A 69,298-nucleotide genomic window follows, 5' to 3' on the forward strand; every position below is an offset into this window, starting at 1 on the left:
TTTTTGGTGTCTACACAAATAAAGAAACATTTCGAGCTGGCAACGACGGACTCATGATTTTATTTATATGAGAACATATTGTCATATTCTCTTTATTTTAAGTTGCTGAGGGGGCATATATGTTAATATTTAAGTTAAAATTTTGTCCGCTAGCTAGTAGATCATCAATTAACTCCACTATAGATAAAAATTCAGTGGGCGCATAATCCTTCACTTGCTCTCAGCTAGGTCTGCCAGGGACTAAGGATGGTGGTCTGAGAGTAGTGGCAAGGAATGAACAGGGTGATTTTGTACTTTGCAGCCAGATTCCATCTTTATGTGAAAGGAGCCTCCTCACCGTTGCAAGTGGAAGCACTAGCTCTAAGGGAGGCGCTAGGCAATATAGCGCAGCAAGCATGATTGGTGCACGGTCGAGGTTGAGACTAAATGTGCAGCACTGATATCCACACTGTGTCGGCAAACTGAGGACTTATCTCCTATTGGTCGGTCAGAGGAATATTGTCGTGCTTATTTGAATGTAACTCCTTCAATTTACTATCGACTGTTATTGAGAAGCTAATGGTGTTGTACTCTCGGTATAAGGGAGGCTCATGTTATTATTTCGGACGTACTTTTAGAAGATTTATGTCATCATATATGGTCTTAAAAAAAATAATAAAGAAAATTAAAAACGCAATAACTCTCGACGGTTGCGTCGTATAGAGAGATTTATTTCATTTTCTTAACTGTTTTTCAAACGAATTGAATTCTTTTCTTTCCTGACCGTTGGCTGGGGATCTTGGGATTCTAAAATAGATGTGTCCTGCGGTAAAGAAATTCATGAGAAGCATGTCAAGAACCTAATGAATTCATGAGAAGCATGTCGAATGGTAGAGAAATTCATGTACTCTCACGCAAGTCAAATGTTATAATTCTTTTTTTGGTAAAGGCTTGGATAGGCAAGGAACATATTGTTTCTATCCTCTTATATTAAGAAAAAGAAAACAAGATCGACTACAGAGGCGGATCAAAATCAAAACCTCACAAATAAACCAAAAAAAGCAAATATGGAACTAACGAAAACGGAAATTCGGAAGACCCGAGTGGTCTCTATTAATTATAGTGTCAAATGATGAAAGGTGGAGCAGAGTCCTACCAAAGCAAAATAAATGTTTTAATTCTCTACTTTGAGAATAAAAGTGGGACTTTACAAACTATTTTTGTAGTTTGAAGTCTTCTAGACGAAAAAAGTATTTATGTATATTTGTTTGTTTGAGGTGATCTAAGAAACCAAAAATCGATCTCTAGTCTCTCAACAGACGAGACGTAACATTCTCAAATTAAGCTATAGCTACAATCGGTTCTAAATCAAGAAAAGGAGAAGGCCAGTGGAGCTTCTCATTCATTTATGAAATAACATAAAAAAGGAAAATTTTAAGTTAGTTTCATAGATACAAGCTAGCTCTATCAACCCAGTTCCCCGGTGTGCGGCGGCTGTCGCCTGTCTTCGCTGCATCCTAGATCGAGGTGGTGAACAGGCAACAGAAGATGAGCGAAGCAGGGTCAAGGGTCTGGGCAAGCTTTGCATTCCAGTCGGTGACATGGGGGCCGGCAGGTGGAGTCGTCTTGGTGGGACCGAGATGATCTTTCTTCGGCCAAGGGAGGCGGAGCAGCAGACGGGATCGACGTTAGGGATGGTCGGGGTTCCCAGAACGCTCTTGGGTGCCCGAAGGAGAATTACGTGGGCCTGGGCCTCTTCTTTGTTGGATTGCTCAAGTAGGGTTTTTGGTTGGGCCTTCCTTCTTGGGGATTTGCAATTGGTGTATGAGCCCACTGCTATTAGGGTTTGCATCTGGGATACAGGAGATTGTTTATGGGTTCAATATTTTTTGGCATTTTGGAATGGGTTTTTCGGCTACACAGGTAGAAGATTGCTCTCTATTCGACGTATTATCTTGCGTGGAGTAGGCAAGGTCGGTCACATTACCACCAGTTACCTTGATAGAAGGTTACCCTCTATTCGACGTATATCTTTGCGTGGAAGTATGGTCGACCATACTATTGGTACCGTTTTACATAGCCCGGATTCTGTCCGGTGCTTCATCAAATGCTTCAGTGCATCACTTAATCTTCTTATTAGGTTTTATTTCCGATGCTTTGTTGCATCTATTATTGTTATTGTTATTTCATATTTCGATGTAGTTTCTACATCTATAAGTTGTAATATTTCTTATTATTATTATCAATAAAGTGGTTGACTATTACTCTAAAAAAAAAAAAAAAATACATGTGATGCCAGCATTCTGTTGGAGAGCTGTTTAACACATTCTTCCAACTCGATCCCCTCTGTATAAATAGAAACAAGCAGTTGGTCTTAAAATACATTATGAGCAACAAAGCAAACAAGCCTATGAGGATGGAGAAGCTCATCAACTTGTTCAGCAAGCTGAAAAGAATGTTCAGATCCTCAGTTAGGAGGAACCTGCTTATTGATCATCGAGTTAATGCAGCTTCATCGACTTCTGCTATTTGCTGTGAGGATCTTTTCTTTCCATCGAAAAGCATAAAGAGTCATCATAAGGGAAACGATTATGCTGATGATCCATTTATAGCAGCTCTTACGTACTGCAGCCGAGAATCATTTTGCTCTTAGACCAAACATCTATGTTTGAGAATAGAGAAAGTAGAGCCTATTGGCCTCTTAAGGTAGCCGGCCTATTTGTTCTTTTTGATTTCATATCATGTTAGAATTAATGTTCTTACATTTTCATCGATCATGGTGCTCATCAATAAAAACATGATTTCGATCTGTTTTGTTATTTCTTCTTTGTTCTTCATATTTAACATTCTGAGGCTACCTGGTAGCATTTGAAAATTTACTGTTCTTTCACATTTTTGTCCTTTGTTTTGTAGCTATATATCAATTACTATTAGTGATGAACCAATCCGGCCAGCATTGTGACAAGGGCTAGCTAATTATTAGAATTTTATTCCCAAGAAATCAAAGTAATACACAATGAGAAAGCTATTATGAAAATATGCATATCTAGCTATTACAACTACTAAAGGAAAAAAAGTCTCTAAAATTGATAAATGCAAGACAAAAGGAAGATCTAGAGACTACAAATTAGGGAGTCAAGACGTTCAATGTTGCCCGAAGAAAGTGAGCAGAGGATCATAGACTTTTTGATTGGCATTCCCACCCATAATGAAATCCATATGAGCATACTCCTCCACGTATTGTTCCACAAGCTTGTCCTTGTCATGATCACTAAGGTCATTAAGCAAAGCCTTCACATCATTGACGTCCGAAAGTGCATCTCTCCCTCCATAGCCAAAGAAAAGAGGAACGTCTTTCGGAATGCTTGCCATGTTGTACACCGGAGGAGTAAGCTGATTGTAGTGTTGCATGTTAATGGCCGGAAAAATGTAATCAAACATTGTTATTGTTCCTCTCCTGATCACTGTCCAAAATCCATAAACACAAATCAAAAATTGAAATTTTGTAGCAATTAGTAGTACGTAGCTCAGAACCTAGGACATGAAAGACTTACTTTCAGACAAATGTACCATATTTTTTGTGGAAGTGGACTGTGGTATATGCTGAAAGATAAGATTTGAACTTGTTGGAGTTATGCAGCAATTAGGACCTATAGAATGGAACACAAAAAAGAAAAATGCAGGTCAATCAACAAAAAATGAAAGGTACAGCAGTTACTTTGGTTATGACTTATGAGAAAAGGCTTAACATTAGGATTACCGGTTACAGCGGCCATAAAATTGGAGCAGTCCACACCCGGTTGTGAGCACAGAAATGTCTCCAAGTTCTGTCCAGCTACCCTGTTGGGATTTGGAGAAAAGATTATGGAAATGTACCAAACTGAATTAGGTAATACATTTCATGCAAACTAATGACCTTCTACTGAAGCAAAATTGGTTAACATTGTTATCATGCTCACCCTTGAGGAGGATATTCGCGGATACCAGAGGCGTAGAGTCCCTGTTGAATGAAACAGATCAGATTCTAGTAAATTCATCAATAAATTTCAGAATACATATTCAACTAATTACAAAATTTGTAAGTTGAGTCAATATATAGTAGTGTTACATCAGCAGAATATGATTGAGCAGAAATTCTTCCCAACACTGTGGTGATCTGACCCAGATAAGCAACCGGGCTAAGTAAAGCAGCTGATCTTAGTGTGTTACTCAGCTTCTGTTGTGACAAGGCAGCTAATACTGACAATGTTCCCTATAATTCAAATACATCAACCCTCAGTCATCCCTTTTACATAATTTTTTTTCTTTAAATTAAAAAACTAAATACTTACCAATGAATGGCCAACATAGTGTACTTTCTGTCCTGTTTGATTGTTCACATAATTAAAGAAAGCAGGAAGATCATAAGCAGCCAATTGATCCCATGTCCATTCCCAGTAAGTCTGCAGAATCCATGGGTGATAATGTTGATATCATTAGTGAATGATTAGAATGCTGATCATTACCATATGTAAAAGCAAAGTATTTACCGGATCATTAGTACTGAGTGATTGGTGTCCACGGCTAGCCTGCGTTCCTCGAGCATTAGCAAGCCATACATCAAACCCTTTGTCGGCTAAGATAAACGCCAAAGCTTGATCTGGAGGATTGATTAGCCATGCTGCAGCATCCTGTTACCGCACACAATGTTTCTCAATCGGTCAATGTGTGAAATTTACATGCAACATGTTGTACTGCAAGCTCTCAAATATGCAGTTCAAACATATAATAAGGTACGAACCATCGTAAGTCCATGTTGTAATAAAACAGGCAGCTTCTGAGCGGTCGAATTGTTACTGGAACGTCCAGATGGAATCCTCTGCAACCCGAGGATGTAACCATCTTCTGTCGTTACCTGAAATATTCCATCAAAATTTCCATAATAAAACTTAATTTGTAACTAAATGAGTGAACAATGTATATCAAGCTAATACTCTCTCTCTCACGTGCAATTCATATACGTGGAGAGATCGATAAACAAGTATAGTGAACGAAACTGATAAAAGTAGAATTAATTAAGGATCATTTTGCGACAGTTCATGAATTACTTGATGGTCTTGGCAAGTATAGCCTTGTGTCTCCACCAATGATTTGCAAATACCATTTTGATCAAGACTGTTGATTCCTGCAGCTGCAAAAGCACAAAGTAGAGCCACGAGAAGCAGATGGTTTGAAGGGTACTTGGCCATTTTCGAGCTAGATCAATTGGTTCTCTCTGATTTGGTGCAACAAGTATCCACAGTTTATGCTATTTATAGCAAACGAAGGCCATGCATATAGAGATCCATCAGAATATTAATTTACAAAAACCGTCACTTCGGTAATGAATATGAATATGATATAAACAGAAACTTTGACTTGAGAATATGCAGGTCAAACTTTGAAATGTTTTGCCCAAATGAAGTAGAGAAAGCCTGTATTGTGTATCCGCTCCTCTACCTGAATTACAATAATGAATTAGTCTCACTATATCAGTTTTAATTAGTTTCAATTACTATAATGAAATAGTGAGAGACTCGATGAGTTTTAATGAGTTTCCATTACTATTATGAATTACTATTCATGAACATATTAACTTGTAATTTCAATTAACTCATAAATCGTAATATTCAAATTGAAATTTTTGTAAATTAATGGATTGAGCAGTGCAATGGGGAAGAGAGAGATTAGAAAACGTACTTACGTTTACGATGAACGTTTAAGTGATGAATCAAAGGAAAATCATTATTAAAGTGAAACATCTTTTCCTAGTCTTGTATATTCTATTATCAATTCAATTTTCAGTAATCAAATGAAACAAAAATTAGTTCAACGTGCCGTCCACATCAAGTTTTGAACATCATCTTCATAGAATTTCGTGTGTTATACCTTCAATGACGCCGTAGCCAAAAATCTCACTTAGGAATGTCAAATTGGTATTAACTAACAAATTAAACTCACTTTTAATCATCCTCTAGGAATAACACAATCTTTTACTAAAAATAAAACTAAATAACATTTTCTTCAAAACATATAAGTATAAGAAAATTAAAGTTTAATATATTTTTTTGTACTAAATGCAGAAATTGAAAGACCCTTAAATTATGTTGAATAATTTTGGGATTTGAGATGAACAATAAATATAGGGAAAAAAAATATTTGTTACTTCTTTTTTTCAAAAAGAAAAGAAAAATACATGTTACTTCGATTTAGCATACTAACAAAGAACCATAAATATGCGCATATGGCATGAGACCATGGGTACAATGCCATTATGGGCATATATCGATCAATAAGATAAGAGGACCTTGAAAAGATTTGTATCAATTAGATTTAGTGTATTAAAACTAATTTTCAACCCAAAAAAAAAAAGGATAATTAAAACTGATTAAAGATAAGTTTGTATTAAATTTTGAAAAATAAGACTAATTAAAGATTTTCCAAAATTGAGGATGATCAATTTTGTTTCATTCTATTAAGGTTCAAGGTTAATTAAGACTACTTTTTTTTTTGAATAAAGGGCTGGTGCGGCTGCCCTCAAACCTTGATTAATGAAACTGTCGAATACAAGGGGGGGACATTGAGCCTAAACCCCTGATTACAATGAGCATCTAGAGTATCTTCTGAAATAATATCAGAAATCTCTACAGGAGACTTGTATTCTAACAAGCACCAACTAGCAAAGAGTGCACAATTAGCTACTCCATTTGCTTTAACATAGCAGTGACATAACGGAAAGATAACTCGATATGTAACACGATTACAACATAGCATAAGTACCCGCTTTAACACAGCTTTCCTACTATGTTGCCGCCGAAAAATAAATCCGACGACACTTAGTCTCATCCTGCCACTAGGCGGTAGCGACCATTTGACAAAGCAAAAAAACCGCCGCCAACCTAGAGCAAACAAGGCACATTGAGTGCATACCCAGGCACCAGACCTGACTAGTCCTCCACAACAAGTGTAGAGATTTATTTCACGCCAAAGACGCGACTTAAGTAAACAGCTACTGCAAAAAAAGTTAATAACATAAAGGAAATATGTAGCCTAGACCGGGCCCAAAAAGGGATCCCAAGCCCAAGCAATACTAATCCAGGGGGAAGGAGATCCACAAACCGTCCATCGGGCCTGACCCAACTCCACTACAGCCACCGTCGGATCCTGCACAGCGCCGCCTCGCCGCCTTCGCCAGAACGCCGTCAACGATATGTCATCTCCGACGCACAATGGAGGACTGCCATCCCAGATCGGAACCCAGCCCCGAAGAGACGCCATCTGCAACGCACCATGGAGAATCCGAGTTGGAACACTCCAACCCAGATCGGGATCAGATGACCCAACCAAGATCGGGTCGCTCCGAGCCCCGTGCCACGCCGCGCCGGACGCATCATCGCTTAGCCGCCGTCGAACCGGTGCGCTAAGCCGCAGATTAGGCCTTCGAAGAGAGTACCAGTACCAACCAACAGTCGTAGACTTCCCCTCCATCACCTCTCTGACTTCCACCGCAATCACCCGGATCGGAACTTGATCAAGGGACCCGGCCTCACGCCTGACCCACATGGAGTCGACAATAGCCCATCCGACGACGGCGTAAGGGCAGGCCGCCGGACAGGGGGGGTAACCTGCGTTGAAACTCTCAGGCGCGTGCAAGCGCGTTCTGACTACTCACTGTTTAAGGTATATGAAACTAGTTAATTGCTCATTAATTAAGACTACTTAAGATAAGTCTTTTATTGTTTAACTTTTGTAACTGACCTAGCCGCTCTGCTAGGGTTTAATCGTGAACTTCTCAACCAATCAAAATTCTCAATCTTGCTGGCCATGGCCACTGCTAGCCTTATGGCTAAATGGATCTTACTTCTCATCACTTTCGTTCAACCAACAGTGTTGTATGGGGGTTATTTGGATTTCAGAGACGATGTATCAAGCCCAAAGCAACGTTTGGTTGCTGACAAGGGTTGGTGGCTGTGACGTATGGCAGAGGAGATGGGGATTTGGATTTTGGTGGATGCAGATCGGCGGACAAGGATGGTCGCGGTGTTTCTACCAGCGTTGGGCGAGGTGGTCTACGATGTCGATGTCCTCTGGCAACAGCGCAGGTTGCCGGTGGTGATGGTCTGAAATTCCATGGAGAAAGCTATGGGGTGCCCTTAGCATTTCCTGATTGGGTGCCCTTAGGTTTCCATACCTTGGGCTAGTTGGACCAGGCTTGCTTTGGATGATGATGTGGATGTCGTGGGCTCGGCCAGAATTGGAAGGAGAGTCTACTACTCCTCTTCCGAAAACTATTTAATTTTGTTAGGTTGCAAAAATCATAATCTTTGAGGGTTTTTTTTATCTTGCTTCGGAGATTACTGATTTTTGTTTGGAATAAAAGTGTGTGAACTGTCTAAAAGGTGTGTGTACTGGGGGTATAGTGGGTCTTGTTCTTGTTTTAGAATATGAGTCTCATGGTACTCTAAGAAACGATTCTTTCTGTCGACTCTTTAGGGGTGTTTCGTTTTTGTACTGTTTGCTGAATCTATATAATGGGCTGACCTCATTAATTTGATAAAAAAAACTACTTAAGATAAATATATATTAAATTTTGAAAATTAAGACTAATTAAGGATTTTTTAAAATTGAGAAATTGACCATTCTCGCCCTAGGGTAGCTACACCGGTTAATTATCGTGCTTGTGGGTAATATACCAGAAATACAATTTGAAATTGCCAATAAGGTACTTGCCTAATAGGGTTTCTAATAAGGTGTACCAAATCTTATTCGTATCATTCTGTGTTTATCTATATCTATACTATATATTATTAAGAGAAGAGAGTTTGCTCTCCAAAACTGAAAAATTTGACGAATATAACCCTCTAATATTAAAAAACTTTAGAAACTGAAATAACTAACAGGGACAATAATGTCAATTTAAAAAAAATATAATAAAACAATCAAATTCCTTAAAATAAAATAAATAGTAGTTATTGTTGTAAAAAACTGCTTTGGTTGATAAACTACCCACTTCCTTACCAAAAAAAACACACTTGCACACATAGAGTGTGGGCACATGCTAGTTTTTTTTTAAATAGAAGGTTCATTGCGTTAGATGACCAGCTAAAAAGCCAGAGTCTACATATATACCCTTAAAGACAGAAAAATGGTGGGATAACAACCAAGTTCCTATCTAAGTACTGTAACTCATTACAAATCAAATGAAGCCCACTTTTTAAGCGGACTCATATACAAAGAACAACTCCGTGTCTTCTGAGGCAAAATCATCTTCTAGCCAACCATCCGCCAATCACGCAATTGTGGTACGAAGTAGAAAACTACTTCCCAGCAAACAAATAGGAGTCAATTCCTCATCCATAAGCCGCTTTCTCCAACCCAACTCGAGATAATTACCAATTCCATATAACCATGATCTGAATTACGACTGGCACTTTAAAAACCGTAAGGCCCTGCATCACCCAAGGAGGTCAACTCTCGGGCCAAGCCTGCCCAAAACACTAAGTAATGAATGAGGGTGGCAAGACACCCTCAAACCTGGCCCAATTCTGGATTGAATCAGACCTACTCAAATGGGCCCAAGAGAGACTGAGCCCAAATGGCCCAACGAGGCTAGCCCGAGACATGTGCACTCGCTGCCAATCTGCCACCGCCGCCACAACCATCTCTGGCGGCCGACCTCGATCAGTGTCAAGCCCGATCATGGTGAACCCAAAGCTGTCCACCACCACTCGCAATCAATAGAAGCCAAAAACTGCAACCCGAGAGCCGCCGCTCCCCTGTACAAAACCACCAAGACGCTCGACCTGCCGGAAAATAGAGGGCTCGCAGACTTCCAAATCCGACCGGTTAACTCACCGTCCCGCTTTCAACACTACCGCCCAGAGATCCGCCTTCCGACCCAGACCCCAATCATGCCGGTATCAACCTTCCAGAAACGTCGTCGATCTGCCTCGATCCAACAGCGCCCAAACCCGTCACCCAAATCCAAGAAACCACCCGGATCTTACCGACCCTCTGTCACCACCAAACAGACACAGAGGTCTGCAACTCGCGACCTACAACGAAGGCCCGCCGGTGAAGACTACCGCGCCGCCGCCACACTCTACTTAGAAACCCTAGGGCTCTGCTGGTTGTATCACGTGGGCACATAATAGTTAAAAAATTAAGAGTTTGTCTAATTAATCGTGTCAAATGACTCAACGACCGTCTCAACACTAATTCAACTCATTTTTGTTACTCATCACCTTTACTACTCTCAAACGATAGTAAGAATTTGTTTGTATGAGATCTTGGTTTCGAAACCTCAAATTCTTTTAGTCCCCTTTTCCAAGGTGCCACAAGCTTGCGGTACGACTAGGTAGGTAATATGCTGTCATTGGGGCTCTGTATTGGTTTCCCAGAATCATTCACTATAATGAGTGTCAATGTGTACAAACTTTCAACTATAGATTCTACTCTTACATTTTACTGTTTTAGTATGACTTTTGTTGGTAAAATAAGAAGAAAGAAAGTATTGATATTACTTTGTACAAATGAGGTTTTCAATTTTTCACTGAAGTTTGAAGAAAGCCATGAGAGGATCATACACATCTTGCTTAGCATTTTCACCCATGACAAAATCAGCATGAGCATAATCATCTATGTACTGAATCACAAGCTTATCTCCATCATGATCTTTGAGGCTGTTGAGCAATAGCTTCACATCTTGGACATCAGAAAGCGCATCTGCCCCTCCATAACCGAGGAAGAGAGGAATGTCATGCGGAATGGTCGCCATTTTGTACTCTGGAGGGGTGTCCTGACCGTAGTGTTGTTGGTTCTCCTCCTTGTCATTGTAGTCGAACATCGCAACTTTTCCATCTCTTATCACTGCACATTAACCACAGGACTCAATTTTGAGCAGAAGTCTTTCCAGTAGTGATGGTTTAACTGTGAATTGGATATTAGGAACACTTACTCTGAGCAAGGTGGATCATGTTTTTTATTGAAGTTGCCTGAGGCTCGTGGTCTAGAAAAATGTCGGTAATGGATGAATTTAAGCAGCAATTCTGGCCTACAAGTTACCGAAACTTCCAAGTCAACAGACGATGTCTAGGTGTCAGTATTAGTAATCATGTATATATGAACATGTGTATTACCTGTGAAAGAGGTCATCAAGTTTGTGCAGTCAACGCCTGGTTTGGAGCAGATGTCCTTGAGAACTTGGACTACCTTTGGTCTAAAAGTTAATGAATGAGTCAATTTACCAAAATTACCATGTGTCAATTGTTTCACATATAACCAACAAGTGTACAAGCACCGTTCTTACCCTTTTGGATCAAATTCTCTAAAACCTGATTTGTATAAATCCTGTTATAAGAAGATAATAAATCGTCAAAGACTATTGTTTCTACTGGACATGCTAAAATAGATGGAAGGAATTACTCTAACCTCAGCAATGAAGTTTTCAGCAGCAGTTTTTGCTAGGGGTGAGGTTATCTGACCAACATGAGCAATTGGGCTAAGTAAGACAGCTGATCTCAACATGTTAACTAGCTGGTCTTCTGAAAAAGCACCAAGAGCAATCAAAGTTCCCTACAAAATAGTCCACATTCCGTTACATGAAATTTGTATGGTATCTTCGAATAAATCCCGAAACATGCATACAAAAGTTGCAAAACGACAGGGTTGTTAATTTCACCAGTGAATGTCCAACATAGTGAAGCTTCTGTCCTGCTTGATCATGCACATACTGGTATGCGGCTGGGAGGTCATAAGCGACCAATTCATCCCATGACCACTCCCAATAGGCCTGAAAAGAAGAGAAAAAGTTATTCAACAACAAAATGGTGACAGCAAGAGGAGAGTTTGATAAAGATAATGATATGTAGTATTAGTAATTACCGGATCATCGGGGGTGAGTGATGTATGTCCAAGGCTATATTTGGTTCCACGGGTATTGGCAATCCACACCTCATACCCATTATCTGCCAAGATGAATGCCAAAGATTCGTCTGGAGGTAGTAGCAGCCATGTTATCCCATCCTGCCCACACACGCCATATAAACTGTTACATCTCAGTTCATACAAATGTACTAAACTTAATGAAAATTTAAGTTCCTGCAGTAGAATTACTCACCATAAGGAGTCCATGTTGTAGAAGAACCGGTACCTTGTTCCCGGAGGTCTCCCCGGACTTACCAGCTGGAATTCTCTGCATACTGAGTATGTAGCCATCTTGTGTTGTTACCTATCAACCAAATGGCAAATGCAACCACTTAAGTTCAGTCCGCGTTTGCTAAACAAAAATCACAGCTCTTGACAAATTGAACTGAAGGGAAGGCACATACTGTATGTTCTTCACAAGGGTAGCCTTGTGATAGCACCATTGATGCACAGATACCATCACTACCAGATGGAGCCACTGCCGGAACCACGTTGTCTTCGAAAGAGAATAGCTTTGTTCTAGTACCAACTGCCAATCCCCAGAACAGAACAACTGCAGTAATAGAGGTAAGAATGTTTGCCATTTTCATTTGTTATAATAATGAAGGTTCTGCCATCTTTTATAGGTAGAGAAAAGAAGATAAAAACAAGAAAAGGGTATTGACATGAGGAGCTCTGTACTGGTATCTCGTATACAACCTCCTTTCTTCAACAGATTGCTTGGTGGATTAAACTGTCTAGTTTAAACAAAGACATCTAATTGGGCCTACCTTTTCCTAATTAAAAATCATTAGAAAGTTACATCAACCTTGGATTTCGCCTCAGCCACGATTCCATATTTTAACAAGTATAGCATGGATTGTTTCAAACAAGCTAGTGATCCAAGGATGCAAACCAAAAACATGTTCATTCCAGAGAACTATGCTTTGTCTGTACTTTGCTAGTATGTTTCTTTTGTCTCATTACTAACAGATGAAGACGTACCGCCAATGCAGGCAGATCGAGAAAGCTAAGGCCATCACCCTGGTTTGGCAAAGAAAGAGTCACTAGATTTATGAAGATATTATTAGCTCATGAAAAAGAAAGTCAAAAGTCCTCGTTTGGCACTAATAAGACCTTTTGTTCTACGTCTTTTGCAGGTCGATCAGGGTCGCATTCATGTTAATAAGCAATGATAAAGAGTTCAAGAGAACCGGTTAACTTTATGTGTTCGAGTCCAGAATCATTATGCTCTTAGACCAAACGTGTATTTGAGAAAAGCGAAAGTAGAGCCTATGTGTCACTTAAGGTAGCCTATTTGGTTCTTTTTTATTTCATATCATGGTGAAATTAATGTTCTTACATTTTCATGTTATTTTATGATTAGGATTATGACTTTAATTATAATTAGAAATATAATTTGGATTATAATTTGACTCTAATTTGGATTGTAATTAGCTTTAATTACCATGTATATTTAGGGAACATGTTAACTTTGCATCCTGTGCGAGACTATCAAAAGTTGTCGTCCTTGCAAAAGTCTAGCTCTCACATCTTCACTAACTTGCAATTAACAAATGAACCTTAAATTGTGGTAGAAATCATGTCTCAAAACTTTAATTGTCTCTATTATTACATTTTGGTATAAATTTTGTTGGTAAAAAGAGAAGAAAAGAAAAAGTACTGGCATTACTAGTAATGTTGTCACTGAAGTTTAAAGAAATCCATGAGAGGATCATATACATCTCGCTTAGCAGTTTCACCCATGACAAAATCAGCATGAGCATAATCATCTCTGTACTGAACCACAAGCTTATCTCCATCATGATCTTTGAGGCTGTTGAGCAATAGCTTTACATCTTGGACATCAGAAAGCGCATCTGCCCCTCCGTAACTGAGGAAGAGAGGAAGGTCATGCGGAATGCTTGCCATTTTGTACTCTGGAGGAGTGTCCTGCCCGTAATGTTTTTGGTTCTTATCCTTGTCAATGTAGTCAAACATCGCAACTTTTCCGTCTCTTATCACTGCCCAGAAACTGTAGGATTCAATATGGAGAACAGTGTTTCTCAGTGGTGATTTCATTGTGAACGGGAAATTAGAAAGACTTACTCTGAGAGATATGGATCATGTTTTTAGTTGCAGATGCCTGAGGCTCATGAGCTAGAAAGACTTGTACAATAGATGGATTTAAGCAGCAATTCTGGCCTACAAGTTAACATAAATTCCAAGTCAACAGACGATGTTTTAAGTGCTAGTATTAGTAGGAATCTAGAAATGTAGGGACATACCTGTGAAAGAGGTCAAGAGGTTTGTGCAGTCAACGCCTGATTTCGCACATGATGCATTAAGAACTTTGATTATTGCCTCTCTATTAACAAAGAACATAGTTACTATCTGTGAATTGTTTTCAAGAATTTAATGAACAAGTGAACAAGCATTGTTCTTACAATCGTGGATTAAATTCTCTATAACCTGCCTTGTATAAAGCCTGTTATAAGAAGACAATAGATTGTCAAAGACTATGGTTCGGTTGGACAAACTAAAAGAGATAGAAAAAGGAATTGCACTCACCTCAGCAATAAAGTTTTCAGCAGCAGCTCTTGCAAGGGGTGAGGTCATCTGACCAACATGAGCAATTGGGCTAAGTAAGACAGCTGATCTCAACATGTTCACTAGCTGGTCTTTTGAAAAAGCACCAAGAGCAATCAAAGTTCCCTACAAAATAATTCCACACTCCCCATCACTTAAGATGCCTACATTATATCTTCAAATAAATCACAGAACAGAATAGGAGTAGCAAAACTGCAGAATTGTAAAATTCACCAGTGAATGTCCAACATAATGAATCTTCTGTCCTGCTTGGTTATGCACATATTGGTATGTGGCCGGGAGGTCATAAGCCACCAATTCATCCCATGACCATTCCCAATAAGCCTGGAAAAGAGCGAAAATTATTGAACAAAATGGTGACAACAAGAGGAGATTTGATAAGGAGAATGACATGTATTTACCGGATCATCAGGTGTGAGTGATGTATGGCCGAGGCTATATTGGGTTCCACGGGTATTGGCAATCCACACCTCATACCCATTATCCGCCAAGAGGAATGCCAAAGCTTGGTCTGGAGGTAGGAGCAGCCATGTTATCCCATCCTGCTCACAACACACCATATAAACTGTTACATCTCAGTTCATACTAATTTTACTGAACTTACAGAAAACTCAACTTCCTGCAACAGAAGTACTCACCATGAGGAGTCCATGTTGTAGAAGAACCGGTACCTTGTTTCCTGATGTCGCCCCAGACTTCCCCCCTGGAATTCTCTGCATACCGAGTATGTAGCCATCTTCTGTTGTCACCTGTAAACCAAATGCAACTAATTAATATCCCTCAACGTCTACTAAAAGTGATTTGCAACTCATTGATAAATTGAACAGAAAGAAAGCAGCACATACTGTGTGTTCTTCACAAAGATAGCCTTGTGCTTCCACCATTGATGCACAAATGCCATCACTACCAGATGGAGCCAACGCCGAAACAGCAATCCCATCTTCTTCAGAGAACAGCTTTGTTCGAGTTCCAACTGCCAACCCCCAGAACAGAACAACTACAATGATAGGGGTACCAATGTTCGCCATCTTCATTTGTTATAATAATAAAGGTTCTGCCATTTTTTATAGGTACGGAAAAAACAGATAAAAACAGAAATGGACCTTCACATGAGGAGCTCACAGAGTCATACAACTTTTGTCAACAGATTGCTTAGTGGTTTTGAACTGTATTGTTAAAACAAGGGATCTAAAGGGCCTACCTTTTTTGTAATTTAAAACAATCAGAAAACTTCAACAACCTTGGATTTCACCGCTACCTCGATTCCATATTAAACAAGAATTTCCTTGATTATTTCAAATTTCAGACAAGCAAGTGATCCAAGTATGCAAACCCAAAAATATGTTCATTCCAGAGAATTATACTTGGTACTTCGTTGGTACTGTTACTTTTGTCTCACTAGTAATAGATGAAGCCATGAAGACGTACTGCCCATGCATGCAGGCTTAGAAAACCAAGACTATCACCCTCATTTGGTAAACAAAGTTGCTACATTTATGCAGATATCATAAGCAGATGAAAAAGACGGTCAAAACTCATATAATCCGATCCTCTATCCTTTGATTGAGAGAACTCTGCTTTCTAATCACAACTCCTAGAAAATTCTACTATGTTCTTCAACGTCCATGTTGAATACAATGAGACTGGTTTATATTAGCAATCAACCAAAGACCAACTTTGCAAAAGCTCCGGGCGGTCCATAATCATACAAGATGGGTATGGCTCAACATGGTAGAACAAAATCTTAGCAAAAACCAAGGGTACATTATACCTTTACAACTTTATCAGGTTGCTTAGATTTACTGAAGCCAAATGCCAAAGTCCGTGGGTTGGTGTATTTTCCAAGTGCATATCTAGGAAGAAAATTAGATTTATTCAAGAATAAATAGACAACGTTCAGTTCAATTCCTATTGATCGACGACTCTTATAACTTATATTCCCACTATGACAAATACAATTTTACAGGAAACAAAAACCGACCTCAAACAAATAGGAAACTATATCAGTAAACCAAGAACCTGTCATGACATCTGTTTGCTAACAAGATTAACAGGATTCTCCAAATTATGTGCAGTTTGAGTGTCCTTGATCTTTTCACACGTTTTGACTGCATTTTCTGGTGTTTTGTGTTTGAGTAATGGTCTTTTAAGAAATTGGAATTGCCATCCTTTAGGTTGTTGTATCCGCTGCCTAAGCAATTGCCACCTTTTAGGCTTAACGTGCCCTAGCAACTTCATCTGCTCCTTTCTGAACTGCTTATTTGCAAACCACCTTCCACCTCGCCAACCCAAAGCATAGCTGCAGTTCAGTTAAAGAAGTTGAAACATAAGAATATCAAAGACAGTCAAAAAGCTAAACCTCAGTTGCTAGAAACCAAAAGTGCGGCAACAAAGAAGAATGAATATACAATCAGGAGGATAGACAAACTACCTATCAGTGATACTGTAATAGACTAAGAGGTAATGGCACGACTGACTCGAGCAAATTACTGTTTATATAATTTGTTCCAACTTTTAAGCGAAAATAATTCTTCTCCAAGTTTTTACGGTGATCCCCATTAGAGATTACCACTAGCATAGAACAGGAATTCAAATTTTATCTGATCTATCACAAGAACAAAATGATATCACTTAATTTAACTTCCAAGAGCACCTCAACTCTTATCAATTAAACCTCTGAGGAAAGCTATCCCATGGTTGTTTAGTGACCACTTCATGTGAGACTCCCACAACTCCATAACCTCTGGGTGGACTTGATAGAGCTCTTGAAATTATTGTCTAACATTATTACTAGAGTGAGCACTAGAACGGTAGTGTAAATCATAAGAACACTGAATAATTCAAATATGTAGCTTCATAATAAGATTTAAGAACAAACCCGATGATCAAAGTGGTTCCAGCAGTGGCGATGCATGAAGAAAGACTGATACTTCCAGAACCAATAACTTCTCTTATTTCTGATTCTTTAATATGATGATTTTCTTTTATCTGCCAGAGATACAAGAAAAGGTGAGCTGTAGAGAAAATATACTCTAACCAGCATTAGTGAACCAAACAATCAAGTAAATGTAGATTCTGGTTGCACGGATAAACTAAAACCTATACTGCTTGTTTATATGATGCATCATCAAAATGATAATATCAGAAATGGATGAAAACAAAAGTACAAGGCATATATAAGTAGAGCTAACAGAAATCTTTGTTTATAGCCAAAAGTGTTTCTTTAAAATTGTAACCCAAAAAAAAAAGTCTCTTTAGAATTGAACAATATAATCACTGTTACAAGGTATGAAGGATTTGGTAGCCAAATGTCAATAACTTTCAATACTGTGCTTACAGTTTTTTCAATCGACTCAAGCCTCCGATCAACTCTTGTATCATGTAAGTGGCGTACAGTATATCCTGCATCCATCACCGGATGTGTATTAAATAAGAAACCCTTTCTAACAGGTCACCGAACAGAAATGATATTAATAAGATTCAAGGAAAATATTTGCAACTCAATGCATCACTGAAAATAAACAACGAATTATTTGTTTCTCGAATATCCCAAAAGGTTCATACATATCGGGAAATGATCAGTAATTCATTACACTACAATTAATTTGCCACTACAAAAATCTAGCACTAGAGTCACCTATAAGTAGAAAAGATCATACATTTGAAGTTTATATTATAACAAACATAACATAATTTGGACTAAAAACTGCTCTATACTCAGGTTCAGTTCAGCCTCCTCTCTATCCCTAAAAATCACACACCCTTTAACAAACTTGTTTGAATGAGGGCTTCAAACAAATTAAAACCTCACTGTCTGCCAATATTTCAATCCCCAATTGAAGTGGAATGCCAAAATGCCACTCTCATTCCCATATAGTTTGCTTAATTAATTTATATCCATGGTGCAAAGTCACACCCTTTTTATCAATTTGGTGATCATAAAAGAAACATGTATGCAGAAAAAGCAAACTGGAATTGAGAATCAAAAGGCAACGGAACAAGAACTCACCAATCCATGCTGTGGCAACTGAAGCTATAGAAGTTCCAACTGTGAACACCACCTTATGACTTTCAAACACATCCTGAAAATCATTCACAAACAGAGAACATGAAAATCAATCGATACCCAATTCCTCAAACTCAAAGAAAACCCTGGAAATTCAAAAAAGCAATTACCTTGGTTGAAAAAAAAGTGTCCTGAACAGCAGTCCATGATCTCAGAGCTCTATGCCTCATATTAGTCCTTAATTGGGGCAGAGACTGAGAAAATAGCTTCCCTGAGCCTCTAAGTCGGTTCATGGCGCATTCTATTCTAATTGAGATCGGTGAGTTGGGGAAACGATTCAGAGGAACCCACAACCTAATTTGTAGGAGGGAACCTTTAGCTCGAAGCTTGAAGCTTATTGACGTCTGTAGTGTCACAGACGAGTATTTTGGACCCTTCAACTTAGTTTTGGCGAGGAAGATGAGAATTATGGCCGTAGGATTTTACTTTCTCCTTTTACTCTGCTATTTATACTCTTTAGATTGGGATGTATCTAGTGGTGGAGTAGCTTACAACTTACAACTTGGAATCTGGAGAGGGTAAAGCCTAACACTAGAAAAGTGAGGAGTCCTTAGGGGTAAGGTTTAGGTTATCAAATACAACAACATCACATACGGAGTGAGGTAAAAACTTGGTCCAAAAGCCAGTTAAGCAAATCTTGTGCCCGATGTTTACCAATCGATTAGCCACAAAAATAGTTTAGTGTGTATGAAACTGATTTCTTCGAAAGAGAGAACAAGGTTTTGGATATCTGTCATGATCGACTTGATCCTCCAAGGTATGGAGTAAACATTCATTGATACAATTAATCAAAGTCTTAGACTCACCTTTCACTTGGAAGATCCAAAAACCAAACTTGAGGCATGAATAAGCCATCACAAAGACCTGGAGTTTCTACTACTAAGACATTAGACGTATGTAAGGTTTGGTGCTTGGTTATTGGAATTGATTAAAATTTTGTATTCTTGTTCATTTTTTTAGTTTTACAAAGGATAAGACTGTAAAGAGTAATGTGATTCAATGAAGAGACCCCAAATAAAATATATCAAGGTCAATTAAAAATCCTTTAATGGAAACCCAACATAGACCATTTACATAAACGATAACGAATTTTTGACATTTCGTAACGTATGTGTAAATTTATTTACGAGAATGTCATTTTGTGCATGTCTTCACGTAAATTGTTATTTACATAACTTTTCTTAAAAGATTGTTCCTAAAGTGACGGTCTAAACTCTTACAAAATAAGAAGTTCTTAACATGCACGTAACATTTTATTTACGAGCGTATCATTTTTCATGCATGTCTTCACATAAAGTATTATTTAGATAAATTTTCTTAAAAAATTGTTCCTAAAGTGACCCTTTAAACTCTTACAAAATAAAATTTTCTTGACATGCACGTAACATTTTATTTACGAGCGCATTATTTTTCGTGCATGACTCGTAAAAATATCCTTTAGGGATTGCTCCTTTGAAAACACCTTGTGATTCTCTTTCTTGTTGGTAAAACGCAAAAGAAAACCCCAAATACATGTAAAATTCGACTTAAAGGGCCGATTTGTGTTTCACTTTTGTTAAAGTCTCTAATCTCTATGAGCAAAAGAAACAAGGAACCTACTTATGGGAATCATTTTATGCATAAGACATGACAAGACCAATTGCCAGTTTGCCACGTCTTTCCAACAACTAACACTCACCAAAGAGCAACAATAAGAAAAATGGTTTCAGAAGACACCGAAACCAAAACGAATCCAAAGAACAAGCAACTTAAGTTGAACTCAAAGTCCAACGAAGAAAAAAGATGTTCCTAACTCACCGACTAGGATGATCAACAAGTACTTCCAGGGTTGGAAGTTGGAACTATGCAATGGAAGCTTGTGCCTTGTAGACCATTGCTTATACAAGAATAACAGTATTACACACATAAACATGTGGTCTCTTTTTCTTTTCCTTTTATTTTTTTCCTCGTTTCTTTATTTCTTTCTGGAGGGGAGTGAAAAGAAAAAGAAAACCCATGTGAGGTGAGGGGGGAACCCTAAACATCTTCTTCTGCATTATTCTGCAAAAGTTAGGGGGAAGGGTGCAGTCTGCAAGGTCTTCTTGGGGTTTGGGGATATATTTGATATATTTTGACACTCAACCTGTCAACCAACCAGTAGTGCAAAAGAATCTGCATCACATGTGCAATTTAATGGCTCTTATCAAAAACCCTATCAAGAAGAAGATGCATCCTCACCAAACAAAGTGCAACCCCCACCTCCTCTCCTCTATACTCTACTTCTTCCATACCATACCCTTTCCTTCCCCTCTTTCCCATTTATTATTATGACCATTCTTTACTACCTTCACAAATCACCACCTAATGTCACTTCGTTCTTATCCTACCATCACAATTTTCAATAATATTTTCAATTCAACATGCATACCATACCCCCCTTCAACCACAAATGCCCACAATGATCTAGACCCATATCTCATAATTGAATGTCATGCATTTATAATTGAATGTTATGCAAATGCTAACAAGGAGGATCAAGATCAAAAGAACAATCAAAATGAGGAGGAGATTTTTTCTTTTTAGATTTAGATAATGTTTTTGTACAGAAAAGGGGAAAATATAAGATGGGTGATGATGAAAGTGAATCTGATCAAGAAGGCAAGCAAACCCAGAAGTCAGATCCACTGATTTGTAACCAGATCTATATTAGCTTTAATAGTACAGACGATGACGATGACGATGACGATATTCCGGAGCCCATCAAAGTTGAAGAAAACCCCATATGCTATTCTACAACAACAACAAAGAACAATATTCTAACAGAGCAGATTTCGAAGATAACAACAAAAACAAAGATAAGAAAACTCAAATTCTTCTCTCACCCACCAGTACCAGATTTTTTTTTTTTTTTAATAAGATATTCCAGAGAAGAAAATATGGTAGAAGATGGAAATTAAAAGGGACCATTATTTAGAATCAGAGGCAGAGCGCGGTGGCTTGAAGATCGTGATCATCCACGTTGTCGCCGGAGAAATCAAAACCATCCATCGGCGGCGGCATGTTCAGATCGAAGGGCAGGGCTTTGCGGAAAGACGACGTGAGGACGCAATCGTCACCGTCGTCGACGACGGAGGAAGATGAGTCACAATCGCTGTGGCAGTCCTCTGGCGAAACCGGATACACCGGTCTCCGCTGCGTGGGTTTCATCGGAGGAGGCTTGCCGGAGTTGACCCTCGGTCCGCTGAAGGACTCGACGGTGCTGCTGAGGCTGCTGGAGGTCGGCCGGCTGGCCTGAATCACATCGATCTTGGAGCAAATCGCGTCGTCGTTGAAATCGCCGCCGTAGAAAGGATCGCAGGGCAGGGAGAAGTTGGTCTTGGCCTTGGGCCCCCGTAACGATCGGGCGGCGGCGTCATACGCTCTGGCCGCGTCCTCGGCGGAATCGAAGGTCCCGAGCCAGACACGCGTCTTCTTCCACGGGTCTCTGATCTCGGCGGCGAATCGGCCCCACGGCCGCTTCCGCACGCCGCGGAATCTGATTTGCGGTTGCTGCTGCGACGAAGATGGCGTCGTTTTCGGGGCTGCGGCTGCCGCCCGGGGCTTCTTGCATGATGCCGGTGATTGGTTGTTGGCTGCAGCAGCGGTGGCTCTGCCTGCTCGCCGCATGGGGATTGGAATAGGAGAGAAAAACGGAAAAGATATATAGATAATCAAAGAGCAAAGAAAGAGAAAAGGAGATGGTAGGTAGGTGAGAGGGCCTATCTTATGAACAGATGTGATGATGGTGGTGGTGGTGGGTTTTGGCCGCTCTACCAGTTCTCTTCTACCACCTCCTTTTGAGGTTTTCTCAGATTGGGAAGGGGTTGATAGGATGTGGTTTCAGTTTTGTTGGGTCGAGAGATGGGTGTTTCTCCGATCACTTTCTTCTTCTTATTTCGCTCTGGTTTTTATTTCTCTCTTCCTCCCTCTCTCATCGTTTTGTTATCGTCTCATCGCCTTTTTTATTCGGTCCGAAGCCGAATGCGGAAAAAGAAATTGCCGCGTGGAAATTACACAAACGCCATCGCACAGACCAACTACGTGGCATCTTTTCTGCTTTTTTTTTTTTCTTTTTTTTTTTTTTTGGTTGTCCTTTCGGGATTTTCTTTTCTTTTCTTTTCTTTTGAACCAAAAAGTCTGTAATTTCACCAATATCCGAGTGAGATTCATAGTATATTATTCAAATTACATTGTAAGGATTATTCAAACCATCATCAATGTGATTGAAAATTTACCAAACTGATCTATTTATCTAAAAATTGAATATTCCATGTGGCCTAAAAGTTTAAAAGTTGGTCTAAAATATGGTTCGTTTCTTGATATGAAGCTAACTGGTTTAGCTCTACAGCGTTTCTCTATCAATCAATGCTCAAAAGTTTTTCCAACATCAGCATTTGAAACAATGCCATTTTCATAATCTTTTCTTTATTTTGGAGAAGGAACCCTAGAATTTTTATTTCACTAGAAGTTTCTTACTCTTTTTTTTTTTGGAAAATAAATATTTTTAGCGACATTACAAGATCACTAGTATGACAGTTATGTACATTTTGATGCTAAAGTTATCGTGGATGATTACGACCAATGATTCGGAAAAATAACGGTTACGTGAGTAATAATTGCTTATTGTTAGCAAACATTTGTCGTATATGGAACCTCTAATAAAGAAAAACAAAATATACGAGGATGCATTAAGACTTTGGAGTAGCTTACATCTGTTCGTTGTTCCAATGGGACACATGCGGCAATATAGCCAGCAGATTGTGGCTTCTTTTCATAACATACAAGTATTATCGGTTTGAATTTTGTAAATGAATAATTGTGATTTGTAGGTCGAAAGTGTCATGTGGTACATTCATCACACAACAAGTGATACAATTTAAGGGACTATATATAATGGGATTCATAGGAAAATTTTGGATCATCAATTTACATAAACAAAGTAAAAGGCGTTGATCAGAGTTCTTAAGAAATCTTATTTATTCTAAAAGCCGAATTTGAGTATAGATGTCGAGGACCAAGAGTCCTTAATTGCTGACGAGTGACGATCGCAGAGAATTCAACAAAGGGCTTCTTGGTTTGTCAGTTTGTCTTATAAACTGGAACCCTTGAACCGAACTAGTACAACTTGATTTGAGATGTTCGATTTTAGGCTTGAGCCTTTGGTCCTCAGTCACTAGGGAATTGTTGGGACTGCATTGTAGCATTATGGACATGTGCACTTTGAGCTCGACATTACTTGGTCCACGTACATCTTAATGTGACTCAAGAATTATATGATCCTCAAGTAGGGAGTGTATAACTTGCCACAAAAATAAGAAAAATAGGGAACATAAAAATACCAACAACAACAACAACAAGAGAGATTAGAGTATCTTAATGACAATAAAAGACCAGTCGCAATTGTTCTTGGACCAGATGACAGCATCTTCTTTCACCCAAAAGAAGTATCAAGTGGCTGCACAAGTTCGAATGTAATGACAAGATATTAGAGCATGAATGGTATGAAAGATGGCAATTGTGACAACTATACAATCAACCGATTTTAACTTCAGTTCAGGAAGCTAAAAAGTTTTCCATGTGGATGTGGGTATTGAAAATCTACACAAACTAATCATCCTACTATATATTGCCAAACAAAGGGTAAACTCTCTATTTGGACAAGCAAATGATCTAAGTCCAACTTCTCCTATATATAATTGAAAATATAGCTTCATTTGGTTGTAACTGTAAATGTCATGTATTATAGACAAATTTATACAAAGAACCATATTTCGAAGGTTCTTCTTTGGAGTTATTATTGGGCGTTCTTCTGTTTCTTTCAGGCCTATAAATGTTGTTATTGTTCCATCTTTTGGTTGTCTAACCTTCGTTTAATAGGCAAAAGGTCTAATTGGCCCAGGTGGTCGTGTTCTTCTTAATTAGTTCTAGTTTTTCTTTCGTACAGACAAACTCCAAGCAAATATATATATATATATATATATATATATATATATATATATATATATATATATATATATATATATATATATATATATCTTTCACAACATAGGCATTTAAGAAAAGATAACAATAGGATTAAGAGCAATGAATATTTATAAAAGTAACGGTTAAGTGAGTAATAAATACTTACCATTAAAGTGTTAAGACGATCTAGTAATCATTAGTCTAACGAGAGACTCTAATAAAGTAAAACAAAAGATATGAAGATAGAGTTGGGAGAAACATTAGTGACACGTGGAATATAGTTTGGTTTCTAACTAAACAATTAAAGTTGATAAGTCGGACATGTTACGTGATACAATAATTTCATTTAAATTTTTTCTCTCTCTAAAATCACACTATTTAATCGTACCATATATTATTGGGGTCATATGAAAACAAAAGTTCTGATCCTTGACCTAGAGGGACAAAGTAAAAGGTCAAGGCATACCCAAGTACAGGAGTCATGTATTGGGAGTCCTTGATAGTTAACCGTCACATAGCTAGGATTCAAAAAGGGCTGCTCCGTTTTTGTTTAACAAGGTTGATCCTTTGAGCCTGACCAGTACACTTTGATTGGATGCTGGATTGCAGCATTGTAGGCTCGAGCCTCTGAGCTTGACTAGTAGAAAGCCGTTGGGGACTGCTCCATTATAGCATCATGGGCATGAGCACTTGCATTCGACCTATGAAACATGATAAGGTCTTATGTTGGATATTTGATTGGTTGATTTTATTTTATTTTGGTTAAGCCGTGTGATTTATCTTTCTTAATTGTTAATGAATATGTTGTTTTGTTCGATGAAACATTATACGTACTAAATAATTACTAAACAACTCACGTATACTAATGTCATACTTGGCTCTTCAGCAAAAAAAAACCGAGTACAGTAAAAAATCATATGAATTTTGATTCCAATGTCTATAGCTAAAAAGTTATTTGTTTTTTTTGAAGGCCTTTAAATTCAAATAGTAAAATGTCTTATTATCTTTTTCTTTGCTATAGAAGATTCACTAACCTTTTCATCATGGAATAAGCAAAATACAGATTCGTGAAACAATCAATCACGTGAAACAACGTTTTCCCAAGGTAACTATGAATTTCATCTTCCATCACAACTTTATTATTAAAATCTGCTATTTTCCGTGAAGATAGCTCAAATTGGTATATCCCTTTTCTTTTCTTTTCTTTTTGTTTATCAAATTTTTTTTTTTAAAGAAATTTTTTTTTTTGGGTTATTATCACAAATGGTACCTGAACTTTTCCTCTATTTTATCGATGGTACCTGAACTTCAATTTTGATCACAACCAGTACCCGAACTTTTCGATTTCATTTTAAATAGTACCTAAGGCCACCTTTGGTCACTATTCCGGCCAAAAAACCCAAATCTAAAAAAATAAAAAACAAAAAAACAAGTTCAAGGCAAGTCTATTACCAAAAAATCATCACTATATATGATCGCAACCCTTGAAATCATCAAAAATCATCACTATGATCGCCTCCCTTGCCGTTTTTAGTCGGAATAGTGACCGGAGGTGGCTCTAGGTACCATTTAAAATGAAATCGAAAAGTTCGGGTACTGGTTGTGATCAAAATTGAAGTTCAGGTACCATCAATAAAATTGAGGTATAGTTCAGGTACCATTTGTGATAATAACCTTTTTTTTTTAAAAAAAAGGACCAGTGCGGCTGCCCTTACGCCTTATCCATTAATGAAACCATAGAATACATGAGGGGGACATAGTGTCTTAACCCCAAATTACAATAATCACCTGAAATAATAACAAGCGTCTCACCTAAGGAAATGCATTCTAATATGCACCATTTAGCGAAGAGTGCACCATAGGCTACTCCATTCGCTTTACAATTGTGGTGACAAACCGGAAAGATAATGCTCACGTGGAGCCATAAGTTACTAATACTATCAGCTTTCCCAGTATGTTGCCACCGGAAATATAACTCGGTGACACTAAGTTTCATTCTGCCACTAGGAGGCTGCGACCATTTGACAAAGCAAGGAACTCGCCGCCTACCTAGAGTAGACATGGCACGCAAGGTGCACAGGCAGGGACAAAGCCCACATCTCCAAACAATGTAGTGTTCGGAACTTATTGAAAGCAGAAAATAAACTACAATTAAAAAAGCAAAATAGCTGAAAACAAAGAACAACCCAGCCCAGATTGGGCCCAACACGAGAACCTAGGTCCAAGATCCGTCCAAGAATGTGGGAAGGCCCCACCCGACCCAAACGAGCTCCTGCCGCCTCCCTACCATCGTACTACCACCCCCATTCACCCATCGAGCTCTCACCGCCGTCGAAGCACCACTGTTAACGCCGCACGGCTAGCCAAACCCCAGATGCCAACCAACGTTGCCCAGATACCAGATATGGTATGGCACCATTGATCGATTGAGATCAGATCGATCTCCCCAAGGCAGAAAGACCTCCGATCCCATCTTCCCTTCACCGCGCCGCCCACTGCACCATCAAGCCTCGGCGCTACGTAGCGGTGTAGGCCACCTGCATCCCCCTTTCAACCCCATCCGCCACCATCGACTCTGAACTCTCTTTTGGTTATCCTAACGTACCTTCCCCATCCTGAAACCGAAATCCAGACCCAAGGCCTCACCACCAACCAGCACAGCAGCCACGAAAGTCGCTAAACCAAACGGTCCTGTCCGACGACGACGTCGCTAGGACGTGCCGCCGGACGGAGAAGAAAGCTTTGATATGACAAGTTTGCATGGCTTATACCCCAAATAAGTACAAGTGAAGCATCCAATATTGGAGAGTGTTATTGACGTTTCTTATAATCGCAATCAGAGAAGACAATTTTAACATATCCGATTTTTATTACATAATAATTAATTATACATACACAACAACCAATTCATGAGTTCGACTCATAGTTTTTTTCTTACTAAATAAAGACTAGATTAAATGATACTGACAACTTCGAAATTTTGGACATAATTTCTACTTTCTACAATAATTTATCATTATTACGCTGTTGTCTGGTACAATAATTTCGGTGTACAGTATAATTGCGATGCAGGAGCTATTTATTAAGCTAATGAAAGTGATTAAAGGCAAAGGGGCAGATACATGATGGTTTTTACTATTTCCCTTGAAAATGAAAAAGCAAAGCTGCAAAACAAAACGAATCTCTGTTCATTGAGGACGATGGCATTCGGTATGAGTCTGACAATGCTGCCCCTTGGCTGCTGGTTCTTAAAATTTAGGCAAGGGCAATAAATTGCAAGCTGAGGGTTTTGGTCTCATGGCAGGATGGATTGAAGGTTTCCAAAGAGTTATTGTTCAAGGAGATTCTAACACAGGAGTATTACTATTGTTTGATAACATCAATTTCATCATATATTTCTTGTGAATCAAATTTCGTTGTTGTTCTTTGGCTACTCTAAAGAGTAGGTATAATATAACTGATAGCCTGAAGTATTTTCTTGCTTTCAACTTCGACATATTAGTGTCCGATTTAGAAAAGATCGAGATTGTATTTTAGAACTATTTTTCTCATTAAAAAAAAAAAGAAAAAAGGAAAAGAAAAAGAAGAGGAGGTTACTGATCGACACCACCTCCGACCAAGGTTCAACGATGGTAATGGGGTTTGGGCTCCACTCTGACCGTCAAGTCATCCATTTTCCAGACCACCAGTCTCTCTCTGACTCTCTCTCTCTCTTTATGAGTTTATTCCATCATCTCCTCCAAATTCACATTCACGCCTCTGGTTTCGTTTTACCTATCAAAACTCTCTCTTCTTCTTCTTTTTGAAAGATCAAAACTCTATTCTTAGATTTACTTAGTTGGTAGGGTAATTCATTCATTAAATCATCACCACCACCTATAATTTTCTAACCCTAATTATGCTGCAAAATTACTTTTACCTTGCTTCTTGAAAGCAAAAGAGATACGGCTTCATATGAAAATCATGCATGTTCGTGGATTCTTCTCCAAAACCAAACAAGAGATCTTGACAGAAATTTGTCACGTACGAAATTGAGCACAATTTTGCATAGTTTTCATCCCCATCTCCAAACTAGTTAAATACAAATGTGAATATCTAGGGAAGGCGAAAGCACTAAATAGGATAGCTCCGCCCTATACTCGTACGTAACTACGTATATCAAAATATATATCCATATTTCCCCAGTTATGTTTTGAATCTATTCTATTGATTTTCAATAGAACCTAGAAGTTGAGTACTGGGAGCAGCAGGTTTCCCGGTTAAAACAACCGGCAACGGCTCTTCGTCAAGCTAGTCGCCTAGTAGAAAACCATGGCGGGCTTTCTATGAGAGTGTGGAAGTTCTTGAAGGCAACAACCGACAGCTGTACATGCTTCTCCCTTTGCTTATAATCCACTCCACGTGTCCTGTAATACGGTATTTCCAATCTGTCCCATACCCTTAATTAATTCCACTTTTTGACTTCACCATGCCTCATAATCGACAATTTGCTACAGTTAGCTATTTAGATTTCGGTAAAAATTTTAGAATATCGACAAATACTAGTTAGAGAGCCCGCGCTTTGCTGCGGGTAATATATAATTGCATTCTAGTTGTATAACAATTATCAATTGATTTCTTTCTAACTGAATTCTCACATATAAGGTCTTGGTGTTCTATTATATACTTGAGAATAACCCGAAGAAACAGGTTTCTTTCTTTGTTTGAAGCTACTCTTTGCCCATGTTTTCTGTGCCTTCATTGCTCGTGCTACCCCCTTCTTGACCTGAAATGAAGATTAACACTATGAATTTAACAATGGTTGGGATATTCTGAGTTCCATCTCTTCTAGCATCTAAACTCTAAATTATATATCAAATCAGGCACAAAATGAGAACAAAATCAATTTTATCACCTTAACATCATTATCAAATGAACCCATCCATTTAGAAGTTAGCAAAGACTTCATAACAGAGTAAGCATAGCACGGTTACAGTTAGTTAATTGGCCACCTGGTTAAAGGGTTTTGGTGTTTTGTTAATTGATGTGATAAAGTCTTGTAGAATAAAGCTGCCGGTCCGTGTGCTATCTGTTGAAGATGAGGGTAGCTAGTGAGGCAGGTATATACATATACATACATATCTATGATTTTGAATCCATAACCTGTATTATATTTCCTTTTACTGTCAAATTCTTACACAAACTGTTAGAATAAAAGTGGACCTATCATCATCTATATTAAGTTTACAAATGGGATTGGAATTTTGTTCATAAATAGGAGTTGTATGTTAAGTACAAAACCTAGGAACCTATTGAGTTAATTATATCAGCTCATAGGTTAGGAATCCATTAGTTGGATTACATTGTAATTCGACTTAGTGTTGCATTAGGTTTTCTAGTTGTTGGTGACTTGGTTTCTAAGAAACATTTTTATGAGAGGATTCTTAGGACCATAACCAATATATATATGAAGTGTTGGTCCCTGCTCTCTCTGTTACAAAGCATCAAGTCCTGCCCCATAAAAGGAGCTTAAATTCAGAGCTGAGGAGAAGATCAACTTGTGTTTGTCGTCAAGATCGTTTAGTGCTTCTGCAATGGCTCCCAACACCGCAGAAGGTTAGCTCATAAACTTGTATTTTGGTTCATGTGGCATTGGTTAATATTCAGTGTGTTTATGTTCTTGTGAATTGATCATGAGATTGTTTTGCTCATTCAGTCTAACACAAATAGTTGGGCAAATCTACCCAACAAAATTTTCACATACAAAACAATTGAAAGAATCAGAAAAGAAAAACAAAACAAACAATCAAATACCAGAATCTCTGCAAAATGCGCTAGAGAACCAAAAAGCAGCCTCAAATAAACTTCTGTTATTATCCTCCTCAATTTTCGGTATCCAAACAAATAAAAAAAATTATTAGTACCTGAGCTACATCAATTTCTATGGTTTGCTTTGATACGGCCTTGAGAGTTGCTCAAAAACAGAACCATCTTCAGAGAAGAAGAACTTGATGTCAATTTCTCTCTTGAAACCACCATACTGAATCGGTATCTCCTCAGCTGGAATTTACCTAAAAATATACACAATTTTCGTTCATTTCGCAAATGTCAAGTTTATAATGGAGTCAAAATCAGATCTTTGATGGCTAATAATGAAGGGAAATGACTTACTTGAGAAAGGTCTCAAGGACCACAACAAACTTGCTCTTGGTTCGTTGAGTCAAGAGTGGAGACCATAGTACCAGAATGGAACATTGATGAAAATCTACAATGAAAATGATACAAAACCCATCACTTTAGAACCAACATACAAAACACAGGTCTTCTTGCACTCCATCTCTATTATGGAATTGGTGAAGTTAGTGATTTGTGAAGCAAGAGTATTTTTCCACAAAATTCATGAATGCGACAATTTCAAAATGCCAGATTACTATATGAAGAATGCACATCAGTAAGTACTGAATGTACTGTCATCGTTTAGGAAAGAAAAAAAAAAAAAGTCTTGTTTTTACAGCCTCTTCTATTAAAATAATAGATATGAATTAGGCATAATGGAATTCGATAAAAATCATTTAGACATAATTCAGCCTCTTGTATTGGAATTAGACATAACTCAGCCTCTTGTATTAGAAATAGACATAGGCCATGTTTGGTTGGTGGAAAGGAAAGGAATCATTTTCCTTTCCATTGGGAAAGTGAATCCTGAGGGGAGGGCCTCCCCAATTTCCTCCACTTTTTCCTTTCCTTTGGGAACCAATTTCCCTTCCTTGGCTGTCCCAAACGCAGGAAATGAAACACTTTCCTTTCCCAATGCCCAGATTCTGGGAAACAAACATGGCCATAATGGAATTAAAAAAAGTTTATCATCACATTCCACTTAAATTGATCAATATAAAGACCGAGGCTGACAAAAAACAGCCATACGCATTTCGTCAATCAATAAAGCAATTTCAAACAGGCATTCTGGAGTTTGAGGGTTGTGTGCCATATGCATCAACTGTTTAATTCATTATCGGCTCAAAGATACACCATATGCATATGCAAATAACCAAACTCAAAAGGATTTGAATAAAAAATATGAAGAACTAAAACAGTTAAAATTCAAGAATAAAAAAAAAACATAAAAAATAAAAAGCAACTCACCCAAATAGGCAAAGAAGTGCCAATTGATGCATGCACGGCGAATAACAAAATCGGAGAGATTATTGGCAACAGCTAGATGTGTAGGCGCAGAAAGTATTATTGAACCATGTTGTTTGATCAAATAAAGTATGAGAGCTAATGGAAATAGAAGGAAGCAGGTGTGAAAAGCCAAAATAAATGAATGAATGGAAGACAATGTGCATGGCAAAGAAGCACCCAAATTAATTGCTCAAACTATTGGAGCTGAGATAGAAAAGAAGTTGGATTCAAATACTACCTTGCAAAAACCCCACTCGTTTGTGACATCAACTAAAATACAATGCAGAAAACTTACTTGTTGAACAACTCAACCCTGTATTCCATCTCCTTCTCTACCATGCCGAAAATCTGCACACAATTATTTAAAAAGCATGAGTTCCAGGACAACAACTCAATAGCAAAAGAGTAAAAAAAATAAACCATCTTGTCGCCTACCAAACTCTCTGGAAATACCTTTGTTTCATTAAGATCAAACACTCATCACTGACCAATTAGACAATATTTCCCAAAAATCCAATCTTTGGCACACCTGAATTCCTTTTCACATTCAAACATGTACAAAGGAAAAGCAATGAAGAAAAGGGTATGTACCTGTTCCTTATCCAAACCCGCTGGGAACATCTGTCTCGGGGACAAGATGGTTTGTTTGTCCTTTTGCTGAATGGGCTTTAGTATAGTAAATTATGGAAATTTTAATGAGATTTTTTTGTAGTTTTGAAGAAACTTAAACCCTCTTTACCATCACATGATGAAGTTAGAACATTAACAGTTTATAATATTATTTTTCTGAAAAAATTTTAGACCATAAGATAGTTTGGAAAAGCTCATTTCAGAGTTAACTAAGGGGGAATGAAAATGAGAAAATGTTTCAAGATGGTTTCTCTGGATCTTCCACTGCCAAATAACATTTCTTGTACTTTGTCGTGCTAGCTGTTCAATTGGTTATATATATGATGATTATTCTTGTCAAATTTGCATTCATGTAGCATAACATCCAACTCCTTGATATGAGTGACATCTGAAGTCACGAACTTAAATCAACTTGACCTTGTTGACGGATTATATGGATTGAGTTAAGTAACTCATTTGAAAATGTTGGGTTGAGTTAATGTTGAGAGATATTTATATATGATCAAGCATCATTTTAAATTTTGGCAAGCTAGGAACAAATCTAAAGACGGGGCTATACACTTGCCAGCTGATTTCTGAGCACATTCAATCTACAAGTTGTATTGCTACTGACAGCATGCATAACACTGTGAATGATCTTCGGGCCTTGAAGAATTGTTGAGGTTATTTGACATCCTCCACCCTTGGAGTGGATAAAAATTAATTTGGACGGTGAATGGAAGCAAGATTCTGGGTTCGAAGGTTACGGGGACGTCTTTCGTGATTACAAAGGGAATTATCTTGGTGCTTTTGCATCTAATCTTGACATTCCAAGCTTAGTCGCCATGGTTAGAAGTAGACTCCTCTATGGATCTTGGCTTCATTCGCTCTCCTCATTTGGTCCCTTAGAAGCTTCGTATAGAATGGGGTAATTGTTTGCACCGAATCTTTCAAATGCATTTCAAATCTTCGCATATATTTCGAGAAGGTAACCAAGTGGCAGATATTTTGGCAAATTATGGTTCTACCTCCTCTGGTTTGATATGGTGGAACTTGGCTCCACCCTTTTTCCAAACACAATGTAACAGTGACTGTTCAGGTCTACCAAAGTTTCATTTTCAATAATTGGCTTGTATAGTTTCTTTTTGGTTTCAGAAGTTGGCTTTGTTTCCCCTCCTTTTGTAATCTTTTTTATTTCAATAAAATCTGGTTTCAGAAGTTGGCTTTGGTTTCAGAAGGCTATTTGCCTTTTGCTTAATTCTCCAGTTTCAAGTCACACACAAAAAAAAAAAGAAAAAAAAGAAAAGAAAGGGAGATATTTATTTATTTCGTCAAGTTTGAGTTTGCATATTTTCACACACCTGACAATCCAAACCCAACAATACATAATCCGTTAACAGCCCCTAGATATATCCTGAAAAATTGTGCTCAAACCATAATTTTACTACTTTTGTTAATTCAAAGATACAAGTAGAAAATTTCACAATAAACGTACGCGGCTAAACACACTTGAATGTTGTGTTACACACTTGCACTCTGATAGTATTGCTCATGACATTGCACATCCAATTTTGAATACGAAGTTTAACAACTGTAGAGTAACCTATAATCTGAGTACATGTTAATTGCACATTAGGTACTTAATTATAATTCTCTACAAACTGTGATTATTTTTCCCTGAGTTTTCTGGATTCTTTGGTTTTTTTCGATGACATGGATTCTTTGGTTTAGTAAAGAAAAAAGGTAACGACTCACCGGGTCGTGTCTTACTATGGCTATGGCAGACTTCAAAACAACTTTATAACCCGCACAACACATTGGCCATCTCGTATGAATTCACAGGAGGTAAGTAAGATATTCACACCCGCAATGAAGTTTGAAATCAAAAGTAAAGGAAGAACTTCAAGTCATTCAAACAGAGAAAGACGGTGTTAAAAGGAGAGATAAAAAGAGAGAAAAGAAAAAAGGGAATATTACAATTTTCCACCTGCGTTTTATTCACCACAAAAAAATGCTTTCCCATGCACCCCCGGCTTTAGCTCATCAAATCGATCTCCAAACAACCTATCCCCCTCCTCAAACTTGCAGGTGAAAATGGGGGGCAGGAAATAACGTGTAATAAATATTCAACCTTTCAAGGTACTGATATAAAAAATAAACAAAGTGCACCAACAAAAAATATAACTGGGCTTCAACCAGATTGGTCTTGTACAGTTTCGGAGGAAGATGGTGACGGAGGTAAAGTGCCAGTAGCTCGTTCAGGGGATTCTTCTGGAACCTTTGTTTCCGAGTTCTGATATTTTTCGCTCTCTGATTTTTGGACCACATCAGGAAATTTTGATGATATAGAGGGGGAAGTCTCAAATCCTTGGGGAGCTATCCAGTTTCTGGGATAACTTAGCGGAGACGAATCAAGCAGCATAGGCATACCAAAACTATAGTTACCGGAATGTTCCACAAAGGGGTGATCAAATCTGCAAGTTGGTCCGTACTTGCAAATTCCGTACATGATGTAGTTTGAACATATAGGTTGCCCCTGCATATACCCAAAGATTAAGTAAGCGGCTTGTTCTGAAAGCCAATGATAAAAAAAGCATTCTCTCATTTGTAAGAACTGAGCTGAACACTGCACATATCATGCGCTAGAAATAAAACTTACAGGTCTTGAGGGAAGCCCAAGTGGGTTTGTAGCGGATTCTGCAATCCTTTCTTTTGGGTGATGGTATTTGCATTCTGCTCCATATTTGCATGTTCCAGTGTTCATAAAGTACCGGCACTCAGGCTGGTCAGGCCTCTGGGGGAGATTTGGACTTGATTGCAAGTGAACCTGCCCATTGGAAGCTGATTCCCCCTGACTTCTGGAGTTGTACGCAAGATTAGATCCAAGAATGCTAGTCGAAGACACAGGGCTCAAGTTTCCCTATTGAAAAAATAAAAGCAAAATTAAAACAAAGAAAAGTTCAACGCACCACAACCACTTCAGTCCTCAGAAAATTCAATAACTGATATAACCAGAGATGTCAAAAGCAAAGGGCTAGTCAACAGAGAAGTCAAAAGCAAAGGCATTCATGAGCATTCAACTGAACATGTATTCATGTTAATAATTAAGGACAAATAGACATACAGCATGACATTGCAATTTTCTTTGTGGTTTCAAAATCCTGAACTCAATGTTAACATGAGAAGAATATTTCTTCCTAGATATGGATTAAAAATAAGCAAGCAGAGAAGTGGACATGACATCCAGTCAAGTTGTCTAAAAGACCGTGCACTTTCTACTGATTTATGAAAAATGACTAGTTGATTAACTGAGGACCACATAAATATTTGCAGAAAATGATGCATCACTTTCAGCTGAGCTAGATGAGATATTTTGGAACTGTCCTCACCGCATAAACTCAAAGAAAAAAAAAAAAAAAACTGAAAAGCTAAAGCAAATATAATTTTCTAAAGAAAAATGTCAAGCTCTGCACAATCTATGATACTGCAACTTAAACAGACAAAACAGTGTTCCAAACAAATTCTCGACACTAGTAGGAACATCCAAAAGTAAAGCAAGCTGTTGTTCTATTAAAGAAACAATACACTCACCACATAGGTATTCCAGCCATGGGCAGGTAGAACGCCTTGAGGCGGAGAAAGAACAACTGCAGGCATGTAAGGTTGAGGAGTTGCTAAACGTGGGCCTGCTACATATGGTGCTCTTGGAAATGACCACGCAGAAAGTCCACCTGAGTAAGGTACACCTGAAGAAGGCACAACTGTTGAGCCTGTAGATCCAAAAGCAGGTACGGCAGTTCCAAATGACGGAGGCTGGGGATGATGAAACTTGCATGCAGGCCCAAACTTGCATGATCCAGTTCGCATGTAATATGGACAGGATTTTTCTTCCTGGGAATAAAAACAAACTTGTTACAACGAAAAGCACTCTTGAGAATAATCAATTAGCAGTGTAGTGACAAAGTAAAGGCTAGAACCTGATGCATGGGCAGTCCTAATATGTTGAATAAAACTGGTCCAGCTCCACGCCTGTCCCTTGGATGATGGAATTTACAGGTTGACCCATATTTGCAAGTCCCCGTCTTCAGATAATACTGCCACAAATGTTTGGGATAAGCAGTCACAAATGTGCCAACCCGAGCTTGTTCATTCTCCATGTCTCACAGAATTTCAAACAATCATGAAAAGATTTATTGCTTATTAAAAGTATCTCACAAGAACAAGCATAGCAGTAGATTCTTCCTACTCTACATATCACTCACTTTCAAGGTATCATTTTGTGGCATTAGTGCCATTACCAAGATCCTAAGAAGGAGAACAAAAAAAAAAAACAGAAGAAAATGAAGGAGATAGATGGGAATGAGGTGCAAGAGCACAAAGTGCACATATTGGCTATCCGGACAGATATATGAAGGAAGTTTAGAAGAAGAAAAATTGATATTACATTGTAACCCCTGTTAAATGACAGAAGGAATCACACCCACTTATTGTGAACACATTAAGAAATACAAGCCAGAAAGAGAAAGAATGAAAAACTGCTCATTGCCATTTGGGATGTAGGAGATGACCAACCACAACTGGACTATTATTAGAACAAGCTTGTTAAAGTTGTGATCATTCAATGTGTCTGTTCCTTTTTTTCCCTTAGAGAGATTTTATTTCATAGTAATCTGCAGTCTGCACTTCAGTTCTGTGTGATGCATTTTTAAAGATGAATAACAAGGTTATATGTTATCAACAACAGACCAGTTATCTCTGCGTGGATCATCAACTTATTAAAATCTGACTTTCTGTTTTAGAATTTTTTGTTTTCCTTTCTAAAGTCTATCAAATGAGCACCTGAGGAACATAAATTTGTTATCTTTTATGCGTAGCAAATATTAATAAAAGGAAGGAAACCAAAGAAGGAAAAAAATTTGAGCAACAAAGAAGCTTATCAATTAGAACAATCTCAACCGCATGAAAACCTTACCCCGCAGTCAGGTTGTCCAACTCTTTCAGGGAGTTCTCCACTGTACTGAGCAGCCTGCAGATATAATAATGCAACAGAAGGTTCAGTTAACTATAGTAATTCACTTGAAACACTGTCGTCTATTTGAGAGAAAAAGTCAGTTTCTCACAACACTTTCAATCAAATGCAATCACCATATCAAGGCTAGGCACAACACGTAAATGGTAATTCTGAATCACCTGTGAAGCATATTTAGGGTGATTAAACCGACAGTTACTGCCATAACCACACAACCCAGTCCTCAAATAATATATGCAATCGGGTTCACCAGGTCGATCAGGGTATAGGTTAGACTGAGCCACACCACCCCCATCTTGATTCTCATTGATTGTCAACCGCCAAAACGCCTCTGCAATAGATGTCCAAATTAAATTCCGAGGAAAAATCAGATCTCTCAATTTTTAAAGCCTCAATCTGCATTATACAGCTCCTCGAAAAGCATCAACCCCGAGCATACAAAATTTTAGAGCTTCTAAAACGTAAAATAGTAAACTAGGATGAAACAAATCAAACACTAAGAAAGGAAAGTGTTTGAAGGCATATATCCACCTCCCAAAAGAAACCGAATATCCACAAGATAGTAAAACACAAAGCAAAAGTCTTTGAAAACCCAAATAAAAGTAGCGCTACTTGCATCAACATCATAGCTTTAAACAACCAAATCAAATCAAATCAAACAATCTGCATTGCACCTACCATCAAACCTAATAAAAACCAGACAATTCAGCAATTCCACGCATTATTACAACACATTGCTCTCATCATGATAAAAAAAAATTCACATAACCAAAAACCATCGTATCAGATCGTTACACTCCCAAATAGGTGCATCAAAAAAGGGTGTTACCTTCAACGGTACCGTCGGATTGATTGGGAACGGCATTCTTCAGAGCCTGCCGAGTGTCTGGCATCGGTAGCACAGAGATTGCGTGCACCCTCCCTCCCCTTGAGTTTCCAGCAATCCAACCAACCGAGAAAAGCTTGAGACTTTCTCGGCGAAATGAAACCGGAACCGCAGAAATCAAGGAAGGAGAGAATACGAAGGGTGTGATTGTGAATGTATGTGATGATCAAACAAAGACTGTGAGAGAGAGAGAGAGAGAGAGGGGAATAGAAAGGAACAAAAAGGTTCCTGGAAATAAAGAAGGAAAGGGACTGAGAATCAGAGAGAGAGATGTATAAACTAATTCTAAAAAGGAAATTATGACTATAATAAGGTCTTCCAAATTTTCCTATTTCATTTTTTTTTATTTAGAATTCTATTTTTTTTTTGGTCGCTTTTTCCTTTTTCCAATTTTTTTACAACAAACCAAAAAAAAAAGAAAAAAGAGGCCAGCGGAGGATCTTCAGAATGGGAACCCGAAAAATATTGATTTTTTTCTTTCCCCTCGTGTACGAATACGAATAATTTATTGGCAGGAAGCTTGAAATGACGGATGTACCCTCCCCTCCACCTGTCAAGCCAGAGGTTTGCGTTTATTCGGGGTAATTTACGTTGCTAATGACTTTGATTAAATCCGGCGGAAGAGACTGTCACTCCTGTCCCCCCCCCCCCCCGGCGTGCCATTTTTCAGTTCGGTAGGGGTATTATTGTCTTTTCGGTATCACATCGTGGCTGTGCTTAGGAGGACGCGTGGCGAGATGCGGATTGTCGGATTGTGGTGGGGCATTACGAAAGGACGAAACTATCCGGGGGGGGGCATGACAAAAGTCCTCGTAAGAGTGACGCGAAGGGTAGTTACGTCTTTTACGGAAAGGAGTTTTATTTCCCTCTGTATATTAATAATTTTTTGTTTTTGTTTTTGGATACGGAGGACAAGGTGTGGAAAATCGTCGCCGTCAAAGGGCGGGAAGGTGATTTCAGCAGTGTGAAAACGTGGGAGGTTTTGGTGACATTTGGACCACCGATCTAAAATCTTGAGGGGAGCTGTGGGACCCCTGGATCCCTCATTTGATATTCAAAAAAGCCAGTGTGCCATGGGGCCATTAACGAAAGGACTAAACTGCCCTCCTCCCGCAAAATTGAGTAGCTATTTATTTATTAATTTTGAGCTGCTGCAACCTAATCTAAAACCTTCTCTTTCAGGCAACTAACCTAACCTACACCTTCCATTTCGGTTATTAACCTAACCTTAAACTAAGTAGCTAAAACGACATTAGTTTATGATCATATAAAATATTTGCATGATCATATTAATGTAACACGAGTAGAGATTTCTCTTGCCTTGATGTTAATTGTAAACGATTTTCTTGCCTTGACATTAAATGTAAAGAGATGTTTGCTGATTTACTTGCCTTTTTAAAATTAGATCTAACCGCAAGTAATTAGTTAGACAATGAATTATGTGAAAATTTTTTGTATGCACCGACCATACAAGTAATCTAACACCTATTAAATGATCTCAACTTTTGATATTTATAAATAACATTTTTTTAATAACTAAAAAATTTATTTAATGTTATCGTGCTATCTATTTTTGTTAGTGCAAGTGCACATCGATGCTCCAAATTCTCTTTTTAAATTTTTTTTTTTTTTTTTTTTTTTGAAAAAGGGCTGGTGCGGCTGCCCTCAATCCTTGATTAATGAAATTGCAGAATACAAGGGGGGGACATAGAGCCTGAACCCAGATTACAATAAGCATAGAGAGAACATCCTGAAATAATACCAGGACTCTCCAAGAGATCTATGTATTCTAACAAGCACCAATTAGCAAAGAGTGCACGAATGGCTACTCCATTTGCTTTGACAAGGCGGTGACATACCGGAAAGATAACTCTATAACGAAGAACCATCATTACAAATAGCGCAGCTTTCCCACTATGTTGCCGCACGGAAATAAATCCGGCGACACTCACAATGAACTTGGCTACGTGGAGGGGAATTATAAATGTACGCACCTTTTCGATTTTCACAATGAACTTGGCTACGTGGAGGCGAATTTTCTCAATAGTTTCCCAACTGCCAAAGCCTGTTCAAATGTTAAACATTGATGGCGATGCCACGAGAAGGGCAAAGTGGTCAGAAAGGAGCTACAGCGAAGAAGCAAAATCGCTATCAGGGTGATTGACTGGAATTACTCTAATTAAATAAGAGGACCCATGGAGGGGTACGATCGTCCGATGAGGGGTTAATTTTGGCTCAAGAAACCCCCTCGCTGCACTCTTTCACACAACCACTGGAAACACTACCAGGTGTGGGTCCCGGCGAGATTAGACTCTACCCATGACCATGACCCAGTGGTCCACAATAATGGGCAGCACCAAAGTTTTGATGCCTTAGACCTCGTGTCATGCGTCCATGACCACGACGTGTGGAAGCATGTAATTGGCCGGAGACAGATGGTAAAGTACCAATTTTTCCAAGCAGTAACTGTAAATAGTGGAGGGTCCCACTCCGAGACTTACCGCAGGTGTGACTACTACGTCAGCTCAGAATAAGGAATAGGTGGGGTTTGAATTTTTTCGGACCGAGCAAAGTGATTGAATAGGTAACTGAATTTACAAAACCACATCAATAAGGTGCCGTTATCCAGTGTAGGGGCAAATAAGACATTTTACTCAAATTGACCACTAAAATAACTATCATAGCCCCAACACTAATCATGTGAAACTTTCCATCATATTTTACCTCCAATGAAATGCTACTTTGGTTCCTATTTATTGATTTAATTTTTTTAATTTATTTATTAAATAGTTGTCAATTTTTACCATGAGAGAAAGAAAACCTTGCCGACTTCTATAATTTCAGTTGATATTCCTCGTTGTGTTAAGTTTCGATGATTCATCCACTAAACTGACGAGTGTATTGTTTTTTCTAATTCCTTTACCACCTAAAGCCAAAACATGAGAAAATTTGAAAAGAAAGAATTACTTATAGCCTAACAATTCAAGAAATGCACGTTTCTAGATTCAAATATCCTAGCAAAGAAGGTGATGAGAGAAGAGTGAGAAAATTTTCGCTTGGCCAATTGAATCATTCTCTGTTTAGCCTTCACTGTCACAAGTTCTTGACTTTTAATGAATTTCGCACAGTACATATCAATTCATTGTAAAGGTGGAAAAATACCAATTGTTAGTTTAAGTGTCATTTTCTTATTTAATTTTAAGTAGAGTATGATTATACCATCGTGAAAGGACGCATGTCATTTGTTTATTAAAAATTTATGAACACATAATATATGAATAATGTTAGGTGAATTATCTTTTTGGGTACCAACTGCATCTCATCTTATGTGACAGCTGATGTGTGGCACAGTAACGTTATTTTATGAAATTCTGTGATAGGTTGAATTTTCTGCCACATTAGCGGCTACATAAGGTGGAATGCATATGGTACCTAAAAAAGTGGTTCACCTAGCATTAAACCATTAACATACACAATAGCGCTCTCGGAAGGTTTCTTTGGAAACCAACAAAAAGGGGTATGTGTGTGTTTAAGGAAAAAGAAGAAAAAGCAAAAGCAGCAACGTCATAGGCTCATAGCAGACAAATACAAGTAGGAAAGGAGGTGGGAAGTTGGCAGTTGGTCAAGATAGTTAAAGCAGCTTAGCAAAAATGGTTGAAAACTACAGGTAACGAAGCTGTTTAGTTTGGGGGTTCTAGGTAGATGTCCATCACTTAGATTTGGACTGTTGTATAAGATAATTTGGAAAGGAGTTAAATATAGGAGGAATTTTCGGGGGAACAAATTAACCTAATAAAGGATGGGATACCTTTACTTTTAGACTTACATAGTACTCTTTGTTAGACTACAGTATAGATTGATATTGCAACGTTTTCCCTTTGCTGTTACAAGCAATCTTCCCATCTACAATTTTCAACAGGGTCAGGAGCTCATTCTCTGTCACTGATTTCCCCACTTCACCTAGCACATTGCTTGGTTTTGCTATAAGTTTCAGTTCATTGAAGATTGGAAACAGTACTACCTGATTCGGGTCTATTGATCGTAATCTTTTCTCCAATTTAAGCTTTGTTAGCGCTTAGCAGTTGTCCAAATTAGCAAGTGAAACTAAAATTTAGGTTAAGTAGTAAAACAGGCCAAGGCAGAGAGACCAGTGACAAGAAGTTGAAGTTGAATGCCACCTTTATTATATTAAAGCATGAACAAAATGTCACCTGGTACCTTTCAGAAAAATAACAAGAAATGAGATAGACATGTAGAATGATGATTCCAAGACCATGCAGGTCCATATCATAATGCATAAACCTATAAACCCCACTTAGCTTAAAGAGTCAAGAATATAGATACTCGAAATTAACCAGACCAAGAGGTCTGCTAAGTTTGGGGCAGAAATCCTAAACAGTGCTAGATGAAGCAGCGGCAATCTGATAAACAGAAGAACATGGAACCGCGGACCTTCTCATGAAGCCTAGGGAGCTCAGGCACTGGGATACTCTCTGATGTAGTGACACTGACCCTTCCTGATGATGAAGTTTCCGAGAGATCTTCAAACTTCATAAACTGCATTACTTGTGCTGCAGCAAGGTGCGCATAACAAATGGGCGCAATTGAGAAACAAAAAAAAAATTAAACAAAAGTTGTAATAGTAAGAATCAAGTAGTAGTAGATTTATTACTTCAAGAAAAAACAAGTTAAAGCATCAAGTGTGTGCAGCTTTACCAATTGAGACTGCAGTTGTACTCCTCTGGTGGTACCTGCAATATGGTAACAAAAATATAGATTGACAATTCAAATGAAAGGTTATTCAAAATAAGCGCTATCATAATGAGGTGATTTACTGAAAATGAAAAGCTTACACATAGGAAAGAGAGTGGATCAGGTTTTGCAGTTCATTGGCAGAAAAGCCAATCTCATCGAGCAAGACATGATAGTGTGCTGGCCTAGAAGTTCCCTGTTGTAGGAAGCAAAACAACAGACAAAGACAAACATTAGGTTAGCGGAAAAGGAAACAAATTAAGATTTGTAGAACAAATTATCTGGCATAGATTAGAGCATACATATGTTAGATTCCTACACAATCAGCTGCATATAAAGGTAAAAGTAAACAATTTTGTTGCTGAAGCACTCTTTTTTAACTTACAATGGAGCCTTTGTGAGCACACATATAGAAATCATAATTCCTTGGATGCACAATATTTGTGTCCACAACTATTCCTGTAAAGAGAAAAATTAAGGAAGATAATAAGACAGCCGGATAAATGATCAAAGTGAAACGAAAATTAGAAAGTGGAAGACCTGGTGGTACATTATACTGGGGAGAACCAGCTTGGAATAGCTTTGTATTATGGTTCAATGATCAAAGTGAAATGAAAATCAGAAGGTGGAAGACCTGGTGGAACATTAATTATACTGGGGAGAACCAGCTTGGAATAGCTTTGTATTATGGTTCTTTTGAGCCACAATCACAGTAAATTTTGGAAGCTCATCAACCTTCTGGTGGTGCTTGTAAGCCTGTAAAATTAAAAATTAACAATCAATGTTGAGAATAGAAAGAACAAAATTCAGGAAGCCATTGAGGGTAGGTCCTATGAACAAGCCACAGACGGTCCATGACCTTGCCAGAAAATGGCTTCTTGAGTAAGGCCATAAGAATTGGAAATGAACCTTCATAATTTGATCCAGCTCCTCATTCAAAACTTGATTAAATTTCGATTCGCTGACTCCATCCCTATAATGAATTAGATACTCTTATCATATTTTCAAGTCCAAATTAATCAAGTGAACTAGTTAGGCTAAGGAAGAAACTGAGCAATAGAAAAAACTTGGCGATGAAGATTTATAGAGTCCATATGAAGATGTATAGGGCAAGATATCAGAAATGTTTGTGAACATGTTTCAGGCCAACACAAAGGCTCCAATTAATGATTAAAAAAGCCTGAACAGCCAGGTTACATCAAATCTAAACTCTACAAAGATTTAAGATATAAAATGATACAGACATGGCACGATTATGAAATTATTCAAGTTCCCTGATATCACTTTTGAGGAACCAAAACAAAACAATGAGCATTTTTTAAAAGATGGTAAACATGTTAAATAAAACAATGCCATAATACACACCTGAAGATAATAATCTGAGTTGGTTTGCATTTGCTAGTTTCATAGAATTCCTTAAGCAGTTCCCTACAAGGCAAGGAAGTTTTCCACATTATTTAAATATATCACAATCTACAGAAAAGGAGTGTAAGGAATGAATAAGACCCTTTGGGAAATGAAAGAAGTTTAAATAGTCATGTGATCTACTGCTACAAATACTAAATGCCTGGTTTCATTATATACCTCATAATACCATCATCTTCTCCACTTTCCAGTGGCTTGTACAGAGAATCAATCATCTCCTTACAAACTTTTTGTGTCCTTACAGCCGCTCTGTACTGTGAAATTAGTGGCCACTGTAGAGAGCGAACAACCTGATAGCTCCAGGAGATTGTAGCAGAAACATGATCATTAAGCATAAATGAAGTGGAAGATATATCGAAAGAAACTAAACATGTAATTACCGCAGCAACAGAAAGAATATCTGATCGACCAGAGGAACAACCTCAGTGTTCCAACAAAGAATTTATTCCTCCAAGCTGTAATAATAACAAACAGAAGAAATCAATAGTGTCCACAAATTAGAAAAGTAGAAACAGATTTCAAGCTTTAGTTTCTTGCCTTAGAATTGATTTTCAAAAGTATATTAGTGAGGTACTGTTCACAAAGCTCTCTCTCCCTAGTATCTCTTCTCATGGGAGGGGAAATGCACTGTGTGACAATGCCCCAGTCAACAAGACACTTTCTATTCCACAGCTCTATAATGTAGATGAGCATAAACTAAATGTATGATCAAACCAAGAGATGCTTAGAGTGAAACTATAGATAACAAATCCATACCATATATATCAGAAGTTTTTCTTTCTGGTAAAACGAAGAAAATGAAGTTTGGTGGCTTTTCAGGAAGCTTGGCTTGAATCTGTGCAAACATCTTATCAACTCTTACTAGGGCTTTGTCTTTTGAACTGTGGTTGTTCCTCAAGCAATGTGATAGGGTGCTCAATACGCCGCACAGATTAGCATCAGTTAAAAAAAAAAAAGTTAAAAAAAAAAAAAAAAATTCAGGTGCCCAGTTGGTGTAACCTACAAAGTCCTTCTTCCTCCCAGTGTCACAAAGCTGCCTTAAGATGCGACTTGTATCAGAATTTCCCAAAGGGAAGTTGACAACAACCCATTTGTCAATGAGTTTGTGGTTCAAAAAGGTCTGGGACAAGGGAGATAAGAGCATCAATTCAGTAGAGTTATAGCTAAGATAAAATTTAAATTGTGCTGAAGAAGAAAAAGAATCAGCTCAACATTTGTCTCAAAGATCAACTGATGCATGTCGTTTATAATTGAGGTGGATACAATAGCTTGCCATTGAAGTTCCATCTCCCATCTGAAGGCATGCATTCGTAACTGTTTCCTACCTTCAACTGTTCATTAAAAGAGAGTGATTAGATTGAGTATCAAGGACACACTTACATGTCTATCCTTCGGAGTCTCAAGTACACAACCTTCAATCTGAGTCAATTGCTTATGGATATATCGCATGCAGCAAGCAAAGGATCATCATCATCATAACCATAATTTGTTATAGTCTGTGATGTTAATGATTAGAAGAATATTGCTACATACACCCAAAAAAAAAAAAAAGGCATTCTGGTGACATGCAAAACTTACATTAGTCAAACTGTTTATTCTGTCCTGAGGCCTTTGCCTTGAATTTCCAACTATAGATGCTCTCTGCTTTGAAGATAATGCTTTTTTTATACCGTTGGGAACAAAGTTAAAAACAAGAAGAGACATGGGAAGGGAGACAACAAGTCAAGAACATGAGGGATATAAGAACATGAGTATAATAGGCATAAAAAGCTACCAGACATCGAGCGGCACATAGTCGGGCCATTTAGGCTTGCCAACATCATGGCAAGTATACAGAATAGGTAAGGGAACAAAGTTCAAACAAGAAGAGACATGGGAAGGTGGACAACAAGTCAATAACATGAGATATATAAGAACATGAGTATAATAGGCATAAAAAGCTACCAGACATCGAGCGGCACATAGTTGGGCCATTTTGGCTTGCCAACATCATGGCAAGTATGCAGAATAGGTAAGTTCTATGCCATGATGTTTGGTGAAATACTCGTATACAGTAATGTCCACAGCCTGCTCCTCAGTAGTGCCATTATCAGTTTTCAATTTACTAGGAAAACTTAAATAGAAGAAAAAAGAAAAGAAAAGACAATTATAAATTTCTCAGGTAGTATGAACAGTTGAACCAACAGGAAGAAAGATACTCTAGTCTAGTTCTCTCTCTCTTATTTTCCAAGGGCATTTTCAATAATACTTTCTCTTTTCTTTTCAAATTTTGCAAGGGTTTGTACAAAATTCAAATTTTTAAGAATAGTTCTCAGCAAGTAAAAGAATAAATTCAAAGATAATAGAAAGCCAAATTAAAGTCTGCATAATATTCATTTCCTGAAATGGCAACAATAAGGATTCCATACAACTTGAATAAGTCCTTTTCATACCCAGAATAAAGAAGACCAAAATATTTGTTGAGATCAACATGCCTAAAAAGTCTGCTCGGACACATGAGGTCTCAAAAGTTGTCCTCAACAAGAATGCCTAAAGCGCTGTATCTCACATAAAACCAAAAGCTGGAGTTGTTGTCCTACATCTATGAGAGTCAAAAAGCTAATAAATTAGCCATATCCACAAAAGAAACGTAGCAGCATGACCTTAGCAGAAGAACATGGAGCTCTGGACGTTTTTATGAAGCCTAGGGAGCTCGGGAACTGGGATGCTCTCTGATGTTGTGACACTACCTTTCGCTGATGAAGTTTCCAAGAGATCTTCAAACTTCATAAACTGCCCCACTTGTGCTGCAGCAAGGTGCGCATAGCATATGGGTGCCACTGGAAAAAACATGGTTGTAAGAGTTACTGATGGAAAAGTCAATCTCCACACTAAGATTTAATTAGACAAAAAGTTAAGAGCACAAATGTGTTTCACTTACCAATGGATATTGCAGTACAGCTCCTTTGGTACCTGAAATGTGTTACAAGAAAATATTTGGATGAGTTCAATTGACAGGTAATTCAAGTCGAGTCACATGGAGATGATTGAAAATGAAAAACTTACACATAAGAAAGGGAGTGAATCAGGTTCTGCAAGTCATCAGGGGAAAAGCCAATCTCATCAAGCAAGACATGATAGTGAGCTGGCCTCGAAGTTCCCTGTTTATGGGAAGCGAAGCAAAAGAAAAGAATGAATAAGGAACAGTACAAAATTCTGCTGCAGTGGCACACTAGCTACTAGTAATTTTCAGGAGTAACTAGTTTTCCCACCAACATTTATCTCATCAGTGTCCTTTTTGAAAAACTATTTCTTGGAAGAGTTACTACCGCACAGTCAGAATTCTGCTGCAGAGGCATACTACCAGTAAGTTTTCTTTTAAGATGGGTTGGGGAAGGAGGGACTTACAATCATGCCAGCCTGAGCACACATGTAGAAATCATAGATCCTTGGGTTCACGATTTTTGTGTCAACAACTGTCCCTGTAGAGAGATGAAAGTGAGAGATCAAGAGAACTGGATAAATGATATAAATAACTGAAACAAAAACTAGAAAGCAGCAGACCTGGTGGAACATTGTCAGGGCTATTAGCTTGGAATAGCTTTGTGTGATGATTCTTTTGAGCTATAATGAGAGTGAACTTTGGAGCATCTTCCCCCCCAAGGTGCCGGTAAGCCTGAAATAATAACATTGGATTATAGCAAAGGAGCAAAGCCACAGTGCAACAAATACTATGTATTAAGAGAACAAATATAGCTATTGCCTCCTCTAGTGGGTAGTTCCAAAAAAGCTTTACTTGGTTCATGTGAAATTAACTAGTGACATTACAGAGAAACATTGAACATATAGTTATTTATCCTTCAAATCAATGATGAAATTCCAGCCCCTTTGAAAAATTGAGTTGCAGACAAACCTTTACAATTTGATCCAGTTCGATGTTCAACACTTGATTAAACTGTGATTCACCGACTCCATCCCTATAATAAAGAAACAATACCCTTCAAATATTTAAAAAGTGTTTACAACTACCAGAGAGAATGTGAGAACAAAATAAAATGATGCAGTGATACAAAACAAATAATGTACTCAACAAAGACTATATTTTCTGCTTGGATAAGTTAGCTGAGCGGGATAAGAAAAACTAAGCAAGTAGTAAACTGTAATTAGAGTAACGAATCCCCTATATACAAAAATAATCCATCCAACGGACGGTAGACCCTATTAAAGTGAGATGGATTAGATAAAACAGCATGGATACATATCCATGTGTAAAATGATATATGAAATGAGCATCTGGCAACAGATCGAAGGCCCCCTATTTCTTTTTTCCAGAACCATTTGCGGAAAATGAAAGGTTTCTTCAAATAATAATAATAATAATAATAAAAAGAGTATGGATGATTCAACTGCCACGTAAGGTGGGATGCAGGTGGTACCCAAAAAGGTTTCACCTAGCATTACTCTTTATAATTATAAACTTACAATTTTACACTGTAAAATGAATTAACTCTACTGCAGTACACTGTTACCACTTTGCAATTCCATGACTACTCTTACCCAGACAGCAAAACAAAATTCCAGAAAATTTCAAATTCTATTTTGGGATATTAATTACAGAAAAGGTTATATATTAGAGCAGTTCAAAGTTTTAGAAAAATTCTATATTAAAGCAGTTCAAAAGATTTTCGAGTGATTTAAGATCTAACATGAAAGGTATTATTATGCCTGTAATCGGGTTTCCTTTTGAAGAATGCCACTTTTGATGGACCAAACATGATGATAAGACAATCTTGTAATACCTGAAAACAATGATCTGAGTTGGTTTGCGTCCTTTGCTTGTGTTATAGAAGTCCAGAAGCAGTTCCCTGCAACACAAGGAAGTTACAACATTAAGCATAATAATGGAATTGATAATTAAAATAACAGAGTTTGCATGTATTTGTTAATTACACCACAACTACTACAGAAAGATTTGGGAGTCAAAGACTTTTAAAACATAAAAGAGATTTCTGTAACTATTAATATAAACTATGTCTACTGCTAAAGATACTAAAGTTTCAAGTTCCAATACCTGATAATACCATCATCATTTCCATTTGGAAGTGGCTTGTATAGACCATCAATCATCTCCACCTTAGAAGATTGTGTTCTAACAGCTGCTCTGTACCTTGACATAAGAGGCCAATTTCGAGAGCCAACTACCTGAAAGCTCCAACAGAACAACGACATTGATACCATGCACCAATTGGTAGATAAGTGATACACTGGAAAAAAATTAAAAAAAAGAAGAAGAAGAAGAAAAAGTGGCATTGGAAGTACTGCAGCAACTGAAGGAACATCTGATCGCCCAGGAGAACCATGAGACACATCCATCCCCAAAATCATTGTAGGAGTATCATTTATAAGAGGAACACGTGAGGAGTACTCCAGTGCCAACAGAGAATTTATTCCTCCAAGCTGTAAGAGTAAACAAACGGAGGGATCAATATATAGTGTCTAAATTCAAAACTATGAGATATTAATTGGTTACACGCTTTAGTTTCTTGCCTTAGTGTTGATTTTCATAAGGACATTAGTCAGGTACAGATCGCTAATAAGCTTGGGTGGGGAAATACATTGTGTTGGTATCCCATAGTCAACCAGAGTTTTTTTCTTCCAAGGCCCTAGACAATGAAGAACACCATGAATATGATCAAAGCAAGGGATAGTCAGGAAGTCTGTAAATTTTAGATAACAAAGGCCATACCATAGATATCAGAACCTTTCTTTGGTATGACACAGAGAATGAACTCAGGTGGTTCTTGGAGCTTAGCCCGAATCTGTTCAAACATTTTGTCTACTCTAGCAACAGGGCCTAGTCTTTCAGCTAGCTGATCTTCCTCAATTAGAGTTTTGGGGCGCTCAATTTTCTGCACAGATGACATCAACATCAATCTCAAAGACAGTGTAACCTACAAGAATGCGAGAGAGAGAGAGAGTTCAAAGAAAGTAGGATTAATGGATGGTTTAACTTACAATACCAGTCTTCTTCCCAACATTGATAAGCTCCCGAGAGATTTGACTAATGTCACAGCTTCTGGATCCGGAGAAGTTGACAACTAGCCAAGAGTTAATACGTGTAGGATCCAAAAATGATTGGAACAATGCGGAATTAGGACAACCATGTAAGGTTCATTACTCCAAGTTGAGATGATGGACAAACTCAGCAACACCTTTTAAACTGACACATGCTGTTTATAAGGTGGAGAAACAATACCTTTCCTTTGAAGCTCCATCGTCCCTTAAAGGGCATCATGTCCGACATTGTTACCGACCTTTAACTGTTCATCAACAGAGAGTGCTTTAGAAAGTGATTAGATTGAGTATCAAGGACACACTGACATGTCTAACCTTTGGAGCCTCAAGTACATGACCTTCAATCTGAGTCAATTGCTTGTCTATGGATATACCGCATGCAGCAAGCACAGGATCATCATTATAGCCATAACTCCTTACACCCTGTGATGTTAATGATTAGAAAAATATTGCTACAAACACCAGAAGAAAAAAAAAAAAAAGTCATTCTGGTGACATGCAAACTTACATTAGTCACACTGTTTATTCTCTCCTGAGGCCTCTGCCTTGAACTTCCAACTATAGAAGCTCTCTGCTTTGAAGATAATGTTTTTTATACCGTTTGGAGGGAAACAAGGGAACAGAGCTAAAACAAGAAGAGACATGGGAAGGGGGGGAGGACAAGTCAAGAATATGAGGGATATAAGAACATGAGTATAATAGGCATAAGAAGCTAACAGACCTCCAGTGGCACATAGTTGGGCCTTTTTGGCTTGCCAACATCAAGGCATGGCAAGTTTGCAGAATAGGTGAGTTTTATGCCACGATGTTTGGTGAAATACTCATATACAGTAATGTCCACAGTCTGCTCTTCAGTAGTGCCATCACCGCTTTTCAATTTCATAGGAAAACTTAAATAGAAAAGAGGAAAAAATAAGACAATCGTAAGTTCCTCAGGTAGGATTAACAACTTAACCAACATGAGAAATATGTTTTCAGGAGATAATCACATACTATTGCTCAAGGCAGGACTTCTGGCTCAAGCCAGTAATCTTAAATTCCATGTTGCGATGTCTAGTCTTAATCCTCATATTTTTCAGCATTCTGTTAGCCTGAATGTTTACATGAAATTGAGCTTTCAGAAATCTTAGTTGATGGTTAAATCTGAACCTTAGACAGATTTTTTACCCTTTCCCAGTCAATGTTGAGGGGGTTTTGTACACCCTGCTGGTTATCTTTCAGAAAATCAATCACTGGTCCAGGTTTTAGGATCAGTGTAGTAGATACATCTGCAAGAAGCCATATTAACAAAGAAAGTGACAAGTGACGACAAGTGTAGGCAACTACAGAGATTACAAAAAGGCAACAAAATTTTGTACCCATATTCAAGGTGAGGCCGCCCTGAGTGGGACGAAAACTGGAATGGAAGCCCCGAACAGTACTTAAACCGGTACCTCGAACGTCAGTGATGCATCTGGAGTCATCGTGAAAGAATGACTGTCTTACTAGAAGACATCCCCTGTGCATGTTTAATGGTCATAGTTAATAAAGTTAGAGCTCACAGAAATACAAGTACAGTAACAGGAAAACAATGTAGTAAATTTATACATGAGAAAGATATAGAGAGCTACCTGTTAGCTGCTTGCTGCCTTAAGACTATGTCGAGCACTCTCAATGCATCTTGACCATCATCTGCATCAGCTCCTTCAAGGGCAAGAGCAATTGGCTTCAGAGGTATTTTGGCAGCATAACTTATCTCTACATTGAAAGTCTTTGACTGAATAGATTGTTTCATCCGTTTTTCAGTGACACTAGAGCTCCCGGTTTCACTATGACATAATAATAATAATAAAAAAAATAATAAACAAAGATTACAGATTGGACAATGCAAACGAGTTCAACAAAAATGAATTTAATGACCAAGAGTAAGAAAAGGAAAGTTGAAGCCATACTGTGGCCTAGAAACTGATTCCTCTAGCACAACTGTGTAATTGAGCTTGTGCAGCGGAAGAGGGCCAACTGTGTACAGAGCTTTCTCCCCATCATATGCAAACTTTTTGCCATCAAATTCCACGGAGTATGTTTGATAAAGCCTATCCATCAATTTTCTCCCAATTCCAATGCCCGGAAGAACTGGCTTATTATCTTCATAAGTCATGTGAACCTGCAAATTAACGCATTGGTATAATACAGAGTAGTACAATAAACCCCATCAAATTAAAAAAGAGTCACATGAGGTTTCATACAGAATACTGGTAAAATACAGCATCTGGATTATTCACTGAAACTTTGAAGTGGTTTGCAAGCAAAGTTATGCGCCGTCCAGTAGTTCCAGTCCTGCATGGCCTAGTCATAATAGAATACTTGGGCGGAGCCACTAGTCCTGGCTTCAAATTGGATGGTATGGTTGGAGGGGGTGGGGGCAAATCTGCGTCCCCACCTGCATTTTCGGCACCAGCTACCATCATTTACTCAAAGAAATCTACAAGGCACCAACGCAAGGTTGAATAAACTAAGTTTGTAAAGTAGGGAAAAATGATTGTCATCTTCATTAGAATCATATAGAATAAATTGATGAACTTACTACTATACAAAGATTTTGATATGATCATGATTCTGATATGGCTACTTATCAACATAGGCAGTAAGCACCAAAGCCAAAATATACACTAATATTAATATGGATCATGGATCTTGCTCTTTCAATGTTGAGTCGACTTAATAGAGTAACATACTAACATATATGCTCAGATAACTCTTATAATTAATCAAGCTAAGTTCACTGATCTACAGTAGGTATCGATTGCAGCAGATCATGATGTACTCAACCAGTCATTAGAAATGAAGCATTAAGAACATGAAACCTAAGAGAAATTTCTGAAAGTCGAAGGTCAAACACACAAACTCAGATAATAATTTTTCAAAATGGTGTAAAAGCTGTTTCCAAGCATGTTAATGTTATATATAATGCAGCGCGGAGTTGAAGAACGCGGTGCTGGGATTGAGAAGCAAATCGGGCTACAGTAGAGATGACTTTGGGGGTGAGAGAACCATTGATCCAACTCAGGACCATCTGATCTTGTAGAAGCCAAGGCTCGAAGTCCGGATTGACTTGATCAGTGAGTTTACCTTCTTTGTCTTGCAGGAAGCAAGGGGGGCATGGATTGGTACCATCAACAAAACCCCAAAGTTTTCGACTTTTCAGAATAGGAGTGATCTGAGCAAGCCATAGGGGATAGTTGGTTCGGTCAAGTTTGATTGTGAGGAAGTTGGTAACAGAAGCAGTATTGTCAGGGGTGGAGGATGAGGAGGCCATGGGACGTGGGAGTGAGAGGAAAAAAAATTAGGCTCTTGATACCATAAAGAACAGAGGAATAATCTGTTTGAATTTCATGATCGCTTTACAGTACAATGCCCAGATTTATACAAGGACTATCTTTCTTGGTTATCAGATCGAAGTACGTACGTAGTCACACTTCTCTTAAGTCTTAATCAAACATACAGGATTTTAATTCAAAATGATGAGAGAAAAAATGTGTACACATATAAACTTCACCAAAAGCTTAGTCTAAGCTTCATTGAAAGATAAATACTAAAACAAGTTACAAGAATTGTGAGATGAAATAGCAAACGAGCAAGAGCAAATAAGCAGACGATACAAAGATTGCCAGAAAGTCATACCGTTAAAGGCAGTGAGAGTGAAGATGAAGATGAGAAGGAGAGAACACCAAGAGATTTTTCTTTCTTCAAAGAGAGGGGGCGAGAGCATGGAGGGAAAAAGCAAGTGTGTAACCAAAGAAATGAAGGGGGGTGTATTGTATTTGGATTTGTGCAGACTTTTTTCAAATGACAGACTTTTTGAAAAGTCCACAGATTCTTTAAAAAGTTGATAGACTGTTATGGATTTCTTAAAACCATTGATTTTAGCAACAGACTTTTATTGATTCATGAAAATCTATATACTGTTTAAGGATATCTCTATTTGTGTTTGACCCAAACTCTAGGTTACTTGACCTAGTGGTAATAGGGTTAAATTAGAAGGATCTAGATTCCTATTCAATGTATGATTACTTTCCTTGTACGATTGAGATTCTATGAATTGTATTCCTAGTGGTAATAGGATTACTTTCCTTGTACGATTGGCTCAGATCTTTTTCCTTGTATTTTTTTTTTGAGAGAATCTTTTTCCTTGTATGATTATTCCTTTAGCAATTAACAAACTCTTCCCCTCTGATTTAATATCTACTAGCAGGACCCACCCACTATATGTGTGGAGAGAAGTTAAAGATAGTGAGAAAACTTTTTGTACAACTATCACATTTTCTGCTTTTTTTAAATATTTTTATTTTTTTATTTTTTTTATTTTACAATTTACTATATTATCCATATTGATTAATTATATTTCATAATATTTTAATATATAAAGGTCATATTGGTAAAAAAAAAAATTAGTTTTAGAGAGCAAGCTCTCTTCTCTTAATAATAGTATAGATAAAAAGTCTTATCTTGACTTTAATGTTTGGGACAGTATGACTGTATGAATTTCTCCAAAAGTCTAGCCAATTACCAAAGTACCTTTTCTACTTTCACATTCGAGTCGTGCCACATGAATTTCATTAACTTTTTTCTTTTTTCTTTTATAAGTAGAAAAAGATCTGAGCTTAAACTTCATCCAATTTAATGGATGAGTTAGTTAATTGCTAAAGGAATAAATGTGGTGGAATTCAGAAAACTTTGTAGGCTATACACACATTAAGTACTCCGGTAGTCATGACTAAATTATTAATCACCTAACTTCATCTATTTTTTACTGCATAATATAAAAAGTTCTTGTTAGCTATGGAGTAGCCCTATAATATGGCTTGAATTCTCTGGTACTATTTTCTAAAAAAACTCTTGGCTTATCCCGACTGCTGCTCAACGCAGAGGATAAAGTGGAAGAAGAGACTCGGTGGTGGTTGCTTGCTGTTAAGAACCTTTGTCGAAGAACTCTCATGTTGGTTCATATTTTATTATTTTATGATCTAAGGGCATGTGAGGAAAATTGAGGAGGTGTAGTTAGCATATTTGATATTTAAGAAAGTAGGTTAGAGATTCAAATATCACACCTTAGTAACGTTAAAAAAGAAAAGGAATTAAATCACCCAAAAGAAACCAGAAAAATAAAAGAAGGGCAAAGGAAACCAGAAAAGAAAACTAAAATAAAAGGCAAAGTGAATAGTGATTGACCATGAAGCAATTCCCGCGTAGAGGAGCGAAACTCGAGATATGAAACCGCGTCGACTAGTTGAGAAGGCTGATTTGCATATACCGGATTATTGCTCCATCTTCTTAGAAAATGCAAGATTAATTCCAGGTCCGACGGGCTGTAATCCAACTGTCCATCTCTAATGGAGCTAAGTAAATCGTGATGATTTTCTGTTCGAAGTAAATGATTTGGCTCCCCATACATCGATCGTTAAGATGATATGAAGAAGAAGAATGCAGTTACAGAGCTCAGGTCGCTTCTTGATTTCTTGGAGGATCGATCGAAGAACAATATGAATGTTGTTTGTACGTGAATCAGGACGGGGCGATTGAGAAGAAGGAAGAGATGACTTGGCTTGTATTCGATCATTCTCAAAAGACCTGTCAACAAAGGAAATCGTTAAGAGGAAGTCCGGAAGGTTCCGGATTTCTCTCCTCCGACGCTCAAGTCAGACATGGAAACAAAGCAGAAGCTATTTATAGGAAAGTTAGAGTGGGGGGAATGGAATGAATGAATAGCTCGAGCTTGAGAATGACTCCCTATATATATGCGGTGATATGTGATGGGATCCCTACTAGCTGTCGCTAGGCTAGGCGACGCTCGCGCTTGTGTTGGGTTATGATCACACGAACGCAGCCGCACGCTCTTCCTCTTTGTAATCATTATATCGTTCATGTTGTTTTTTATTGTATTAATATAAAAAAACAACTTCAAAAACGTAATTTTTTTATATTAATACAATACAAAACGATATGCCCTAGCAAGCTCTTCCTCTTTGTAATATTTCCCCTCAGTCACATGCTTGAGTTGAGAACAGTATCAAATATTACTGATTTTCCCAAAAGTTATATGAGAGGTCCTGCAAATTTAGTCAAATGAATTCACAGTCCATACATGAACAAAAAATAACCGTTCATTTTTTATTTTTACAAACTTTTATACATTGAGGAGGACCATAGTGCATTTTTCCTCAACACGTACAATAATAGTAATCTTTGAATCATTCTTAATCATAAATCTAAAGTACGTAGCATTGATGAGGTGTAGTTAGCATATTTGATATTTAAGAAAGTAAGTTAGAGATTCAAATATCAATTTTGGAGATATGAATAAAAACAACCTAAAGAGAAACAATACTATAAGATAAAATAAAAAATAAAAATAAAAAATAGTTCATCTATTAGCTAGCCTGTTCATCTATAGTGATTCAACAATACATTACATAAGCATAGAGAAATAAATCTATTAAGATGTGCATGTTGTATGTTTTTGTTTGTTGAAATGACTGGATTGATTTAAGAAAGTAAGTTAGAGATTCAAATGTCAATTTTGGAGATATGAATAAAAACAACCTTAAGAGAAACAATACTATAAGATAAAAAATAAAAATGAAAAAAATAGTTCATCTTCTGTTAGCCCGTACATCTATAGTGATACAACAATACATTACATAAGCATAGAGAAATATATCCATTAAGATGTGCATTTTGTATGTTTTTGTTTTTTGAAATGACTAGATTGATTTAAGAAAGTAAGTTAGAGTTCAAATATCAATTTTGGAGATATGAATTAAAAAAAAAATCTTAAGAGAAATCACACTATAAGATAAAAAAAAAAAAAAACCGTTCATATGTTGGAGAGCAGAAGAGTTTCTATTGGAAGGCTTGACACAACTTGTATGAGGTTGATGAAATAGATATTGCAGAAGCTATTCTATTAGGAGGATGGAAACATAAAATATAAACTAAAACAAAACTAGGATGAAGATGTGCAACCCAAAGGCATGCACAAAGCTTCTAAACAATCAAAATACCTTTGTGGATAAGACACTTAAATGAGTTAAATACGTGACTAATAATAATTGATAGATTGGATTGATTCAATAACATGACAAGAAGTTTATATAGGCATCTTAAGAGCTTTCAAGAGTCTAACTTCCCTTCATAATGTCATTCATCCTACAATGTGAAGCATATGGTAGATAATTTCTAGTCAAACAATCAGGCTCCATATTACTCACCACTTCAATAGTTGTTCTTTCACTTATTTCCTTCATCATTAAAATCTATGTCCTCCAAAACAAATTGTCAGTTATTTTACTCAACAACGTAGTCAATTTTGCTTCATAGGCTTCCTTCAACCCTTTACGGGGAATTTTAGGAAACTCTTCCAAATCCGAAGGCGAAAAACCTAAACAATAAGTAGACGGGGACGCCATACTCTTGCTGTCATAGGACATTTTCTTTGAACCATGCTGGTTAACATGTACTATCTCAAATCCAAATGGATCGCAATCCATAAGACTAAAGATAAGGAGTTTCAGAATGTCCCAAAGTTTTTTCACAAAACACTTGGTTGCTAAATCAGCCATTCCTATGCCAGTGATCATTATACAATAAAACTTCTTATGAACATTGTTTTGACTTAATTCAAGGAAGACAAAATATTTTTCAATCAACAACATGAAATATGCATCGCTCTTCACATCCTCTAATAGTTTCAAAACAGGCGGGATCAGTTCGCCATAGAAGTTCGCTTCATTGCAGTTAAGTACCTTATCACTTGAGGTGAAATAGAGAATGAGAAGGCCTATCATGACTCCACCATCAGATGGAAAAGCATGGCTACTGAGCCACCCTTTTTTAATCCAATTGTATATGTTTCTCTTAGCCTTTGTTCAGCGTATTATTCCTGGGTTTTAATCTTTACTGCTTTCGATTAACCCAAGTTTGATAACTGAGCCACCATGATTTTACAGATCTACTTCTTGCCATATACTGAGAGATGACCAACATTCCTTGGCAGCCAATACCAATTGGAGAACTTCATGATCTCTTTAAACGGTTCCAGACTTGGCACGAGACAATACTTGCCAATAAACGGGACGATACTCCAATGGCCAAAGCTCATGATATTCTTCAGGTGAAAGACATGTCATCTGCAGAAGTGCTTCAGGAAATTAGCAAATACAAGAAAAATTACCCAACAGAACACTATGTGTTGAAAGATATAGGTCCGGCCAATCAATCATTCTTGGGGGGATGAAACGTGATCAAAGATAACGCTCAGACTTCAAATCCGAGATCGGCTACACAGGTGCATCAGTAAACTCGCACAAACGTTGCTAAGCAAATCATCAGATTCAGATTGTTCTTTGAAAATACCATCCTTAAGGTATAGAGGCTGAAGAATTTGTTACGTTGGCAATGGTCTTCTATACCATCTAGGATATGACTAATTTGCTCCTGTTTAGCTGATCTAGGCTTTGAAGTCGGAGTGCTATCTGTGCACATTTTGTCCACCCCAGAATGATTGATTAGCTGAACTTATATTTTTCAACTCATACTGTCTTGTTGGACAATCATTCCTGAAGTTGCGAATTTTCACAAGCAGATCTTGTTCATGTACGGACTGTGAATAAAAAATGAACGGTTATTTTTTGTTCATGTACGGAGTGTGAATTCTTTTGACTAAATTTGCGAGACCTCTCATATAACTTTTGAGAAATCAATAATATTTCATACCGTTCTCAACTAAAGTGTGTGACCGAGAAAAAAGATTCAAAGAGGAAGAGCTTGCTAGGGCATATTGTTTTGTATTGTATTAATATTAGAACAACAAATTCAAAAACATTTTTTTTTTTTATATTAATACAATACAAAGCAATATGCCCTAGCAAACTCTTCCTTTTTGTAATCTTTTCCCTCGGTCACATACTTAAGTTGAGAACGGTATCAAATATTACTGATTTCCTCAAAATTTATATAAGAGGTCTCGCAAATTTAGTCAAAAGAATTCACACTCCATACATGAACAAAAAATAACCATTCATTTTTTATTTTTACAAACTTTTGTACATTGAGGAGGACCATAGTGCATTTTTCCTCAACACGTACAATAATAGTAATCTTTGAATTCATTCTTAATCATAAATCTAAAGTACATAGCATTTCTTTCATTGTGAATATCGATCATCCCTAAAAGCTTGACCCAGTTGGACATATACACTTTTCTATAAGTTCATGTTCATTAGTTAATAAGATAATAATGAGAGTGCAAATTAATAAAAACGCATCAAAAATGCCACAAACAACAAACATATGATATTTTTTTTACAAAATGAGAACGGGGGAATGGGCCTAAGGATCTCATCCTTAGGCTCTACTACCTCATATAAGCCTAAGGATGTTGACGACCTTTATATGCCTAAAAGTTTGAGGTTGGTGCATCTTTGGAAGATCACATAGAATTGAGTTTTGGCTTAGAAAGAGATCTATAAAGACCTCCCAATGAGCAGAGTCTTGTGGTGAGTGATAAGAATTAGATTTGGGAATGATATTTTGTATGAGCTAGGCATGAGAAAGGGATTGGGAATTGAGAGATGAGAAGGTGGTTGATGGCAGTGCCACTCAAATAAAGACAAGACATAGTTGGACCAGAGAAAGAGCTACTGATTCGTGAAATGTAGAGGCAGTAACTGGTGTTTGTTTATATAGAGCATGATTTGGGTGGAATATCATGGTCACAAACATTTTTTTTTTTATTGTTGAGAAAACTACCGAGTTAAATCCCACAATGCTTGGAAATACATACGACATATATTGGTGTGTTTAGCCTCACTTAAAGAGACACCGTATCATCAGTCTCATGTGCTTAGCCTCATTTAAGTAGACATCGTTAATTACCTAGCCTTATGTTTTTAATCCCAACTTTCCATTTCCTAATTGTCAGAAAGTCAGATAGAAAATTTCCAGAGCTTTGTGGGTGCATTCTACAATGGACATGTGTTAGAAACATATTAGTACACTATTGTGGATCGTAAGTCTAGCTCCTGAAAAACCCTTACAAATTTTTCTTTCAGTGATGTTGGAAGGACTCCTTAATCTTGCATAAATAACATATACCTATTTGTTAGACTGAATAGGCCATCTATTATTATAAACAATCCTAAGATTAACGAGTTTCAAGTATATGTTGTGGGAAGCCTCAAATGTTTCATCTCCACAACCAGACTTTATAACCTTTTTATAGGAATTCGGAGGAGCTTGTTTCATAAAGCTTATCCACCAATCTTCTAGCTACCAAGTTCTATGCCCTAAACAACTGTTTCATCTTCATAAGTACATATGTATCGAGTATGGCATTATGACATGCATATGTACTGAAGAGTACGATAAATAAGAGTCACATGAGGAGGTTACATAAAACGAATATTGGTTTAAGTTACAGACTACTAAAACAATTAGAGACGAAACTTTCCTCGGCAATGGTGATATTCTTTTTATGGGAGCATTTTGGCCAATGAATGTTGTCGCAAAATATACATTCCTTCTATTTGGTGTCTTAGAGGCTTTTGCCGATGAATGTCAGCTAAGATTATGAGACTTTTGCTGTATTCGATGGCAAAGTTGCATCCTTCTATTTTATTTTCATTTGAGAGACTTTTGCAGATGAAAAATTCGTCGGTAAAGGTTATATTTTAATTGGAAGCTTTTGACAGTGAATATTTTGTTGGTAATTAAAGTTGGATCTCCTTTACTTTATTTTCATAAGAGAGGCTTTTGCTGACCACTATTTCATCTTATGTCACTAGATAATAGTTGCTTAGTTTTTTGGGAGCAAAGAAATAAAATACAAAGAAGCTCTTCTACTAGAACCAACACCTTAAGAATCGAAAAGGTAAGCCAGACTAGCAGAGAGAAGAAGAGCATTGATCCAGCTTTGAGGAGGATTGTGGTGACCGGCTTTGGCAATTGCATCAGCAAGGAACTTGGCTTCACGTTTAACATGCTTGAAGGAGCTAATATAAATATTTAGCAAACGAGAAGGATGAAGGATGTCACTGACTAGAGCTTTGATACACCAAGGGTTTTGAATTTGATTAGTAATGCTATCGATCAGAAGTTTTGAATCTCCTAATTCCACCTCCAAATTTGAGTGGCCATGAATCCAGGCTGCATGATCGAAGACCTGCTCGAAGGGCTATAGCTTCAGTGACTAAGATGTCAACTTCTCCAAGATGTTTGGAAGCAGCAAGGATTGGATCTCCATCAGCATTCCGAAAAACAAAATCTCCAGCACCGCTGTTATTACTAATCACTGAACCATCAAAGTTTAATTTCATAAAGCCAGATCTAGGAGGAGACCATTTGATAGTCTGCTGAGTTTTTTTATTTCTTTGGGGAATTAAAATTACAAAGAAATATTCAATATTAGCTATTTGGATAGGATGAATAGTTTACTGTTGTTGAAAAACGAACATAAAACTGTTTCAGAAAATGGAGAGAGCTTTGTTGGGAAGAACTTGAGAGAGAGAGAGTTTAGATGCAGAGAAGGATGGAGATTCAAGTGTTTATTCATCTCACAATGGAGGGTTTATATAGGAATACAAAGCTAGTGTGAATGCTATGGTAAGAAGTCCATTATAGTGCCTTCAATGATCATAGCTGCAACTCCACATGGTTGCTGCAATTATGAGAGCTGCCATGCTTGTAGTGGCTTCAATGATCATAGCTGCAACTCCACATGGTTGCTGCAATTATGAGAGCTGCCATGCTTGTAGTGGCTTCAATGATCATAGCTGCAACTCCACATGATATAGACATTTATATTACAACACTCCCCCTTGGATATTTCATGTTAATAGTATTGTCTAGGTCGTGCGCTTCTAAGTTGCCTCGTTAAAAAAAAACTTGCCAAGTAATAAAAACCCTGTGGGAAAAACAACCTTGGTCGAAGGAGAAAAAGAGCACAACGCTCATGAGTGTGGGGTAGCAATATCATAGCTTCGGAGATAAGTGGAGTCTTCTTATCAGCATCATAAGTAGGTAGTATGTCTACGAGAGGGATGCATTTAGATTTGCTACACCAAAACCTTGCCCGGTAAACCCAGTGGGAAAAACCCGTGGTCGAAGGGAAAAGATGAGCAAATGCATATATGTTGAATCAAAACATCTTCAGGATGGAGCGACTATGCTAAAGATGTGCCTCGTTAAAACCTTGCCAGGTAATAAAACCCAGTGGGACAAAATAACCCTGGACGAAGGACAAAAGAGTACACGATGGTCAAGTGGGTATGCTTCTGGATACTCCCCCTGATTTCAACTTCCCCTAAAAGTTACATGTTAGGTAATTCAGATAATTTACGTAGACCAATACCTTGTACATGCTTCTGGAATGTAGACTTTGGTAGTGACTTAGTGAAGAGGTCTGCACGATTGTCTTCAGATCGAATCTGCTTGACCTCAATCTTCTGATGCTCTTGTTGTTGTTGATTGAAGAAAAACTTTGGTGCAATATGTTTGGTGTTGTCTCCTTTGATGAAACCTGTCTTCATTTGCTCGATGCAAGCAGCATTATCCTCGTGGATAGTGGTTGGTTCATCAGTGGTGGAATGCAGGCCACATGTGCTTTGAACATGCTTTGTGATGGCTCTCAACCATATACATTCACGTACTGCTTCGTGAAGAGCTAGAATCTCAGCATGATTCGAAGAGGTAGCAACAAGGGTCTGTTTTGTAGACCTCCAAGAAATTGCGGTATTCCCAATGGTAAAGACATAACCAGTTTGGGAACGTGCCTTGTGTGGGTCTGATAGATAGCCTGCATCAGCATATCCAACAAGGCGAGCATCATTCTGAGGATCAAGGGGGTTTGATCCATTTCTTGATGCATAGGGATAAAATAAGCCCATATCAATCGTTCCTCTAAGATAACGAAAAATATCTTTTATACCATTCCAGTGGCTGCGTGTTGGTGCAGAGCTATATCTAGCTAACAAGTTCACAGAAAATGAAATGTCTGGTCTAGTGCATTGAGTCAAGTACAATAATGCACCTATTGCACTTAGATATGGGACTTCTGGTGCCAATATCTCTTCGTTATCATCTGCGGGACGAAACGGATCTCTCTTAGGGTCTAGACTTCGGATGACCATGGGTGTGCTTGAAGGTTTCGCTTTATCCTCATTAAAGCGTCTTAACATCTTCTGGATGTAGTTTGATTGATGAAGCAGAATCCCATCAGCACGGTGCTCAAGCTCCAGGCCGAGGCAGTAATTCGTTCTCCCAAGATCTTTCATTTCGAATTCAGACTTCAGGTGCTTGGCGGTTTCTTTGATCTCTTCAGGAGTACCAATCAGATTCATGTCATCGACATAAACTGCCACAATTGCAAATCCAGAACTTGTTTTCTTAATAAACACGCATGGGCATAGTTCATTGTTTACATATCCCATCTCAATCAAATATTTACTTAGACGGTTGTACCACATCCGTCCGGATTGTTTCAATCCATAAAGTGAACGCCTCAAACGAATGGAGAGGGTGTTCCGTGGTCTAGAACTATTTGTATCTGGTATCTTAAGTCCTTCAGGAACTTTCATGTATATCTCTGTATCAAGATCCCCATAGAGATAAGCTGTGACCATATCCATTAGCTGCATATTCAGTTTTTCGGAAATTGCTAAACTGATGAGGTAGCGGAACGTTATAACATCCATTACAGGAGAATATGTCTCATCGTAATCAATCCCAGGGCGTTGAGAGAATCCTTGCGCCACTAGACGAGCCTTGTATCTTACAATCTCGTTTTCCTCATTACGCTTCCTTACAAATACCCATTTAAATCCTACAGGTTTAACATGGTGAGGTGTGGGAACGACAGGTCCGAACACTTTTCTCTTTGTCAAGGAATCTAATTCGACCTGAATTGCTTCTTTCCATTTTGGCCAGTCGTCTCTACGTTGACATTCATCAACAGAGCGAGGTTCGATGTCATCGCTAGTTATAATTTCGGTAGCTACCGCGAATACAAATATATCATCGATGATAATCTCATTCCGATTCCAAATCTCACTTAAGCATGCATAATTTATAGAGATTTCTCTATTCTCGAGAGTGGGTTCAGACGTTGGAGCGTCCCCCAACGTTGTCTCTTCTAGGACGGACCCATAATCTGGAATTATCTCGTGAGATGGATCAGTTGAGATCGCGATGTCTAGTGGATTCGTTTGTGCCGGTTTTACCCTCTTCCGGGGATAGGAATCCTTCGAACCTAGTGGTCTACCTCGCTTCTGGGCAGGGACATGTGACTGGTTAGCCGCCATGGTCGTACCTCGTCCATCCGGGACAACGCGTCCTACAGGGACATCTATTCTTGCAGGCACATTTGCAGCAGGTATATGTGATCTCGTCACTTTAGCTAGATCAGAGAAAGCGTCTGACATATTTTGGGCTACACTCTGTAGATCTAGAATTCTTCGCACTTCATTATCGCATTGTGCGGTTCGGGGATCAAGATGAGACATAGTGGGGACATTCCACGTCAATTCACGTCGTTCATCAGGAACGGTAACGTTCTTATCTCCCCCTAACGGCGGGAAGACTGTCTCATCAAAGTGACAATCCACAAATCTAGCGGTAAAGAGATCGCCTGTCAAGGGCTCTAAAAAGCGTATAATGGATGGAGATTCATAACCGATATATATGCCCATCCTTCGTTGAGGACCCATTTTTGTACGTTGTGGCGGCGCAATTGGCACGAGAACTACACACCCAAATACACGTAAGTGCGAAACATCAGGTTCGTACCCAGTCACCAACTGTAACGCGGAATAAGGTTGGGTGGCAATGGGCCTCAGTCGGACCAACATGGCTGCATGCAAAATTGCATGGCCCCACGCAGATACTGGAAGCTTGGTTCGCATTACCAAGGTCCGTGCGATCATTTGTAATCTTTTAATGAACGCTTCTGCGAGACCATTCTGGGTGTGAACATAGGGAACTGGATGCTCAACATTAATCCCAAGGGACATGCAATAATCATCAAAAGATTTTGATGTAAACTCTCCGGCATTATCAAGTCTTATGGACTTGATTGGATAATCCGGGTGGTGAGCCCTTAATTTAATGATCTGGGCAAGGAGTTTAGCAAACGCAGCATTTCTTGTGGACAATAGTGTAACATGTGACCACCTTGTCGATGCATCAACCAAAACCATGAAATATTTAAATGGTCCGCATGGTGGTTGGATAGGTCCACATATATCCCCTTGTATCCTTTGTAGAAAAAGGTTGGAGTCTTTTTCAGTCTTTGCATATGATGGTCTTATATTTAATTTTCCCAATGAGCAAGCTTGGCATAATGTGTTACTGTACACAAGATCCTTATTGGTAAGGGGATGCCCGTGGGATGAATTTAGGATACGGCGCATCATACTTTGACCTGGGTGTCCCAAACGGTCATGCCAAAGCAAGTAGTTGCTCGAATTGGTTAGCTTCTGGCTGGTTATGTGATTTGCCTCAATTGATCTAATGGTAGCCATGTAGAGACCACTCGAGAGGCATTTTAGCTTCTCCAATGTACGCTTCCGGCCATACAAATTGGAGGTTATGCAAAGATATTCCACTCCTTTTTCCTCAGTGGTTTCAACGTGATAACCGTTGGCTCGAATATCCTTAAAACTCAATAACGTTCTTCTGGAACGTGGAGAATATAAGGCCTCATTAATGGTAAATTCAGTACCATTGGACAACATAAATTGGGCTTTGCCATGGCCCTCTATCAGGTTGGATTGACCTGATATAGTTGTCACAGAGGTATGAGTAGGCAATAAGTTTAAAAAAAAAACTTCCTATCTCGGAGTATGGTGTGCGTAGTAGCACTATCAGCTAGACAACAAACTTCCTCACAAGACATGCCTATTCACATATTTAACTCAATGGATCACATGTATGAAAATAAATAACTTTATTGAATTAAACATCCAAGCATAACCAAATTATGTAAAACTAATATTCCAAAAATCACCAAAGATAATCTGAAAAATAGAAAGCATTATTCATAACAATAACATAGATATGGCACAAGTGCCTATTATGCCCATGTCCTCGAGTTTTCAATCCTCGATGTATCCATTGGCTGCTTGGAAATCAGTAATCTCCAAGGTGGTATCCATAGGGACTGACTCTTCCACAAGGTTGGCCTCTCGAGTTCCGCGTTTGGCGTGATACTCTCCTATCTCTTCATCTGTTGCACGACAGGTGCGGGACCAATGGTCAGTGCCTCCACATCTATAACATAGATTATGTTGATTTTGAGGGCGACGGGCCGGACCAGGGTTCTCTCTAATTTGAGCTTGTCGGACTTGGCCATTTCGGTTTCCACCACGTGGGCCTTGTCCACGTCCTCCTCGACCCCTTGGGCCATTGCCTGGGTGGTCACGATCATATGGGCCATTTCTGGGCCCATTTCTCCTTCCATGCCTTGGACGTTCAGACCTTCTTCCCCTTCCACGGCCCCGGTTCCTCCTTCCACGATTATTTTCGTGATGGGCAATAGTATTTGCTTCAGGCAAAGGAATTGCTCTAGTACCGGTGGGCCTTGCTTGATCATTCCTCAGAAGTAGGTTGTTGTTCTTTTCAGCGAGCAACAGGATGGTGATTAATTCGGAGAATCTAGCAAAGTTTCTTTCCCTGTATTGTTGCTGCAGGACCATACAGGAAGGTGGGAAGGTGGAGAAAGTTTTCTCCAGTAGGTCGGCTTCTGTGAGCTCTTCTCCACAGAATTTTAGGAGTGACCGAATCCGGCAGATTTCAGAGTTATACTCATTGACAGTCTTGAAATCTTGGAAACGTATGTTCTGCCAATCGTGCCTTGCTTCCGGCAAGTAGATGGCCCTTTGGTGGTTGAATCGCTCTTCTAGAGCGACCCAAAGAGATCGTGGGTCTTCTTCAGCTAAATATTCCACCTTGAGTGCTTCTTCCATATGTTTCCTGATGAAAATCATAGCCCTTGCCTTCATGTCTTCAGGGGTGATGTTGTCAGCAATAATTGTTGATCTCATCTTATTTGCAGTCAGATGAAGCTTGACATCTTGGGTCCACTTGAGATAGTTCCTTCCGGAAACTTCCAAAGCGACAAAGTCAAGTTTGTTGAGATTTGACATTCTCTACAAGGATTTAAAGGACAATAGTTAGTGCTATGGGTAATAACTTCCATAAGCAATCAATAAGAACTTCAGGTTCTATAACATGGTATGAAAAATCGGATTAAACATGTATAGTGAATTTGTGGAGGAAACTTCAAGTTCCTTATATGGTATTATCGAAGCTACAGGTTCGATATATGTGAAATATTATTTCTCAACCCTTTTGGTTCAATATTTATGTGTGTGAACTTCCGGTTCGTTAAGTACCTGCATTCCGCACATATATATTCTAATGCAAAGAATTTAAGCGGGTAAAATATTTAAATTTAATATGAGCAGGTAATACCACAAAACATTATCATAATAAATAATGAAGGAAAGATGTATCATTATCACAAAGTCCAAACAAGTATATATAGATATTTGTCACAATATACATGAATTGATAGCTAAATTAAAAGCTATTGATTTTCCTTTTTACTCATTCAATTATGCCAATTATAGTGCAAGAGAAATAAGTGTTTCTCATAGAAGATTAAGTTAAACTAGATGCTTCAAAAGTCATAAATCGTGACTGCAGTTCCTACTGAACAGCAGTCGAAAGACGAACTGAAACACTAAGCAAAACTACCCAGAAAAATATGAAAATTTACAGAGATGTAGTAAACACACAGGGGCTCCAGCATACAAAATTTGGTGAGTTTTGGAGTTGATTTACTATTTCAAATAAATACTGGAACACAGAGAACAGAAGGTAAAATGAAACAGCAAAATCGGTTTTTGTTTGGAAAAACCTACTTGGTTGTAGAGCTGGTAGAGTGAAGTTGATTGAATGATGAACTGCCTCTTCTCTGCAACCCAAGAGTTATTCACCTCTCCTCTTGTCAATCTGCAATCCAAATCGTAGAGCTATTCGTGCTGATAACGTGTTGAAAAACGAACATAAAACTGTTTCAGAAAATGGAGAGAGCTTTGTTGGGAAGAACTTGAGAGAGAGAGAGTTTAGATGCAGAGAAGGATGGAGATTCAAGTGTTTATTCATCTCACAATGGAGGGTTTATATAGGAATACAAAGCTAGTGTGAATGCTATGGTAAGAAGTCCATTATAGTGCCTTCAATGATCATAGCTGCAACTCCACATGGTTGCTGCAATTATGAGAGCTGCCATGCTTGTAGTGGCTTCAATGATCATAGCTGCAACTCCACATGGTTGCTGCAATTATGAGAGCTGCCATGCTTGTAGTGGCTTCAATGATCATAGCTGCAACTCCACATGATATAGACATTTATATTACAACAACTGTCTAAATATCAAATCATTTCTGGCTCTCCATAAAGACTAAGTTGTAGCAATACAATAGTTGCTTAGTTATTGGTTGGTAAGATAGAGTTAAGATTTTAAACAGACAATTTCAATCGTGTAGGACACTAAAATGGACTTTCGATCAAGATCAAGATCTAAGTTTATGATCGACGTCAGTCTCATAAATAATTCAAAGAACAGATAATTGCTAGTTACTTTAGTTCGTTTAGTTTCCTAACAAGAATAGAATTGATAGCTCGATCCTCCCTGGACTCCTTATTCTTATCAACCTCAAAAGTCCTAACCATGGTAGAAGCCAAATTCCTAGTCTTGTTCTGTTTTTTTTTTTTTTTCGACGTATAA

The 69,298-nt window shown here is 38.1% G+C and overlaps 8 protein-coding genes and 1 pseudogene across 10 annotated transcripts; all 9 read right to left on the reverse strand.

Moving 5' to 3' along the window:
* Nucleotides 1-3,123: 3,123 nt before the first annotated feature.
* LOC133732387 (triacylglycerol lipase 2-like) lies at nt 3,124-5,207 on the reverse strand. Its single transcript, XM_062159935.1, has 9 exons — nt 5,067-5,207; nt 4,760-4,873; nt 4,509-4,649; nt 4,311-4,421; nt 4,051-4,231; nt 3,964-3,979; nt 3,740-3,819; nt 3,534-3,629; nt 3,124-3,443 (listed from the first exon to the last, which is right to left on the reverse strand). Exons 1-9 carry the CDS (start codon nt 5,205-5,207, stop codon nt 3,124-3,126), a joined length of 1,200 nt encoding a protein of 399 aa, XP_062015919.1.
* A 5,178-nt stretch (nt 5,208-10,385) lies between these two features.
* LOC133744006 (triacylglycerol lipase 2-like) lies at nt 10,386-12,530 on the reverse strand. The gene is made up of 9 exons (XM_062172108.1): nt 12,327-12,530; nt 12,116-12,226; nt 11,881-12,021; nt 11,678-11,788; nt 11,428-11,571; nt 11,306-11,346; nt 11,136-11,215; nt 10,955-11,050; nt 10,386-10,866 (listed from the first exon to the last, which is right to left on the reverse strand). The coding sequence occupies exons 1-9, from the start codon at nt 12,510-12,512 to the stop codon at nt 10,547-10,549; spliced, it is 1,230 nt and encodes a 409-aa protein (XP_062028092.1). The 5' UTR covers nt 12,513-12,530; the 3' UTR covers nt 10,386-10,546.
* A 902-nt stretch (nt 12,531-13,432) lies between these two features.
* LOC133725953 (triacylglycerol lipase 2-like) lies at nt 13,433-16,226 on the reverse strand. The gene is made up of 9 exons (XM_062153376.1): nt 15,357-16,226; nt 15,150-15,260; nt 14,913-15,053; nt 14,725-14,835; nt 14,473-14,616; nt 14,349-14,389; nt 14,190-14,269; nt 14,011-14,106; nt 13,433-13,925 (listed from the first exon to the last, which is right to left on the reverse strand). The coding sequence occupies exons 1-9, from the start codon at nt 15,543-15,545 to the stop codon at nt 13,606-13,608; spliced, it is 1,233 nt and encodes a 410-aa protein (XP_062009360.1). The 5' UTR covers nt 15,546-16,226; the 3' UTR covers nt 13,433-13,605.
* Nucleotides 16,227-16,363: 137 nt separating this feature from the next.
* On the reverse strand, nt 16,364-19,015 carry LOC133725955 (uncharacterized). Its single transcript, XM_062153378.1, has 5 exons — nt 18,688-19,015; nt 18,521-18,593; nt 17,849-17,913; nt 17,390-17,499; nt 16,364-16,810 (listed from the first exon to the last, which is right to left on the reverse strand). Exons 1-5 carry the CDS (start codon nt 18,808-18,810, stop codon nt 16,534-16,536), a joined length of 648 nt encoding a protein of 215 aa, XP_062009362.1. The 5' UTR covers nt 18,811-19,015; the 3' UTR covers nt 16,364-16,533.
* A 2,099-nt stretch (nt 19,016-21,114) lies between these two features.
* On the reverse strand, nt 21,115-22,544 carry LOC133725954 (ethylene-responsive transcription factor 3-like). The gene has a single exon (XM_062153377.1). It carries the CDS (start codon nt 22,220-22,222, stop codon nt 21,533-21,535), a length of 690 nt encoding a protein of 229 aa, XP_062009361.1. The 5' UTR covers nt 22,223-22,544; the 3' UTR covers nt 21,115-21,532.
* An 11,655-nt stretch (nt 22,545-34,199) lies between these two features.
* On the reverse strand, nt 34,200-38,508 carry LOC133725957 (zinc finger CCCH domain-containing protein 3-like). Its single transcript, XM_062153379.1, has 7 exons — nt 38,188-38,508; nt 37,520-37,689; nt 37,302-37,355; nt 36,307-36,423; nt 35,921-36,220; nt 34,989-35,249; nt 34,200-34,865 (listed from the first exon to the last, which is right to left on the reverse strand). The coding sequence occupies exons 1-7, from the start codon at nt 38,249-38,251 to the stop codon at nt 34,521-34,523; spliced, it is 1,311 nt and encodes a 436-aa protein (XP_062009363.1). The 5' UTR covers nt 38,252-38,508; the 3' UTR covers nt 34,200-34,520.
* A 3,915-nt stretch (nt 38,509-42,423) lies between these two features.
* LOC133725958 (protein argonaute 4A-like) lies at nt 42,424-44,378 on the reverse strand. Of its 3 annotated transcripts, none has more exons than XM_062153383.1 (6): nt 44,362-44,378; nt 43,631-43,752; nt 43,382-43,455; nt 43,098-43,192; nt 42,961-42,995; nt 42,424-42,815 (listed from the first exon to the last, which is right to left on the reverse strand). In XM_062153383.1, exons 3-6 carry the CDS (start codon nt 43,403-43,405, stop codon nt 42,646-42,648), a joined length of 324 nt encoding a protein of 107 aa, XP_062009367.1. In that variant the 5' UTR covers nt 43,406-43,455; nt 43,631-43,752; nt 44,362-44,378; the 3' UTR covers nt 42,424-42,645. The 3 variants fall into 3 exon arrangements, with proteins under 3 accessions (XP_062009367.1, XP_062009364.1, XP_062009365.1); XM_062153380.1 differs by lacking the exon at nt 44,362-44,378 and adding an exon at nt 43,906-43,967; XM_062153381.1 differs by lacking the exon at nt 44,362-44,378 and adding an exon at nt 43,906-43,967 and having other exon boundaries at nt 43,537-43,752.
* A 259-nt stretch (nt 44,379-44,637) lies between these two features.
* Nucleotides 44,638-53,894, reverse strand: LOC133725959 (protein argonaute 16-like; annotated as a pseudogene).
* A 12,705-nt stretch (nt 53,895-66,599) lies between these two features.
* LOC133732394 (uncharacterized) lies at nt 66,600-67,505 on the reverse strand. Its single transcript, XM_062159940.1, has one exon. The coding sequence runs from the start codon at nt 67,503-67,505 to the stop codon at nt 66,600-66,602; it is 906 nt and encodes a 301-aa protein (XP_062015924.1).
* Nucleotides 67,506-69,298: the final 1,793 nt, after the last annotated feature.

This window comes from Rosa rugosa, chromosome 1 (genome assembly GCF_958449725.1).
Source record: "Rosa rugosa chromosome 1, drRosRugo1.1, whole genome shotgun sequence".
Classification (NCBI taxonomy): Eukaryota; Viridiplantae; Streptophyta; class Magnoliopsida; order Rosales; family Rosaceae; genus Rosa; species Rosa rugosa.

Coding starts and splice junctions, on each gene's coding strand:
- LOC133732387 (XM_062159935.1), bottom strand. CDS start 5,207: ATGGCCAAGTACCCTTCAAACCATCTGCTTCTCGTGGCTCTACTTTGT. Junction 4,422..4,508: donor CACTCAGTACTAATGATCCG/GTAAATACTTTG, acceptor TGGATTCTGCAG/ACTTACTGGGAATGGACATG. Junction 4,232..4,310: donor ACTATGTTGGCCATTCATTG/GTAAGTATTTAG, acceptor TTTGAATTATAG/GGAACATTGTCAGTATTAGC.
- LOC133725957 (XM_062153379.1), bottom strand. CDS start 38,251: ATGCCAGACACTCGGCAGGCTCTGAAGAATGCCGTTCCCAATCAATCC. Junction 37,690..38,187: donor ATCCGACGGTACCGTTGAAG/GTAACACCCTTT, acceptor CATCTATTGCAG/AGGCGTTTTGGCGGTTGACA. Junction 37,356..37,519: donor ACCCTAAATATGCTTCACAG/GTGATTCAGAAT, acceptor TTATATCTGCAG/GCTGCTCAGTACAGTGGAGA.
- LOC133732394 (XM_062159940.1), bottom strand. CDS start 67,505: ATGAAGGCAAGGGCTATGATTTTCATCAGGAAACATATGGAAGAAGCA.
- LOC133725953 (XM_062153376.1), bottom strand. CDS start 15,545: ATGAAGATGGCGAACATTGGTACCCCTATCATTGTAGTTGTTCTGTTC. Junction 15,261..15,356: donor ATCTTTGTGAAGAACACACA/GTATGTGCTGCT, acceptor TTTGGTTTACAG/GTGACAACAGAAGATGGCTA. Junction 15,054..15,149: donor TACAACATGGACTCCTCATG/GTGAGTACTTCT, acceptor TGTTGTGAGCAG/GATGGGATAACATGGCTGCT.
- LOC133744006 (XM_062172108.1), bottom strand. CDS start 12,512: ATGAAAATGGCAAACATTCTTACCTCTATTACTGCAGTTGTTCTGTTC. Junction 11,789..11,880: donor CACTCACCCCCGATGATCCG/GTAATTACTAAT, acceptor TCTTCTTTTCAG/GCCTATTGGGAGTGGTCATG. Junction 11,216..11,305: donor AGAGAATTTGATCCAAAAGG/GTAAGAACGGTG, acceptor ATTAACTTTTAG/ACCAAAGGTAGTCCAAGTTC.
- LOC133725954 (XM_062153377.1), bottom strand. CDS start 22,222: ATGCGGCGAGCAGGCAGAGCCACCGCTGCTGCAGCCAACAACCAATCA.
- LOC133725955 (XM_062153378.1), bottom strand. CDS start 18,810: ATGAACCGACTTAGAGGCTCAGGGAAGCTATTTTCTCAGTCTCTGCCC. Junction 17,914..18,520: donor AGTTGCCACAGCATGGATTG/GTGAGTTCTTGT, acceptor TGATGGATGCAG/GATATACTGTACGCCACTTA. Junction 17,500..17,848: donor TTGAGTCGATTGAAAAAACT/GTAAGCACAGTA, acceptor TATCTCTGGCAG/ATAAAAGAAAATCATCATAT.
- LOC133725958 (XM_062153383.1), bottom strand. CDS start 43,405: ATGTGTGCTCACAAAGGCTCCATT. Junction 43,193..43,381: donor GTGCTCACAAAGGCTCCATT/GTAAGTTAAAAA, acceptor TTCCTACAACAG/GGAACTTCTAGGCCAGCACA. Junction 42,816..42,960: donor TACAACTGCAGTCTCAATTG/GTAAAGCTGCAC, acceptor ACCTTGCTGCAG/CACAAGTAATGCAGTTTATG.